Raw genomic sequence first — 72,089 nt, 5'->3', positions numbered from 1 at the left:
GAGAGTTTTGGAAAATAGGTGAGGGTAGGCTGTATGGGGGAGGACAATTGCGATTGACCTCGCATTCCTCGTCTAGAGACTGAGAAATTGCCATTTGGGCATGCCTTGGTGGGTGGAGTCGATGGAGTCGATGAGATTGTTAAATTGGATAAAGAGGCAAAGGTGACATGGTTGACTCTGGTAGAGAGGGACAGTTATGTCAGACATGGTAGACAATAGTATGGTTTGGTTGAGGGTTATTAAAGTCATGGTTGGTTTAGGGCATAAAAATATAGGTTTAGAAAAAAAACTCCCAGGCAGAAACAAACAGTTCCCAGATACACATTTGTTGGGAGAAAGATTCTTGTTCCATTTTGTTTTTTTTACCTATATGTTTCATTTATAACTAAAGGCGCTGAACCAAACCTAGCAATTACTGAAATTAACTCTTTGTGACATCAATAAACAATTTGCTTCCTTGTAGGAACAAACTATGACACACATTATTCAGGGAAGGTGTTCTGGAAACAGTGAAATAAATCTAAAAACACAAAATAAATCAAGTTGTTAGACCATACTTGATTGGTAATGAAAACATCTATAATGATTCCCAGGTAAAAATATAAAATGTACATATTCCCCACCACAAAAGGTCTTGGATTACAGCTACTGTTGAATGTAGAACTCTTCCATCTTCCATCATATCATAAGCCATAACAAATAACAAATGTAAAAGGTATATGACCCACTCTTTTCGTTCCTTACCTTGTGTGTGAGTTTCATTTTTTCTTTTTTCAGATTGGAGTAATGTTTTTTTGCAGTTACTTTGTTGTTTCTTATGGAATGATTATCCATCTTATTTATGGAAACATAATTAAAAGGATTAACCACAAACAGGGATGTGAGTACAAGTTGGCTTCCCCTGTTCTGTAGTTGTGTTTGGTTTTTAGCCAGTGACCTGGTGTATACCAATATCTGTTATTTCTTACAAGAAGAACAGTATTATTAGCAAAAATTAGCATGGTTTTATGAAACATAGGTCCTGTCAAACTAATTTAATTGCATTCTACAAAGAAGTAAGTAGAAGTGTCGATCAGGGTGTTGCAGTGGATGTAATCTACTTGGATTTTGCCAAGGCGTTTGACACGGTTCCACACAATAGGTTAGTATTCAAACTGAAGGTCTAGAGGCAAATTCTTTTTCTTGGATAGAACATTGGCTTAGAGATAGAGAACAGAGAGTTGTTATAAATGGTAAATTTTCAAGCTGGACAAAAGTGGTAAGCGGTGTCCCTCAGGGTTCTGTCCTGGGACCAATTTTATTTAACATATTTATAAATGACCTGGCAGTAGGCGTTGAAAGTCATGTTTCTGTGTTTGCAGATGACACTAAACTAGGTAAAGTTATACTGGGCGAGCAGGATATTACTGTGCTGCAGAGGGATCTAGATAGACTGGGGGGCTGGCCACACAAATGGCAGATGAAATTTAATGTAGATAAATGTAAGGTTATGCACTCCGCGTAGGGAATGCACAAGCCACCTACACACTAACGGTAGTGAATTAGGGGTAACGACAAATGAGAAGGATTTGGGAATTGTTATAGACAGCAAACTAGGCAACAATGTGCAATGTCAGTCAGCAGTTGCTAAGGCCAGTAAGGTATTGTCGTGTATAAAAAGGGGCATCAATTCGCGGGATAAAACTATAATTTTGCCTCTGTATAAATCAATGGTAAGGCCGCACCTTGAATATGCTGTGCAATTTTGGGCACCTATTCTAAAGAAGGATATCATAGCACTAGAAAGGGTGCAGAGGCGGGCTACAAAATTAATAAAAGGAATGGAGCACTATAGTTATGAAGAAAGGTTAACAAATTAAATTTAGAAAAACGGCGCCTCAGAGGGGATATGATAGCATTATATCAATATATTCGGGGCCAATACAAACCATTGTGTGGAAATCAGTTCATAAACAGGACTATGCATAGGACACGTGGTCATGCGTTTAGAATGGAAGAAAGGAGATTTAGACTAAAGCAGAGGAAAGGGTTTTTTACAGTAAGGACAATAAGGATGTGGGATTCTCTGCCTGCAGGGGTTGTTTTATCGGAGTCTGTACAGACGTTTTAACAGCAACTGGATGAATACTTGGAAATTCAGGGATATAATCAGCTTATTGATCCAAGGAGAAATCTGACTGCCATTTTAGGGTCAAGAAGGATTTTTTTCCCTGGTTAGTGCAAAATTGGAAAGAGCCAAACTGGGGGTTTTTTTGCCTTCTTTTGGATCAACAGCAACAAATTAACAGATATAGGAAAGGCTGAACTTGATGGACGCATGTCTTTTTTCAGCCTATATGACTATGTAACTATGTAATATCTGTTATTTCTAAAGTCTTCTCTGCTAATAGTATTCTGTATTGTTTCACAAATCTTTCAAACCTATCGTGTAAGAACTGATTATGGGGCACACATACCTAGGGCTTGGTTTTAACACCCTCAAATCATTAATTGTATTCAACTTATTATTTAGGACATGGCCAGACTCTTATGGCATTTGTAGACACTTTTTCTTATTGTAGATGAACCTTTCTATCTAGTTGTTACATTCTATAAAGGGCTTCGGGAGCATTATAATACAATTTTGTCACAAACAAAATGGATTTTCTCTGGAGAAAGACAGGAATAAATTTAAGGCTTAGGCATTTAAATGTCAGATGAAATCGAATAAATGAATAGATTTTCTTGGGTTTGAGGAGTACAAATAAAAAAAAAAGGAGGCAATCAGTGAAAAGATTTAGGAGAGATTGTAAAGTTCATGAATCGTGATTAGCAACAATGCATTTTAGTACATAAAGCATTATGCATACACAGGAGGGACACAAAGACATAAACACGATTCATGTGTATGCCCTTGGCAAACTGTGTTTGTGGCTCCCCATCCTGCAATGCGCTTGCAAAAAACTGGTAGCGGAACCACCAACCAGATTGACATTCTAGGCCCTCTACTGTATATGGTGGGACATACACTGTGTATAATTGTACCATATTGCAATATAAATAGCCAAGTTATAGAATGCACATAACAGAGCAGTCATTTCTCAATTAAGCGTGTGATATTTTAAGTCCGTTTTATAGGCCAATGATGAGTTACATATTAAATAAAGTCCTAGAGATATATTCCTCTTGCATTGATATGTGGGATTTTGCTAGTGTAGTGTTGTAAAATTGTGATCTTATGAAAGACAGGGAAATAAATTGCTGCTGGCCAGTAGGGCAGTGTTTTTTTACCTATAATGTTAGTCCGGCAATGCTCTGGAGATAAGTCAGTATCGCTTGCAGCTTAAAACAGGCTATGATTTATTACATTAAACTTATGAAATATTAGTCTTTATCAAAGACTAGTTTAAAGCAATCATATCAAGTACCACATTACATAAAACTAATACTATTGAACAATAATTAAGAATAAATACACCGATCAGCCATAACACTATGACCACTGACAGGTGGACAGACCTGTGTGGTCAAATCCAACAGATGAGCTAATGTAGCTCATATTGCTGAAAAAGTGCATGCTGGTTCTGATAGAAAGGTGTCAGAACACACAGTGTTACGTATGGGGTTGTGTAACCACAGAATATTCCCATGCTGACCCCTGTCCACTGCCGAAAGTGCCTTCAAAGGACACATGAGCATAGAAACTGGACCACGGAGCAATGGAAGGTGGCAAGTTCTGATAAATCACGTTTTCTTTTGCATCACGTGGATGGCTGGGTGTGTGTGCGTCGCTTAACTGGAGAACACATGGCACCACGGTACATCTATGGATGCCCCACCTCGTAACTTACAGGCCTTAATGGACTTGCTGCTAATGGCTTGCTGCCAGATACCACAGCACACCTTCAGAGGTCTAGTGGAGTCCATGCCTCAATGGGTCAGGGCTGTTTTGGCAGCAAAAGGTGGGCCTACAAAATATTAGAAAGGTGGCCATAATGTTATGGCTGATCAGTGTATATGTATATACATATACAGTGTATAGCATATATGTGGACAGTTTGTCAATAACAGACATACACACATGTTGAACAAGCTTAAAAACATATATTGAAGGTGGAATTACTAGCCAAAAAATGTGATGAGATTGCTTTAAAAGCCATTGTTGTGTGGGTAGAATAAGCATGAAAAACTGATGTATCAGTTCTAGCCATGTGTATAATCAGCAGACCCATCTGGTCAGGAAAAGAAAAGATGAGACTTGCTAAAAGAAACAAATAATTGTTGACTACAAGTCCTGTCATTTATATACTTGGAAGCATTTCGCTACAGAAGGTTTGTGGCTCTGAGGAAAAGCAACCAGTGACAGATTAAGTAAAATATTTTGTTAATTTAGTAATATAAAAAGTGACCCCTTCCAAAATGTTAGATTTATTATTCACTTTAAGAGCTCAACATCTGATATCCTTATCAAGAAACGACACACAGCAACATTGTAAATTTGGAAGATAATTCAGTATTCAGATTAAGATGATTATCTACCTAGGGTTCAGTGAACTGTAGGACCATGTTGATGCCCCAGTTTAGACAATATCTGGGTCTCTTAACCAATTTCCCTTCATAAGGTTACAAATTAGCGTATGTTTTTAGCCGATAGATTGTTATCCAAGTAAGCATGCACAGGTAAAAAAGCTTAGACAGCTGAACCTTAATAGGTATGTATGCTTGCACTTAAAGGATAACTGTAGTGGGGAAAAGGTTTCTTTAAATCCTTTAAACTCTATAACATCAGAGCTGCAGTAAAACTTTAATACAAGGATGTAAGAAATGGCCTTTTTACAGCTCTAACACCCTCCATACAGCCAGCCGTGCACATCTATATTGTGTAATATTTCGGTCAGATCCGTGCACAGATGTGTGTCCCTGTCTGTATGCAACGTGTAGCGCATGTGTGGTGGCCATTTCAGTTACTGGCACTAGCATCAAAATGGGTTGTGGAGGCCATTTTGGTTATTGGCAGCAGCCATTTTGCACATGGTCGTTAAATCTTCATACAGAAAGCCTGAGCCCAAACTCATCTGCTCAACTATTCACATGTAACAAAGCAACTTTGAACATAATTGCCATAAAGCAGCACTAACAAGGGGATAACTCATGTTTAAAAGAGAAAAATATTCCTGCACTCATTTATAATATTAAATTATTAAAAAGTAGTGCAACCTAGGTGCAGTTTCAATTTATGGAGGTTTCATATTGGATTCAGTGGCAAGTCCATCATTTTGCAATATGGGTGAAATAGAGAATTCTGTGGGTGCTAAGTGGGTGCAATGGCAAGTGATTTATTTCAGTCAATATGGGTGCAGTGGAAGTTTATATGGGTGCAAAGTGGCAAAGGCAGTCCAGTGTTCATTTAATATCCGTTGATATTTGAGTCCATGATGCCATGTATCCTAACAAAATGTCCAAGTCCTCATCCCCAGCCCCATCACTATCCCCATCTTTAACCGTGGGGATGAGGTACTTTTCCATATGGCTACTCTCTTTTTATATTGCTTGCTAAAAGTTATGATTATCACTATTTTTCCATTTTGCTCTTCCCTCACATTTGATATCTGTGTTCCCTAATGCTTTGTGTTTTGAGGGTTTTAGGCATATCTAAGCATTCAGCCTGTAGAAAAATGCTTCTATGAGTAGTTACAAAACTATACATACCACTTAATACCACTAAATAATTTTTTAGTGGGGGAGTCTTGTAGTTGTTACAATTTAAAATACATGTTTGAGCGTTTTAGTAAATCACATGTGTGATAAAAAAAAGATGTACAGTGATTGATTTGTACAGAATATAATACTTTTAGACTAGAATACATCTCTAATATTTAAAGATTTAACATGTTAATGAGGACAGCAGATGCATCATTTTCTCTCATCAAAGACACAGAAGGCAGATGACTAAAACTGATACAGATGGTTCACTCACATCAAAGTAATAGACTGACTTTGAGTAGCTGTAAAAAAAATGTATATATAGAAACAGAGAATTTGACAGCAGGTAAGAACCATTTGGCCCATCTAGTCTGCCCATTTTCCTGATGTAAGGATGAAAACCCCAATCAGTCCTTGGTCCCATAGTCAGGATAGCTTTATGTCTACCCCATGCATGTTTAAATTCCCGCACTGTATTATCCTCCACCACATCTGCTGGGAGACTGTTCCATTTATCACTACCCTCTCTGTAAAGTATAAGTTCCTTACATTACATCTAAGCCTTTGATCCTCTAGTTTTAGACCATGACCTATTGTTCTAACAATTTTTCCTCCCTTCAAACAAGCTTTCCTCTTTAAATGTGTCTATTACACCTGTCATCCCTCTTCTGTCCTCCAAGCTATACACATTAAGATCACATTTTTAAAATAATAATAATAATAATTTTAAGATAATTTGACTTGTTCCACCCAGATGGTTTACCCTGTTGCAGACGTTTGTATCATGTGCAAAGTTACATACTTACTATTACGACCTTCTGTAACATCCCTAATAAAAATATTAAAAGTTATGGGTCCCAATACTGACCCCTGAGTAGTGACAACATATATTTATATAGTTGAGTGTATATGTGTGTAGGATACATATAGTATACAATTATGTTTTTACCTAATTTGTGTAGATGGCTAGTGAATATTATCTATAAGAATACCATGTAAATCAATATTCAATGTTTTAATATTGCAAAAACTGTTTAATATACACCGATCAGCCATAGCATTATGAACACCTGCCTAATATCGTCTAGGTCCCCCTTTTGCCGGCAAAGCAGCCCTGGCCCCTGACCCATCGAGGCATGGACTTCACTAGACCTCTGAAGGTGTGCTGGCACCAATAAGTTAGCAGCAGATCCTTTAGGTCCTGTAAGTTGCGAGGTGGGCCCCCCATGGGTGCATCCTGGTGCCATGTGTTTTCAGGTAAGCGACGCACAGGAACCCAGCCATCCACGTGATGTAAAAGAAAATGTGATTCATCAGACCAGGCCACCTTCTTCCATTGTTCCATGGTCCAGTTCTTAAGCTCACATGCCTATTGTAGGCGCTTTTGGCAGTGGACAGGGGTCACCATGGGCATCCTGACTGGTCTGTGGCTACGCAGCCCCATTCGCAACAAACTGAGATGCACTATAAGTTCTGACACCTTTCTATCAGAACCAGCATTAATATTTTCAGCAATTTGAGCTACAGTAGCTTGGCTGTTGGATTTGACCACATAGGCCAGCCTTCATCCTCCACATGCATCAATGAGCCTTTGCAGCCCCTTGACCCTGTCGCGGGTTCACTGCTTTTCCTTCCTTGGATCACGTTTGATAGGCACTGACCACTGCAGAACGGGAACACCCCACAGGAGCTGAGTTTTGGAGATGCTTTGACCCAGTCATGTCAAAGCCTAGCCATGACAATTTAGATCCTTACACGTGCCCATTTTTCCTCCTTCTAACACATCAGCTTTGATATCCCACTGACAGGTTCCATGATAACAAGATTATCAGTGCTATTCATTTTACCTGTCAGTGGTCATAATGTTATAGCTGATCAGTGTATTTATGGACATTTAAATGTCAATATACACTACAGAATATTGATTTTATACACTTTTCAAATTATTTGTCAGAACATGTTAGTTTCTATGAGAAAAAAAAATCTAATTGTTTTAACATAATCTTTTGGTATAATATCATTATATTCAAATAAAAAGAACTGAACAACAGAAGAGATTGAGATAATCAAATGTTTTAAATATTTTTGTAATTGATCTGATATTTCTCTCAGAATTCTGAGTTAAACTAAATTGTAGCTCCTTAATCTGAAATTCACTTACTTAACTCTATCCCTGTATATTCTGGATCAGAGTTTCTTCACAAAAGTTCTGTATGAAGGAATGTTTCGGTTGTTTATGAAAGACTGACATATCCTGAACTTCCTTAAGACCTGTTCTGCTGTACTAAATCTTGTATGTCTGTGTCGTTTGTAAATTATAACTTATATAATCTATAAATATGAGTTATGATGGATTTGGGTTAAGGGCTCTTTTAAATCATAAATATTATTTCTTGAAAATATACTACCCTGTAGAAAGGTGCCACCTTCTGGACATAAGTCTCAATGCAAGTGTCTAGAAAATACACAGCTTCAGGCATCTTCAAACACAAGCCTCACCAGATCTTTATCATGATTGAACTTTAGTGCCCTGCTATTAAACACCTTATGTACCCAATCTTTTTATCTGGAATTGCGGACATGCATGTAACACCTCAGAACTCTTAACAGAAGCTCAACAAATGCACATTGGGTTGTAAAATAACATTTCCATTAACAGCAAGGATTACTTAAAAGAATGCACACAAAATAAGTTTAAAAGGCATGAAAACATGTAGTATACCTTTAGTAAATATATGCTTTTTTTAAAAAGTATTCAGAGAATATTGTAGGGTTCCCACCAGGACTGGTCCTAAAGCAAGTGGCACCCAAGGCAAGAATATTCTCTCGTTCTCCCCCTTCATTCTTTTAAGTACCAATATTTGTTAAAGCTGTATTGAGCAGTGAAGAAGGCATACAGAGTATGGGCCAGAGCAATTATTTCCTATGCTGTGGCAGCTGAGTAACCATGGTGCATCACACATACACTAAGTTAATTACTGTGCATGCAGCCCTCTTTATTGTGTGCTTTTACTGTCAGGTCACATAACATTATGTTACACGACCTTGCAAACCCAGCATCAGTGCAGAAATTTGGATGCTTAAAGGATCGCTTTAGTGCAGTGCACCCAGTGTGCACCTCAAAGAGCTTAAAAAGATATTGTTGGTATTGCTACTGTCTGCCTTCATAGGTTTTACAAATTGTGTGCCAATGTCTACTTAGTACCTCCAAGGTATGTGCTTTAGTACATGTTTCTGATTTCTTTTCAGTTTTGTTTTTATTTTGTAGTATTTTTTGCTATTTCAAGTTTTGCAAACGGAGAGAAGGTCACATATTTATTTTAAATAGATAACAGCTATAATTAGTTAATTCTATAAAAAAAAAAATCCCCACAGACACATGAGAATTTATTTTCATATTTTATTTAATTAATACATTTAGATCCTCAGTCCTCAGTTTTTTCTTAGTGACAGCTGCCTCCTGATGCCTAGAGTAAATCTTCAGCACTCAGGAGAGGAAAAGCCCCATCTGGTAAACCTCTGGGAAACCATGGCTAGAAGGATCTCCCTTCCTCTGGTCAGTGTTGTGATTGGATGAATACAGTAGCAGCAGGAGCTAATAGCAGTGCAAAGTGAGTCCTATTGATCTTCCAATGTTCACTAAAGCTAGTGCCATGAAAGAGACATGGTTCTGCTTCTGTAGTGCAGTAATGAAACCTGTTAACAGTTACTGCGCTTGGTTCTCTACCGCATACTGTAACTGTGTATGCTTTATGACGTTAGTTACTCTGCAATTCATAAAATGCAAAATACTCTACATAAGACTTTATATAGAGAAGCTTTTGATGTATGAACCATTTTTTTCCCTACAACTCAATAACATACAGCTACATTTACATAAAGGGCTGTATTGTGTAGTTGTGCAAAACTTTTTTTGTGCAGCACTGTCTGAGCAATTTTGTCTCCATTAAGGGAGGGCTAGTCAGGACAAGCTTCATTGATTTGAATATTTTGGTACCTGGAAAGATTTTTTTCTCTTTTGAGTTGTATTTAACTTGCCATACAGTTATTAGGGGTATCTACACCAATAATGTATTTATGCAGTATGGAGCCCATGACTGGTTCTGTTGCTGCTGTACATGACTAAGGGAGTCCATTGTGGGCGATATTTTGTTATATTTCTTGGTAAGGTTATCTGTTTTTTCTCCTTGGTCTGCATGAAGTTTTCATGTGTGTAGTTGTACCCACATTCTCTCTATTGTGCATCAGAATCTCTAGACTTCAGATCCCACTCAAATCCATCAAACATTTCTGCGAATTGCTCATTTAAAGGCATGCTTGCAGCAACTCAGAGTTGTGCACTTGAGTTCAGTGCCAATTGAAATCAATGGGATTTGAACTGAAGCAATCCAATGGATAACAAAGAAGCACAAGAATTGTGTGTTTACTAAGCACTACTGCTGTTTGGGCTAAACCAAATTGGACCACTGCAAACCTATATGGCCTTGCCAGACCACATGCACTAGTTCCTCCAGAAAGCCCAGCTGACCTCCACCTGCGCAGGTCATCTCCCTTCTCGTTGCCTAGAAGATCAATGAGTGCCCCACACAATCTGGAACCTGTAACAGATAAGTATAACACAGAATGATTACCAAACAAAACATCAAAGCACACACAATAACAAAATTCCTCAACACTCCATAACCAGGTGAGACCTTACATATATTCTAAAACGTGATAAACTTGTCCATAATCAACCCCTTGGAGCCAGTGCTGGCAAAAGTAAAATACCAACAATGCAAAGCCTGTATTTTTTGCGGCGTGGGAGCAGGCAGGATATGCAAAACGCAGAGCTGCACCTAAGGCTCAAAAGGACAGAGCCCTTATGCAAAATCACTCCGGAAGGTCTGGTCAACAGAACCGATAACAAGGAGAAGTGGATGAAGAAAGAAGACAGAATAACAAGAGGCAAAAGGAGACAGGGATGTGTCAGTGGAGTAAATAGGGAGACATTGAGAGAGAGAGAGACAGAGTGTGTGTGAGAGAGAGTCAGTAAGAGTGAGAGAGTGAGTGAGTGTAAGAAAGTGTGACTAAGAGCATGAGAGAGCCTGAGTGAGTGAGAGTGAAAAAGCAACAAGATGGAAATTAAAAATTATCATGAAGATGAAGCCTTGTAAGTAATGTTAGACAGACTAAGATAAAAACATATATTTTACACATATAAATGAGGCAGGTACCCAACAATTACACTGTATTTCAATAAACTGTCAATTTAATCATATGAATAGTGTTATACATGGTGGAGCTTCCGGGCACACCGTCCGCCATTTAGCAGAAGTTCATCGGGAGGTCAGAATAATGAAGAGAGATTTGCTGGAAAAAAGAAGTGTTTCTGGATCTATCTTTCTCTCTCCGCTGTTCAGCAAAATTGTGAAGAGGGTGTTCCTGGAAGGTGTGCGGAAGTTCACCGAGAAGCCATCTCCACGGAAAAGTGTACGAAGAAAGAAGACAAAATTACAAGAAGATGCTAGAGATCGGCAAGGAGATAGGGACACAGAAGCGGTTGATGGAGAAGGTAGGGAGACATTTAGAGAGAGTGTGAATGAGAGTGTGAAAGAGCTTAAGAGAGTGAATGAGGAGCCCCATGCAGAAGCCTCTTTTTATCCCCTGCCTGAGGTCCTCTCTCATGCAGCCAAACAAGAATTAACCCTGCCTCGCCAGAGGAGGATGTCAGGTGGACCCCATCGTGATTCCTTTAACCTCTATACAGAGGTTGGTCGACTCATTTTTCATAATACAGGCAAACTTTATTCTTTCTCAAAGCCTTTGTACCAAGTCTGCAATGGTATCCCCTTTTTAATAAAACTTTAGTTCATAGACAACCTTAATTTATAAATCTTTGTTTGGATAAATGTAGTCTTGTTGGCTTTATACTAAACATGATTGCCAGCAAAGCTTGGTTTTGCATCCACGGGTCTACAGAAGAAGCTTAAAGTGAAGAAATGCTATTTATAGAGAGTACTTTATTTATATTATTCTGAGGATGCTCTCATGAGTCCTATTTGGGCTAGGTTTTCTGAAATGTAGATTATCCCACATCAAACTGTTTATTCTGAAGCTTTCACCCCAGGGTGCTAGCTTTAAAGCTTTCTTCATCTTAAGTTTCTCTGGATGAAACATTTTGTTCAACGGTTTTGTTTGAACAAAATTATTTATTTTATATGGACATTTTCATTCTGCAGTTTTCATTTCATACACAGTTTTCAGTATTTGTAGCTAAACATCTTTCCTTCACAAATCTTTTCATGTATAATGTTTCTATAATGGAGCACAGGTTGCACGTGGCACCATATGTGTATATTATATATTGCATTCTAAAAGTCCATTACATTGGCACAGCAGACAGAATATGACTTAAAAAAATCCCTCTCGGAGTAGCTTCACATGTACTTCATGCACTATTTGTGTTGAACAATCTTTAGTAGTTCATATGAAAAACCCTGTTTATAGCTTTACATTCCGATGAGATAATAGATGATTACTACCAGGTGTGAGAAATTCTACTTCCCTGAAAGATGTCCCTGAAAGAATTATTGAAGGATCCAGGGTGAGAGGAAAACAAGCAATTTCCCTCAAGATAGACGGCAGCATGCTCTGGAAGTAGGGATAAATAGGTAAGTCCCACCACCCAGACTTACCTCTTTACCTCTCTAATTTCCAGGAGGAGGCAGAGTTGAGCAGAGTCATGGAACATTACGTGACCCAACAGGATTACCGAGGCAGCACACAGGGCGAATTGTATCAAAGATGTGCTGTATCACAGGGTAAGTGAATTGCTTTGTGTGTGTTTGGGTGTTTCTAGGTATGTTAGTATGTGTCTTAATATGTTAGTGTGTGTGGGGGGGTATATTAGTGTGTGGGGGTATTTTGGTGTGTGAACATGTGTCTTTGGGTATGTTAGTATGTGAGTGTCTGGGTATATTAATGTATGGACATGTGTCTGGTTATGTTAGTGTGAGTGCATGTGTGTTTGCATATGTTAATGTGGATGTCTGGGTATCTTAGTGTGTGTCTGGGTATGTTGGTGAAAGTGTGTGTGTGGGTTTGTTAGTGTATGAACATGTGACTTTCAGTATGTTAGTGTGTGTGGGTATGTTAGTGTGTGAACATGTGTCATTGGGTATGTTAGTGTGTTTGGGTATGTTCGCATGTGTGTGTATGGTTGTGTGTACATGTATGTTAGTGTTGAGTGTCTAGGTGTGTATTAGTGTTGAATGTCTAGTCTGTGAATGTCTGGATGTGAGTGTTTGCGCCAAGTGTATGTGTGTTAATTTGCCTGTCTGGATGTATGTGTGTGTTAATGTGTGAGTGCCCCTTCCAAGGTAAGGCTCTGGATCTGCCCTGGAAAGAACGTTGTATGCAGATCACTTCGCTGAAGAGTAATGTGCAACTTTTAATATGAAATTGTATCAGAGGAGACTCTGTATCCCCACAGAGAAAGCCCATCGGCCACAGAAGAGTTCTTCGCCCTACAACCAGGTCCCATTCAGGTTGAACCTTTTGGGTTCGAGCAGCCGTGGAACTTTCTGATGATCCTCCGGCACACACAAAAGTGCTAATAGATTTTTTTTAAAAAAATAGGTTAACATTTCAATTACATTAAAGAGAAGAAAAAAGCATATTTTTTGTCCTGCCTGATATTTTTGTTCTACAGTTTAAAACAAGTTTCAATGTTTGACTTTTTAACTAGATTAAGATTATCTAGATAGACATAAGGTAACAGATTTTTTAAATTTAAATTTTTAAAAGGAAAGGGTTATTATCAGTTTGCTTAGGGAATGGTGCATTGTGCTTCCTTTAGAGAATTTACCACACAGAACCAGGGGGTTTTGTGAGCATTGTAATTACTTGTGTTGTGGTTTGGCACTGTATATACAGTATATATATATATATATATATATATAATACAATAAGACAAGTGGGAAAAAGCTTATTTTTTCTCATGCACGTCAGAATGTTCCAAGCAATAATAGCAAATTGAATTTTTTTTTCATCTTTGTAGTTATAGACTGGAGTTGTGGTGGCCTACACTAACTTTTTTGTTGTTGACTGCAGCTCCCATGATATACAGTAATTATCGGCTCAACCACCATAGGAATTGTGTAACGGGGTAGATGTCACTAATCTTTACCACCACATCTACTGTAAGTTCTCATGTTGTCCCGGTTCATGATGGTCTGTTAGCTACTACTACCATGGTCATATAATTTTTAGTATTAATGGGTAACTAACATTTGCCTCTCACCAGGAATCCCCTCTCCTAAGCAAAAAAAAGTAGGCAATGGGGAGGAGGTAAGGAAGAACTGAGGTAGGAGAGAGGAAAGGTGGGAAGGAAATCCACCCTGAAAAAATCCTGCGGAGGGTTTACGTGTGTGTGATTTCTGTCATCATTTCTGAAAACGGCTTCTGAGGTTTAGAATTATTATGTGATGTTTTATTGTCTCACAAATCTCTGAAGACTCTAAAGAACAAGCCATAAAAACAAAATTGAAGATGTTTCACCTCAATGTAAATCTGTGCGCTAGGAGCAGCTTTATAAACGGCACTCCAGTCCTTATTTTTGTTGTTTTTAATCCATTTTGTATCTGCTGAAGCAGTAACCATTTTAGGTATGCTGCCTATGTGCCTTAATGCTGTAACCCATTGTCAGCGTAACTCGCAAAAATATGATGTTTGTACCTGAAAAGCCAGAGAATCCGACTGAACCGTTTGTTCTCTGGGTTATGGCACAAAATCTCTGGACAGTTACAATTAAAATTCACAAGATACAATTTGGCAAGAAAATTAGTACATGTTAAGACGCACTGGTACAGAAAAACAAGAGGGCCAGGCTCTTGTGAGTTTGCAACCCTCAGGAAGGTTGAGGGGGGAAATCTTGAGTCCCCACTCCTTCTTTACTATTTACTCCATTGATTTTGTTTGCTCTTTGGCTTTTTGGCAACATATCAATAACCAGTAAATTCTCTCATATTAGAAGGCAGTTTGGAAAAAAGATCTTCTGTGCTGGAGATGCAATGGCTACTCCTGTCTTCAGTTCATATACGTCCCTAGTCTCTTTCTGTAGTTCATCGTTGAGACCCAAATCATTTCCTCCCCTGATGCCCCTCTTTTTTAGTAGCTTGGAATGTGTGCCCTCCAGTCTTAAAAACCGCAGTCATGCCTATAAAGCAAAAAGGTGGCCTTTTGCATTGGTGATAGGTATGTTGGTTGGATAAAACAGACCTTACAGCAAGTCAGACAACATCTCCACAGCTTTCCAAACCACATCAGCAAAGCTGCATAGAATTGATAATACGTGTCTATTAATAGATACATAGCTTATTATTTCTTTCTAACTCTGCAATGTCAGATTAAATAAAAATGTCAAGCCAACACATCTGAATGCAATCTTATAATACTTCTCTGCGGAAATTCTCTCTTTTGGTTGTTTCTAAAGAAAGAAAGTCTCCAATTTAATTACAGAAGAACAGCAACAGGACCTTAATTATAGTTCAGTTTTCTAGGTGTGATGAATATACAGGAACAGGTGTCCCCGAGACATGGACTCACATACAAACAATGTGAATGGGCCATCTCATTAAATTGGTAGTTGTCGGCTGCATTCAGTGGAATCACCTTTAATTTTTATAAAGAAGACCAGGTGTTAACAACAGGTGTTATACTGGCATTACTGCTGAAATATAAGACAGGATTTAAATTAACTGTTCTTATTTTATACAAAAAAATAGACTTATGTACTTAATAGTGAAGGTGCCTAATACATTTGCAATCGCATTAACTGAGTGTTTTTATGAAACTACTGGGTAATAAGCCAACTATAGCAAGTATTGCTGCTCGCCTTACTTGTGTTGTAATTATTAAGGCCTTTATCAACTAACTGGTATGCAACATGAACGTGATGAGATGAAAATCTATTGTTCCAGAGTTCACTATTTTGTGAATAAACCTTTGCCTCAACCAATAAAAATAAAACCCAGCCCTGCAAAAGATCAAAATGTCATAGTGTGGGACATATATGTAAAAGCGCCACTATCATGTCCCCACTACTTTGCATGTCAATTCACATATCACTCCAGAGGTAAGTGTATCCTAGGGGTTGTACAGACCACCCCATAGTCCAATATCCAATTTTGCCAGCATTTTTCCAAAATGTTTCCCAGACCATCTCCTACTTTAAGGCCGATGTTATTATGGCAAGATATATATATTGTAATTTATAGTGATATAGTGATTGCTACTAGTACATTGTACAATATAGAAGAAAGACCAAATGTTTAATTCCTAGTGGTCCACAGCTTGATAACCTCTCTCATTTACCTATAATGCTTTTGAGGTGGCTAAGGTAATACTTTAGCACGCAGCGGCCTGCTGTATACACGTGGTCTCACACTGCAATTTTACCTCCAGTAGGGGCAGCTGATGTAAACGTGCAGAGTTATTGAGTGCGGGAATTAAAATGCCAGGACCTATATTTAGTCCCAGTCCAGTCCTGGTTCTGCCCCAAAGATCTTGTACCCTTTTTCAGGTACATTTACTCTCCATTATCACCTTTCCCACTTCCCTTGTTAGTGGGTCAAACGGCCAACGACTGTCCTTTTGCACTCTGTAAAAGGCGGCTGTGCCATGTTTTAAAATAATGTTACAATGTGGGATTAAGCGTTAGTATGAGTGTTATTTAAACATGACTATTATGTTTGACCTTTAGTATAGACAGTTTACATAAAATACCATCCTAAGGCCGTATTGAACACTCCCTGTCATTTTGCGCACAAAAATAATTTGGTTCTTTGAAATCTAAAGGTTTATTTAGAGTGAAGTCCATATTTCCTGTATGGAATGCCATTATTATCAGGCTGATGAAAAGGTTTTATCTGTCAAGTATGTTGTAACTGAAAAAAATGTGAGAACAAACCCAGGGACTGAAAGCTTCTTTTCATTTTCAATACACATTTAGAATGTTAAAAAATACCAAAGGCTAAATGCTAAGGAAAACAGCAAGTTTATGTTTCCTTTCCTCCATTCCTATGGTACATAAAATATTGTTCCAGTGAGATAGTCAGTTTGTCAGACTGTGCAATAGCCTGCCCCAAAACTGTATAAAAGATAAACCCATTTTATTCTGATATGCAGTAGATTTTTACTATTTTTGGATACTGTGCCAAGTTTACAAAGTTCCTGCCTTCTGTTTTCCAACAAGCAAAGTGTTTAACAGAAGTAAAATGTGAAAAAAAGATAAGGATTAACCAGTAAGGTATAAAAAGCTTTTCTCTGTGTCTATTTTAATAGCGCCATTACAGTGTATGCAGTTCATACCTATTGTGCACGTTTGCCAGCAGGAATTATTAGATGCCCTGGTACAGAATATAATTTTTTGGGTTTTTTTACATTTCATAATAATAGACTTCGAATTGTTCTTCTCAGCTTTTTGTTTGAAGTTATGCAGTTAACTATATGAAACAGATGGTGTATCTGTGTTAGATGGTCAGCAATACGTGCTTTTGTCAGAGAATATTTAGCATTGCTTTGAAAAACCATAATGATTCCTTTTCCAGCAATGCGGAACTGTTCTATTTTTTATAGGGGCAGAGAGGAAGTCTCCCATCTCTATGTAACACTCACTTTGTGCCAACACAGTAATGACACAGCCACAAAAAATGTCACTGGTACTTCAGCATTGCAATTACATCTTGAAACATAATCACAGTAATATAAGACTGAGCTAAAATTGGTATTTTCTGCCTGCATTAATTCAACATTCCACACCTTCTAGAACATATGCCTTCTCTCTGGCATATTAGGTAGCTAAATACTTTTCTCCTGATAAATGTACAATGGACTAAGCCAGGTGTAGCCAACAGGCAACTCCCAAGACATTATGGAACTATAGCTCTTATGATGCATAGCTAGCCCATGGACAACTGATTATCATGAGAGCATCTTTGGAGCTGTGGCCAGCTACCAGTTGGTAATTCTGAGCTAATTCTTCTCCTTGCCCTTTTCATGGGGATTATTTTTTGAATTATTTTCTTCATGGCAGCAGTGGCACCAGCTAGAGAGGAACACAGTCAAATTCTCCCATGGAAGTTACATTAAAAACCACACAAAATCACCTGCATTCATAGAAACGCCAGTGGGAATTCCAACATTTGATGGCGGGTAGCTTGGTATCTACGAGGTACTGCCACCACCGAGATTTGTTTACTTTTCTAGCCCATCATTTCTCCCCAGCAAACCGATGTCCTGTATGAAAGCAGCAACCATGTCAGCTGCTCTTGTACCACTTCTTGCATGAAAGACAACATGTCCTTCTGAATATCTGATCTAGCCAATTTCTGGAAGAAAGTCCCAAAAACATGCCCTTTTGCCATCATTACCAACAACTCCCCTATGACTTTGTATATGACAACATCGGTGATGGTTCAGTGGCATGGTGCCTTCTGATTCCTTGCTTACCAAAATTGAAAACGTACATTTCCATTTGGCCTTCAAATGTATTTTTTGGAAAACATGTGTAAAAGACTTCCGGATATCTGTGTTTTTTTCACATAAATATGATCAATAATTTTCTTGTATTTTCTGCTTCCTGTCTGGTTGGCTAAATCCTACTTGATCCATATTGATTTGTTTCCTTATAACAGGATTAAAGTGATTAGTCTGTAATTTGGTTAAAATTAAGTCAGAATTCAGTAAAGCAAATGGTTGGTAGATTCTTTATATTTGGTGTCCATTTACTTCATATGTACAATTGTAACTTGTAATTAAGACAAATTTATGGGTTCTGTGATTCTAACTGATTGAAAAGATGCCATACAGAACATGCATTAGGCTAAGAATAAAGGTGTGATAATATTTTATAATTACTTAGCTGCTTTAATTCAAGGGGTGGAACAAACATATCATATGAAGCATTTAGCAACCATTTTCATACACAGCCCCCTTATTTCAGATGTAATTCAACAAATCAACGCAATCATAAATAAAATGGTCATTTTTAATACTTTGCAGAAAATCCTTTGCAGACAATGACTGTTTGAAGTAATCTGCATGAATATCACCAAACACTGGGTGTTCTCCTTTGTGATGCTTTGCAAGGCCCTTACTGCAGCTGCCTTCACTTTTGTTTGTGGGTCTTTCTGCCTTCAGTTTTGTAAAATGCATGCTCAATTGGGTTGAGATCAGATGATAGACTTGGCCATTGCAGAATATTCCACCTCTTTGCCTTAAAAAAAACTCCTAGGTTGCTTTTGCAATATGTTTCGAGTCATTACCCATCTGTAAAGTGAATCGCTGTCCAATCAACATGGCTGGATTAGGCTGAATCTGGGCAGACAATATATCCCTATGCACTTCAAAATTATTCCAGCTGCTTCTGTATTTTGTCACATCATCAATAAACACTAGTGACCTAGTGCCATTGGAAGCCATGCATGCCCATGCCATCACACTGCCTCCACTGTGTTTTATAGCCGATATGATATGCTTTGAGCCTTTCTATGAGCCTTTCTAAGCCTACCCCATACTTTTTTCTTTCCATCCTTGTGGCACAAGATGATCTTAGTTTTATCTGTCCAAAGAATGCTGTTCTAGAACTGGGCTGTTTTTTTTAGATGTCTAATATAACATTTCTATTCATTAGGCTTATGAACGGTTTGCACCTTGTGGTGACCTCTATGTATTTGCTCTCATGAAGTCTTCTCTTCATGGTAGACTTGGGTAATGATATGCCTACCTCCTGGAGTGTTCTTCACTTGACTGGATGTTGTGAAGGGGTTTTTCTTTTCCATGGGAAGGATCCTACGATCATCCACCACTGTTGTCTACAGTGGATGTCCAGGCCATTTTGTGTGAACCACTCTGATTTTCTTTTCTTTTTCTGCAACCTAAGGATGTCCTGTTTCACTTGCAATCAGAGCTGCTTTGACTGCATGTTTTGTGTTCATAGTAACAGCCTTCCGAACGCGAATGCAACACATCGAATCAACTCAAGACCTTTTACGTGCTTAATTGATGAAGAAATAACAAGGGAATAGCCCACAAACAGTGTTTGAGTCAATTGTCCAATTACTTTTGGTCCCTTGAAAAAGAGGGGGCTACATACTAAAGAGCTGTAATTGCTAAACCTTTCCTCCAATTTAGATCTGAATACCCTCAAATTAAAGCTGAGAGGCTGTACTTTAATCCCATTATTTAACAGTAATTTGAATTTATTTTGATAAGCAGCCGAAATAACAAAGCTTGTGTCAGTGTCCAAATATTTCTAGAGCTAACTGTACTTATCTCGGAAACTTTTGGGTTTATAGATGAAAATGGATTGTAACAAATATGTAGTGTAGGTGATTTAAAACAAGGATATGGCCTGGTAAAACATATTTTAAGTAGGAAATAAACATTAGTAAATATTATCTTAATAATTCAAATAGGTTCAAGTTCTAAAGTTTAGAATACTTAAGATTCAGCTATCAACGTGTGTCTTTATTGTTACTAAAACATTTAGGTAAACTGTATACCGCAATGCTGCATTAAAATCACCGGCACTCTGCAAAATGGTACATAAACCTATAAAAAAACCATAACATTCCCCGTTGGTCTACAGATGGTGTCTGTTTATTGTTGCTTCATGTTGATTCATGTCTGATGCTACTCTTCTAACCTGCTTCTCATTTCCCCCTGCATGGACCTGTCCCTTCCTGCTCCTTCTGCTCTGACCACCCTCTCTTCTTTGATCCACCCTTTCCATCCACTCTCTGTTTGCCCCTCCAGCATCTCACTGATTATTCCATCCCCTTCCTGCCACCATCCAGTTCCCAGACCCTTCTGCTTGACTTGCCCCCTCCATAAAAATGTAATCTAAATAATAGTAATAATAATAATAACTTTACTCACTAACCTAATTATATATCAGACCAAAGATTTGATTTCGTTATTCCTCCAACTTTTCCCCAGTCACCTTGCACACTCGCCCTACACTTTTTACCCTATGCCACCAGCTGGTGAACATACAACTATTAAATGTGTGCAACGATGATAATATACGTTTAAATCAGACTGAATACAATGCTTACTTCAGTGTTAGCAGTATTCATAGATTTGTTCTGGTTTTGTTTATTGAATTTTTTTTTGGTTTCATTTCATTCAAGTACTTAAATAATAAAGCTACATTTCTACTCCATCTTGTCACCTCTCTTCCACAGGCAGGGTATGCTGATAGGAAGGGGTCCTATTCATATTTTTATTCTGTGGGAAATAAATAAAGTGCAGCTACGGTTGTATCTCGCTGTGAGTTAGCAAAGCTGAGTGTTTATTAGTTTAATTTGGAGTTTGCATATATAAAAGCGTCCACAGCAAATACCTAAGTGGCATGCTTTGGGTGAATCCCCACCAAAGAGAGACTCACAGTTTTGCTCAGTTGCGGTTCTTGTAATAATCAAGTGTTAGAATATGTCGTTTTCTGCTCAAGACGGACAGCAATAATGCTGGACGTGTGGCACTGTCGTAAAACAACAACATTACAAGAAGAATTATAGGTTCCGATTGTCCAACTTAACAAGCTGCTTTATTAAGATCTTATAAGTTTTTCATGGCCTTTCCTTTGTTGCTATGCATGCTTCTAGAGTAACCAACTGTGTCTAAATAACCATATTGCCGTTACATTTAACAAATTGCCGATATTGTAATAAAATCTTCAGATTACTGAGTTTCTCCCTGTGCTGAAAGAACTGTTTGCTTGTTTTATTTGTCTGGAAACTGTTGTGTACTTTGTACTCTAGAAGGATTATTTACAGTAATTATAGTAAATAAATATTTAAAAAAAAAACATGAAAGAAGTGTAAACACACCAGTGATTACTGAACCCTTCTCCGTAAATTATCTACAGTATACTTGATTCTAATTTCCCTTCAGTTTAAACAACAAGTAAAAACAAGTACAGAGGCTACACTGAAGCTAAAAACTAAACATATATTGATGCATACAAAGATACTGGCCATGGAGAGGCCATCAAAGCCATGGTGCAATTTGTGACTTAGCACGTTGATGATTTCAAGGCCAGGAGGCCAACTCTGTACCTCATAGAGACAACAAGGCAAATTTCGTATTTGAAGTATTGTTTTTCCGTTGAACCCAAGTTGAGATATACATGTGTTTCCAGCTTCTATCATGATTGAGAAAGTGGAGGACATAACGCTTTACAACAGCTGAGCTCACTGCTGAGTGCGGTATATGACATCATATCTCAGAGCTCTGTGTCTTAAACATGCGTAGCACCTTTTATTGTATTCTATGGAGGCTGTGCCTGTGTAAATGGGCCAATTAGACAGATCAGAGCTCTCCTTTCTGACCAGCCCATGGAGCAGCAGATTGCCCAAAAGGATGACCTACCCTTCAGTTTTGTGGCAGAGGGACAGCCACCCACCCCATTGGACCTGCCATATTAAGCCTAGTCAGCCTACGCCAGAATATGTTGCTGATTGTATTGCAGAAATCAAGGGAGCGCAGAGAGTTATATGTGTTCTTTTTATTCTTCTAGAAAGTTCCTTTGAGCAGGGCCCTCCTCACCTTTTGTTTTTATTATTATATTAAAATATTAAATTGGTTGATGCCAGAGGAGGACCCTGCAGGCGACCAATAGAGTAGTTCGCACGGCCCCTTAACCCCTGGTGGCGAACCTACGGATTTCCGATTCCGCCAACGCCTGCGATGCTGCGTAGATAAGGTAGGCTAGATGGGGACGGGACCAGGGAGATTAGTAGACAAACACTAAGATTCTTCGTGTCATGTGTCCTCTTCTTCGAGTACGTTTTACCGCCGCTATCTTTGCTTCTTCGTTTCTTCGGGACGAACATAAAAACGCACTCTTCACGTTCGTTTTCATGTTCGCCCGAAGACGAATGCACAAGTCTACTAGACTCTGTAAAGTAATACAATGTGAGCAGGATATTACTGTGCTGCAGAGGGATTTATATAGACTGGGGGACTGGGCGCACAAATGGCAGATTCAATTTAATGTAGATAAATGTAGACAACAAACTAGGCAACAATGTGCAGTGTCAGTCAGCAGTTGCTAAGGCCAGTAAGGTATTGTCATGTTTAAAAAGGGGCATCAATTCACAGGATAAAAATATAATTTTGCCTCTGTATAAATCAATGGTAAGGCCGCACCTTGAATATGCGGTGCAATTTTGGCCACCTATTCTAAAGAAGGATATCATAGCACTAGAAAGGGTGCAGAGGCGGGCTACAAAATTAATAAAAGAAATGGAACACTTTAGTTATGAAGAAAGGTTAATTTGTTTATATCTGTTCAGGGATATAATTTTTAAATTATGGGGAAACAGCTTCTTGATCCAAGGAGAAATCTGATTGCCATTCTGGGGTCAATCAGAATTTTTTTCCCCTAGTCTGTGGAAAATTGGAAAGAGTCGCAACTGGGTTTTTTGCCTTCTTTTGGATCAACAGCAAGAAATTAATAGATGTGGGAAAGGCTGAACTTGATGGACGCATCTCTTTTTTCAGCCTATATAACTATGAGCAGACCTAGTCAAGTAGCCCCTGGCCCCAAATAGTAAAAGTGAAGCATTCAATAGGAACATTAGATTGGTGGTATGGTGATTGCACTACGTTTACAACTGTGCAGCTGAATTTTTCTTTCATTGAGTCACTTGTGAGCAGGCAAGGAAACATCTGAGCTATTAGAGGCTCTGGAGTTGCGAAACACAAATGTATCTTGCCGACCCTAAAAAACGAATCTGTCAATGTCAGATCGCATTTTAAAGCACTCCAAAAAAAAAAACAAAGCCAGATTGCTTAGCATACATTGTGTAGTAATGAGATAGAAGTCCTTTTTCTTGCCAAAGGGCTTTACAGGTGACATAAACAAAATCTGTTTTTAAGTCAGCAACTGCAAATTGCTCCTTCAAGTCATTGAAAAAATACCATTAATCTTAGAAACAGTCAGTGGAGAAGTTTCTGTACAATGAATTACAGAAAGGAGGGATCAATCTTTTAATTTTAAAGTTTTTATCTGCTCCAAAGAGAAAATTATTTCCAAATGAAATTGGGGAAAATAGGTTTAACCTGTTTGCTTAAGTAATGATTTCAGATATATTAAGGATCATCTAGTTTAAAGAGGACCTCCGGGAGTTTCAGATGAAATGAGCCTTGATGAATACAGACATAAGCTAAACACTTTTCAGACATTGCTTTGAACTGACTTGATATGAATATTTCAAACATCATTGCACATTTCAGTAGCTGTCATTTCACAGCTGTCCCTGTAAACAAAGAACGAAGACAAATAATATTCACCAAGTACATTAATTCTGTAAGATACAATGGGACCTAGAACCCTAAAACACATTGGGTCTATTTACTAAAGAGGGTTGAAGATGTGAACTCCCTGATATTGCAATGCATTATGAAGGGTAAAACTGCAGTGAACTGAGCTAGCCCTGTTTATAAATATGTCTGCACTAAATAACATAACACAGTAAATAACATAGTAAAATAACATATTATATGTCTGATATGCATATATGGGAAATGCTACATTCCAAAAGCAGCTTAGATTACTTACACCTTATGTCAAAAGTGAGATGTTTGTGAGGGCGTGCATAAAATGGGGGCCCCAGGACCAAATTAACCAAAGGTGGGTCAGTGATTGCCACACCCAAACATACACACCAGGACAGGCTCTGCCACACCGACACACAAACACACACATCTTCCAAACTGTAGCATAAAAAAATTATTTTCTACACTGCTTTGTCATTAACTGCCCCTTTTGTATTTTTGCCTTCTTGTGTATTGATGCCCCAGCCAGGCCCCCTTCACTATTGATTAATGTGTCCCCCCACAACCTTGTGCATTAACCCCTTTGTGCATTTATGCCCACACACCCTTGTGTATTGATTTATGTGACGCCCCAGCCAACCCCCTGCCTTGTGTATTGATGGTCCCACACCTTTTTTATTGGTTAATGTGATGCCCAACCACCCTCTTTTCTATAGAGGCCCCCACTGCCACGTGTATTACCCCCCAGCCACACACACCCCTGTTTACATTTATTTTATAATGCCATAACCCAGCCACCCCCCCCCCCCTTGAATATGGGTCTGCTTTCCTATAACCCCTAACTATTTTTTTGGATGCCTCTGCAATAAAGCTTCCAAACACTGGGGGCCCTGTTGCAAAAGAGTAGGTATACATGCTCCCACGGACATAGCAACCATTCTTCAGTTTTTTTTAAAGCTCTTTTATTTTTTTGATGGCCCTTTTGTTTCAGCCAAACATGAAGATCAATGACTTTGTGGCTTATTGCGGGATAGGCCCGTAAAAAGGTAAGTTATGATCTTTATACCAGTGTTTTTGGTCGGATGGGGTTAACAGAAAGGGGGGCAACTTCAGCCCACAGATGTAGAGTCACCTGTAGGGTCAAATGTAGCTCTAGTCTAGACTGTAAGCTTGCAAGAGCAGGGCCCACTTCTGTTGTTTACATGCTTTTGCAGGCAGTGGCGATCATGTTTTTTGTGAAGATCCTCTTTTTCTCTTAATACCTTAATAGCCTCTCCAACACAGCCACTTTGTGAGCCTCTGAAGCTCAAGGTGGAGTACTGCAAGGTGGCTCTCCATTCAAGGTACCCAGAAAATCCCACCCTAGTCCTCCTCCTTCTGCCCAACGGCTCCATCACTCCTAACAAAGATGTCCCAGTTTGGACACCTGAAATGTTGCGGCTATAGTGTTTTTCAAGTGTTCTTAATGATAAGCCAAGGGAATGGGCCACTTTAAGGCACTAGTAGGCCTTGGGCAGAGACCCTAATGGTGGGCCACTTCTTATGTATGCAGTATTACAGTGTGTTTATTTGCCCTCTTTACAGTTACATTAAAATCTATACAAATATTTGGTGAATAGGATAGTACATTTAAGTGTTCTTGTCTGAAGAGAATGAATACATTATGTACTTTGTGGAGATTACTTTAAAAACCTCTGGAGCTTTGGAGCCTGTCATATGAAGAAATGCCTGCAGGAAAGTAAATAACAGCACATAAACGTGTAATGCATTGAGCTACAAAAAAAAGCCTGTATCTGCAAAACAAAAGGAAAACTAGCATAGTGTAAATCCCTGGAGGGGCTTAGCAAAATGTTTTTGGCTGTATATATATTCATATATACATACACCAACACACACATCTATAGCGGAATTTTTTTCAGCCCCAGTATCAGCTCATGGGGCAGGCCTCCTGCCTGTTGTGGTCATCAAGTTCATACTAGGCTTGTGCATTTCAAATTGTACAAATTGCAAATTACCAAATCTCTGAAAGCAAAGCCAGACCACCACGAAATGGACAAAAACAAAGCAAAAAGCTCTGAATTCTTGTCTGAAATTTCACTCCCACTTTCTCTCATTTTCTGAATGTCTCCCTACCTTCGCTGCTGACCACTTTTGCTTCCATGTCTTGGAGTGCCACTTCTGTGTCTCATATATTTTTGTTCTTCTTTTTTCTCTCTTTTCTCTCTTCTTCCTTTGTCCGCATCACCGCAGACATGACCTCCTGGTGAACATCCACCAGAATGTTGGAGCGTCTGGAAACAAGTGAGAAGAGCTTGAGCGTTGTTTCTTAATTTCATCTGAAACGGATTGGCAGGAAACAGAATTTGTTGCCTCAAAACAAATGACCCAAAAACAAACTGAAAATGAATTGTATTTTGCCCATTTGCACATGGGTAGTTTACACCCATGGTGGCTTCCATAAAAAAAGTCATTTTCCCGAACAGATCCTATGTTGAAGAAGTACAGCTCCTCTGTCACTGGTATACAAAGGATATTAGAGAGGACAGCAGAGTGGGGCCCTAGCGCACCTTGAAAGGCTAGGACCTAAATTGCTGTGCTGCTTGTACCTCCTTCTGGAATCTATGATGCAAAAATACCATGTTTCCTGCAAGGTTTGTGCATACCAACATTTTAGGTAGCAAAAACAGGACTTTTTCATTAGGGGAGTTTGGTTACAAGAGAACAAGGGCATAGTTAGTGACATTACCATAGCTAGAAGAAGCTCTTCAGGTTTGGCCCAGACGTCCCAGCATAGTGCATTACTGGGCCTTCCGGGCAAAAAGTAGTAGTTTGGCCATGACTTCTCCCCATCCAGATGCTGCCCACTTCCAAACTCTCTTTCAAGTCTATTAGGGACTAGTCCCATACATTGCTAGCTCCAACTCTCTGATTTAAGGGCCAGTCCTTGCACATTTGCACTTCTTTCCTATCTATCACACAACTGCACACAGTTTCTCTTTCCTTGTAGCCCCTTGTGTTCATACCCATAATAACAAGCAAGTTAAGCATTAAAATCTAACAACCCAGTTTATTTAACAAATGTATTGCCAACTCTTGGATCATTACTTTCCCTTTTATTTTTTGTGCACGGCAATATCTGCACACAAGCAGTTAATTGACAACAGGTATTTTCAGTTTACAATTATTACATTGGCAATTCCGATTCCAAGCAATGCTTAAGGAGAAACAGTTTTGTGGGATTTGAAGTCTAAAGCATCATATTTCCTTTTCTATCTATTATGAACGTGTAAAGATCTTCCAAAAGCAATTTGGTGGGTTTTTTTTTAATTACATACTTTTAGTAGATAAGTCTTAAACGTTTGAAGCGTTGTACACTTTCATTATAGTTGCAAAGCATTCTTAGGATGTAATATTTTCCGTCTTGACTGCTTAAAGTATTTGTGTATAATGAGAGGAGTAATAGCATTGGCTTGTAATGTGAATCTATTTGCCAAAAGCGTTTTAGACAGTGATTGCCTTGGTTATTTTAATGAGTGATGCGAGTATGACTACTCATCCTGCAAACTCCAACATGCTGCTTCCCAATCTTCTCCCCTGTGACCCTTTTAAATCATGTTTGAGAACAATGTAATACTGCACCAAAACTGTTTATTTCCTTTTGTGACTTGTATTATCTTTGATGATTTGTCAGTACACATCACACAGTCCCCATTCAAAGTTATGTATGAAAATAAAATGCTTCATTATGAATTATTAATAAGATTCAATCTGTGTGTCTTGGAAACATTCTTTAAAACCTGAAAGGATACAGGACATTTTTATGATAATATATATGATAGCGGTGATTAAATGCACAAAGACAAACTCATGTTTAGCTTTATGATACTAGGGAGCTGAGGTGTGTATATTCCTGGTTTACAGCTTTTAAGATCAGTGGGAAAGCTCAGATTCTGCCCTCAAATGTCGCTTGGCTGTAGATACCTGATAATTGAATCTGTCCTCTAAAGTCATAATACGAGCTCGGGGGAGGGCTGGCAATATTCAGCCCAGATGGTAAGTCAGCAAATGGCCTATTAATAATTTGAGTCTAAAGAGATTGCAGAATGCACATAATATGCTTCTGACCAATATATAATCAACAAAAGGAAAAGGCATAGAGGACCCACATTATGGACATGTAAAAGATCCAGTCACGGCGTAAAAGCTGCCTACTTATTGTGATTCTAGACAACCCAGTGGCTATATGTGGACACATGTCATATACAAAAATGTGTTCTGATAATGTCCACTAAATTTCCAAATCAGAGAAGCTCAGGAAATAACTCCTAGACATGAGCATGAGAGACAAAATAATTTTTGTCTCTCTCCCCCAGTACTGTATGTGCCCCCTGTCCATTTCCACCTAGCCTTTTCTCTGCTCCTGCTCTCTCCCCTAGTACTGTCGGTGCCCCTGTCCTTCTCCATCTAGCTTTTCCTGTGCCCCCTCCTTGAGCCCCCTACTTCTCTCCTGATCCCTTTCTGGGACCCCTTCTCTCTCCCCTCAGCCCTCTCTTTGCCTTGTTGCCTTGAGCTCCAGTTACTGGTCCAAGCCACTTCTCTTTGCCGTCTGCAAAGAATTAGCCATTGTTAACCCTTGATTATCAGCCCTTTTATCCGAGGCAGCCAGTAAACAAAGTGCACTGTAACCAAGACACCTTGCGGGGTCACCTAACTCGTGTTCCGCGGTCCTGCAGTAGTAGAGCTGTGGAGAAGAAGGTAAGAAGGAGGGGAGGCTGAAATGATGATGGGAGAGGGAGTGTGTGTGTGAATGTGTTTGGTGTGTTAGTGTGAGTTTTTGTTAGTGTATGATGTATCTGTGTGTGTGTGTGTGTATGATGTTATCATGTGTGTTACTGTATGACAATAGTCTGCCTGTGTATGGTGTTAGCATGAGCGTACGTGTTACACTATGGTGTTTGAGTGTGTGTTAGTATATGCTGCTAGTATGTGTAACTATATGGACGTGTGTGCATGTTACTGTATAGTGATTTAGTGTATGGTGTTAGCTTAAATGGGTGTTAGACCGAGTCCGATGTTACTGTATGTGCACATGTTTTAGTTACAGGGGAAGCACCAGATAAATACTGCATACCATATATACTGCTAACACAGCTCTCTTAACTGCTGTGAGGATCTGCACGATTATTATTTCCCTTGTTCTTAAGCTACTGATTGATTGATTGATTTAGTCAGCCTTTGTGAAGGTGGAGAGGAGGAGAGAGAACACTTCAGAACAGGAAATTGATTAGATATGCCAAACCAGATGCTGGCTTCTACAGATCTCAGGTCCTATGATGTAAAATAGTTCCTTTCTTTTAAATCAAATACCTCCAAAACAATTACATTGACTAACAAACAAAAACACAGTTTATGGGTAGTTTGAGTCAATGAATTTTGTCACGGTAAATGGTGACAGTTACCCTTCCATGTTAATGTGTTCTGTCCCCAGAGTTAACTGTTGAGGCCACTGTGCTGATAATGATAGTCAGCCATTCAGAATGTAAAAAAAAAAATATTTTCTTAGAAAATTGGGATTTTCAGTACCCGTTGCATGCCGCTGAATAATGTCTCTACGTGAAACACTATGAAGATGGGGTTTACTTCTTCCCACTTGCTGGTCCTAGCCACAAGGGGAAAATGCACTAATGTGGTTTATGTACATGTGCCGATACCCAACGCTTATCACTGGCTGGGCTCACAGAATTAACCAGTTTTATTACAATAATACTGGTTTATAAATAATGAGCAGGATCCCATATTAAAACCCTGTATGGCACTCACTCAACTATGGTTTCACTTACTTCCTTGGTTCATTGGTATGCAAATTGACTTGCCCTATAAGATCTTTTACTGAATGTAAAAGACCGTTTTGAAAAGTGCATCATTTAACATTATGTTCCATGCAGGTACTTATTTTGTATTGAAAATCTAGCCTGTGTGAGTCACTGATGGAAAACAGTCAATCAACATCAAAAGCTAATTCATACAGAAAAGACTTTGAAGGGCCAGGCAGTGTTAAGAATATGAGTTCAGCTGCGATACATATCAGCATATGTTATATTTCATTTCCAGGAAAGCATTCCCAAGTCCATAGAAGTGAGGTATTGAAGCTCTGCTGTTGTTGTAATAAAGAGCTGAAGAAGTAGTTCTATTTATTTTAATATAAAATGCAGGAAATCTAATTCTTATAGTGATGTTGTTTACAATACATATTGATATACATAATGTGTCTCAAAGCTCATTTGCGGAAACTGAAATTGAATGTAGCTGTGCCTTGTTTTAAAGGCACTACTTATTGGTGGCATAAAATGTCAGAAATGTCCAATGTGGTGATTATCACAGTCCAAGTTAAAGAATTACAGTGAGCTGCCCCGCAACGTCTGACTCCCAATACCTGACCTTAAATTGGAAATTCTCATTCATTTTAAAGCTGGACATATCTCCAACCATAGCATGGTTATTCCGATGTTGAGTATGAGGACCAACAGCCAGTGTAAACTTTCAGGATAGCTCTTAGCATGTGATATATGTGAAAATAGATAAAGCAGATTTGCTTGTCTATGCTTAAGTAAGAACATTCCAAACACAAGTTCTACATCTCTTGTACCTCAAGGGGAAAACCCCTTTAGCATTTACTTGTGACCGGGGTACACTAGGTACAGTATCTCACAAAAGTGAGTACACCCCTCACATATTGTAAATATTGTAAATATTTTATTATATCTTTTCATGTGACAACACTGAAGAAACGACACTCTGCTACAATGTAGTAATACAGCCTGTATACCAGTGTAAATTTGCTGTCCCCTCAAAATAACTCAACACACAGCCATTAATGTCTAAACCTTGGCAACAAAAGTGAGTACACCCCTAAGTGGAAATGTCCAAGACTATAAGAAGTTTGCCAAGACCCTGAAACTGAGCTGCAGCACGGTGGGCAAGACCATACAACGCTTTCACAGGACAGGTTCCGGTCAGAACAGTCCCAGAAGGAAGCCTCTTCTAAAGATGATGCACAAGAAACCCTGCAAACAGTTTGTTGATGACAAGCAGACTAAGGACATGGATTACTGGAACCATGTCCTGTGGTCCGATGAGACCAAGATAAACTTATTTGGTTGAGATGGTGTCAAGCGTGTGTGGCGGCAACCAGGTGAGGAGTACAAAGACAAGGGTGTCTTGCCTACAGTCAAGCATGGTGGTGAGAGTGTCATGGTCTGGGCCTGCATGAGTGCTGCTGGCACTGGGGAGCTACAGTTCATTGAGGGAACCATGAATGCCAACATGTACTGTGACATACTGAAGCAGAGCATGATCCTTCGGAGACTGGGCCACAGGGCAGTATTCCAACATGATAATGACCCCAAACACACCTCCAAGACGACCACTTCCTTGCTAAAGAAGCTGCGGGTAAAGGTGATGGACTGGCCAAGCATGTCTCCAGACCTAAACCCTATTGAGCATCTGTGGGGCATCCTCAAACGGAAGGTGGGGGAGCACAAGGTCTCTAACATCCACCAGCTCCGTGATGTCATCATGGAGGAGTGCAAGAGGACACCAGTGGCAACCTGTGAAGCTCTGGTGAACTCCATGTCCAAGAGGGTTAAGGAAGTGCTGGAAATAATTGGCCCAATGTGGACATTTCCACTTAGGGGTGTACTCACTCTTGTTGCCAAGGTTTAGACATTAATGGCTGTGTGTTGAGTCGTTTTTAAGGGAACAACAAATGTACACTGTTATACAGGCTGTATACTCACAGAGTGTCATTTCTTCAGTGTTGTCATATGAATAAATATAATAAATTATTTAAAAAAATGTGAGGTAAGTTTGGCTCTATCTGCAGTGGTCTACAGGCTATTTGCCTGGTGTGCTAGATGGCCAGTCCAGGCCTGATCCAACTTGTTGGGCAGATTTTTTTCTGCCGTGTAATAATGTAAAGCACCTTATTCATTTGGAGTAGTACAGAAATAAATGATACCAACACACCATAGATACAGATAAAAAGTATGCTGTTTGTCTTAGATAAATACTTAGTTCACTGAGCAAAATTCCTTCTATAAAAACATGTTTTTTTATTGTCAAGCATAAAAACACAGCAGTCCAAAAATGTACAAGCTGTGTCAGGAGTGAAATGGATTGAATTCTAGAGTTCCTCTCATCACATTCCCCAGGAAATGCGCCACAGAGGCCAACTTTTATCAACGACGAGGAAAAATATTAGTGAGGGAAAAAAAACGCTAAATCATTTTATTCTATGCAGCAAATTTATCAGCTTGATAAAAAGGCTCCAACCTAACTGGATAATATCCCATCACTTGTAACATCTAGGACATTCTTTTTAAAGTTTTACAGCAGGGAACAGGTATGAACGATGCTATTATAAACAACACTAGGAATATACTAGGGTCAAGAACCTTTAGTACTTCCCTGGTTATTGTGATAAAAAAGGTCTGTCAATGTGAGTCGACAAAAATGAAACTATTATCATCAAAGATCTGGGGCAACATAACAACAGAGAGTATCAGCACAAACTGTCATAGGATGTAATATATATGTAACTGAACCGCATGATCCGATTAGTATGTGGACCTTGTTGCCAGGTTTCTCTTTCTGTGAGCCAGCTACAGGGTGTAGCCTTTCCGGTCCAAATCAGCAATCCTGCAGGAGATGGGAGTCAAGGGGGACATAGTAAGAAATGCTGACAGGTTCACAGGAACACACATACCTTTATTAGGAACACAAAATACAGAAAGGAAAACCGCACACACTCAAATAACAACTCACTACAACCAAGGTATGTAGAATACCATCTCTGAATGCACAACATGTCAAAGCTTGAAGCAGATGGGCTACAGCAGCAGAAGACCACACCGCGGGCCACTCCTGTCAGCTAAGAACAGGAAACTGAGGCTTCAATTCGCACAGACTCACCAGTTACTGCTGCCTTTCACCTCAAACCAGTCTGCCCATTCTCCTCTGTCCTCTGACATCAACAAGGCATTTTCATCCACACAACTGCCGCACTCTGGATATTTTCTCTTTTTCGAGCCATTCCCTTTAAAACCCTAGAGAAGGTTGTGCATGAAAAACCCAGTAGATCAGCAGTTTCTGAAATACTGACAACCCTGCCACGTTCAAAGTTAATTCTCCTTTCTTCCCCACTCTGATGGTCGCTTTGAACTTCAGCAAGTTGTCTTGACCACGTCTACATGCCTAAATGCATTGAATTGCTGCCATGTTATTGGCTGATTAGCTATTAGCTAATAAAGTGGCCAGTGAGTATATATAAATATATATATATATATATATAAATATATATATATATACTACCGATCAGCCGTTTGGGGTCACTTAGCTGCTTTTGTGGAGAACAAGGACATTTCTAGCTATGGTTGTAAAAGAAAGTCTGATAATCAGTTAGACTTTTAAACTTTAACTTGGATAAGCCAACACGACGTGCCATTGAAACACATGAGTGATGTTAGTCATAAAGGGCCTCTGTATGCCTATAAAAATATTCCATTAAAAATCAGCAGTTCCCAGCTACAATATTTTAAATTATTTCATGTTAAGAAATAAGGAAAAATTGCATCCACCAGGCAAACACACCATATTATTTTAGAAACAATTATACTTAATATACATGTGATGTAATAAACAGTGATACCAAACTAATGATCATCAATTTATTATATATAGATTGAAACATAATTATTAACAAACAGAAACAGCTGTGAAGGAGTAATAAAAAACAGTGAGGAACAGCCAAACTCACTAACAGTGTGAGTTTGCCAAACACAGTTTAATGTCAAAAGACATACGCCATGGCAAGACTGGACTGAGCACATCAACAAGACACAAGGTCGTTAAATGGCATCAGTGAGGTTTCACCTAGGCAGAAATTACAAAGCAGACAGGGGTTTCAGATGTTCTGATTCTTTTGAAGAAGCACAAAGAAAAGGCAAAGTTTAGGACCATAGACGCAGTGTATGGCAAAGGAAACTAAGTGCAGCTGATGAAAGACACGTCATGCTTACTTCCCTTCATGGCTGTGCCATCAACAATTGGCAGAAAACAGTGGAAATTTGGTACACCCATCTACTGTCCAGAGAAGTCTGGTCAGAAGTGCTCTTCATGGAAGACTTGCAGCCAAAAAGCCATATTTCTGATGTGGAAACAAGAGTTGCCATATTAGCCATTTTCACACATTTGGATAATGATGGGATGATGGTTTTGTTTATAAAGCCCCTCACAAAGCCAAGTAGCAAACATATAACCTGGGAAGTAAACGTTTTGGAATATTGGTCATATCAGCTTTGTAGAACATATCTAAGTTTATCTAAACTGACTTACGAGATAAGAGGCAGTATGGATTTCCTTTAGAGAGATCATGTTAGACCAGTCTTATTGAGTTCTTCAACTAAAAGGATAAATAAAGGTTGAGAGCAGTGTTGAGTGGATTGTGATACTATTCCATACAATGAGTTACATACATTCAAAGGAAGGAAAGAATAAAAGTAGAGTTCCTTAGGGGTCAGACTTAGCAGAAGGCCAATACACCATCATATTCCTATCTGAAATTGTGCAAAGTTACCAAGTAATGACTGTGTTAGGATCATAGTGTTTAAGGAACACAAGAAAATGAAACTCATCCTGAGAAGTTCAAATTCTACACTTCACGCACCAAGTAAAGTTCTTAATAAAATAACAAAGTAAAGATGAACTTAGTGGTCTCTGTCTCTTCTATGGGAGTGTATACAATTTTAAATTAAGGGTATATGTATATCCCATAAAACAACAAGAGTATACAGAAAGAAAAAACAAAAACAAGGATTAACTTTGCACTGAAAGTAAAAATATACATGTGAAACTGTAATTTATGGAATGTGAGATCTTTTCCTCTTTTATGGGTGCTGCTAGGATTTCCTTATTTGTGACCTCTTCCAAAGCGCATTGGTAAAGATTGGTTAAGTGGGCTCGGTGGGTCTTCTGTCTGAAGAGAGCTTGCGGAAGGGTAATGTCAAAAAATATACTTTATGGAATGGGTAGTAGATACCTGAAATAGACCTCCAGTGGAAGTAGCTCAGACAAACATGGAAAATGAATTTGAGAAAACAAAACTATAGAAAATAATTAATTGGTAAAAAGTTATTCGAATCGGCAGACTAGCAGTGGCAATAGATTATGTTTATCATTGCTACCTTTGTAGATGAAATGTAGATCATTGCTACCTATAATGAAATGCTGAATAGTGATAAATGTATTAGAAATCCAAAACCGGTAGTTAAAAATCAAAGTTTTGCTTTAAATACAAATGTAAAGGTCTGTATAAGCGACTCTATTGGGCCCCGGCACTGAGCTCATCTGACATCAACCAATGAATGGCAGCTGCTCCTTGTTCTGATCCTTACTCTTTTTTGTGGTGTTAGTGGAAGCAGTTTTCACTCATTTGAAAAACTTCTGCAGTTTTCTGGGGCAACATCTCCTTACAATCCACCTTAGTGGAGGAGACAGCACTCCCCCATAGCTTTCCTTTTAAAAGGCTCTCCTTTTTAAATCTCAAGAATCTCTGATGTTGTTGATAACAACACTTCAAGTCCGCTATGAATAGCTGATCACCTCCTAAACGTCAATGGTGTTGCTGAAATGCCTCAATCACGAGGCATTCAGCAACACCGAACACTCACCCCAGGACTGTGACCGCACCGAAGAGCTTCCTCTCTGAGGATCTGAAAAAAAGAATTGTTTCTCTGCATATACATGGCCTAGGCTATAGGAAGATTGCCAAGACCCTGAAACTGAGCTGCAGCACAGTGGGCAAGACCACACAGTCATTTCCCAGGACAGGTTCCACTCAGAACAGGCCTCGCCATGGTCGCCATTGGGGCAGAGGTGGCCCAGGCAGCCTAATTACAGTGGCAGATGTGGTACAGGCAGGCTGATTTGGGGCCAGAGGTGGCACAGGCAGGCTGTTTCAGAGGCAGACTTGGCCCAGGCAGGCTGTTTCAGGGGGTAGGCTTGGCACTGGTAGGCTTCTTCAGGGGCAGCATGGGCATAGACAGGCTCTTCAGACGAAGCGGTGGCACAGGCAGGCTGCTTCAGGGGCAGCGGTGGCACAGACATGCTGCTAAATAGGCAGCAGTGGCACAGGCAGGCTTTTTTAGCGGCAGAGGCCTAACCACGTCAATGTCTGGCTTAGTATATAGTAGTAGGGGTTATACTACACTACCGTCAACATCTGGCTCAATGTATAGAGGTTGAAATTACGCTGTACCAGATCGGGTGCTGAAGTGGGCAGCAGCTGACTGGATATGCACGGCCGCACAGTACATGGGCATAAAAACGTAATGCATGGCCACTCATATCCAGTCATCAGCCACACTTACGTCATTAGGTGGCCGCCAGCTTTAATTTGCCAGGGTCACCTTGTTATCCCCAGTCCGGCCCTGGTCTTCAGATTCAGTGGCCACATTTTGGCCATTAAGTGATCAGATTGGCTTGCACGTTATACTGTTCAGTTGAAGACGTAAAACACTTCTCATAGGTCCAGAAGCTAAAGTCCTCAACTGCAATCATGTTTTTTCTAGCACAACATATGACATCCATCTACCAACCAATACGATTGTAGCAGTATTAAATGTACACATTTAGCTGATAATAATACTGATAGCTGATACTAATGGTGGGTCACTGTGTAACTGAACGTCTACCACAACACAATAAGAAGACATCTGCAAGAGTTTATTGGTGTCCCTATCATTCACTAACAAATAACAGCAGGTCTGGCTAGGGTTATATTGGTATTACAGAGCAACTTGGCTCTTATATAGATACCCGGTAAATGCCCCTTAATCTGTGTGACTGTGCAGTTTGCTGGATGCTCTTTGAGAGGTGGCATCTAGGGTTGTGGTCAGGAGCAGATCCTTGGTTTTACAAATTCAGCTAAAACGCTTGGTTTCTCAGAGAGAAATGAGAAGATGAGAAAGATATGGGACAGAGAAGAGGGAAAGTATGGGATAGAGAAAAGAAAGAGAGGAGAAAAGGCTATTCAACTCCATCCCACCCCTACCCACGAGCATTCATCTGTTACGTAAGTTTTTTTTAATTTTTTTTAAATTTTTAAATTTTCAGAATCCCTTTTATAAATTAGATTTAAAGAATGCATTTTCTAATTAATTCAATGGCAGATATTTATTCACATAAATATGATAAAAATAACATCCATATGAAGTTTGCTAAGGATGAGACATCACACAAATCCATTTCAGCAATATATTTTACCAGTGACCCAACAAGGACAACAGATTCCAGAAACGAAATATTGGATTCGTATAATACATGAACCAGATATAAAATTGAATGCCTGAAAGTTAAAATACAGCGAGGTTCATGACAGCCGCAGTTAACATTGTATACACGTTCTTTGTATAAAATGTGCAATATGTGATGCATGGGGATATTAAAGACCGATAAGGGCTGGAAATAAAATGAAATCTTACAAGCGTTTCTTTTTTTTTAAAGAACCGAGTGGCAATAGAACAACACTAAGCGTAGTTTAATATCACTGTCTGCTCTGTGTCAGATTTTCATTTTGCCTCTTTAATTCATCACAGTAAATGACCAGGTATCCATTGTTTCTGCTAAATGCTTGCTACAGAACGCAAATGCACTACAAGATAAGCAAAACATATCATTCAATGAGATCTACGATGAATAATGTGCTTTTGTTACTTAAAGTAGGCAGTATTGTATGTGTAACCCAATGTTATTGCCAATCTAACAGGAAAGTTAACAATTTGAGATCAATGAAATGGTTACAAGTCTCTGGCGTTTGCCATGATTCATTGAGTGCTGGTGTCTAACTTGAAGACACATTCTGGCAATATTTGCAATGTGTAACAGACTAAAGATTAAATCCATCCGGTTCTGTTTCTTTGGGGTAGATTTGCAGTTGGCTGAAGTGTACCTATGTGTACCTAAATGACTCCATAAGTACTTTGATGTGCATTCATTAAACCTGCAGGAAAATGTAAATAACCTATCTTCAGGAGAAGCTGCAGTGCAGCACCATCTCTGTGGCCCTGATTAAAGCAGCCAGTCAGTGGCCAGAAAGCCCCCCCCCATTGAAATAAATAGGAGTGTGCCCACTTTCTTTAGACTAAGCCGACTGGCAGTAAGTATATCACACGGCATGAGTTGTGTCCAACTAAGCACATCTTCTGGAAAGGCGCAGAAGTGCGGCCGGGGTTTCTGCTGAATCCCCCCACGCATTTGCAACTAGGGCCACACGCCAGTTAAAAGGGATGTCTCAGCTATCATATGCATTAAAGTACATATAATGGCTGCAGCGTCCCTTTAACTTGAAATTATTGTAAACAATAATTTCCCAACATTAACATGAGATCAATTACAATTCCCAGACTGAAAAGCTACTATCAGGTTCTCAGGCAGGAATTTTAAGTATTCACAAATACATATTGTATTTGCAGCTTATCAGTAGGAAAAAAAACAAGATTATTACATTGTGTGACATTCAACTCTGCCAACTCTTTGGATTTGTTATGTACACTGGGAACTGTGTGGGATTTTATTTTTTTGCACCGTTCCTACATTTACATTAAGATCTTTCTGCTATACAAAAATATCTTCAGAGAGAAATTGCTGTAGATTATCCTAAGCAGATGGCATGCCTTTCTATTTATAAACTGCATCTTTTTTTTTTGCTTAAAGTTCCACTGTTATTAATATTTTCTTAATTAATGGAAAATAAGAAGCGAGTCATAATACAAAAAAACATTAGGGTAAAAAAATATAATATAAGTATATAATATATATATATATAATATTATATTATAAATAAGTTGCAGACATTTCTCACCAGGCAAAGCTCCAGTATTATTTTAAGAAGCTTATTGATCAGGCTCTGGAACATACATTTTCATTAAACAGACACTCCAGCTTTAAGCATGACAAGCTGTCTGGTCCCTTTACATTTTCGTGTCATCCCTCATCAAATGCAAGGGGGGGGGTGATTTCTCACCATATACATTTTCCAATCTTCCCACCACTAGCCATTTTGTGTGCACATCTCCAAACACATAATATAATTATCTCCGCTCAGCTCCCGCACTGGCTCGGCCAACGTTGCAGGCGTTGGTGGATTATGGATAAGAAGAAGGTCTAAAGTGTCCATATTTTTTGGTGAATGTTATATATTTCGGGTATTTAGCAAATACGAGTCACTGATTGAGTACAACCAAGCGTGATTGTGACCTAACAAACATCCGTGTATCTTTACCCCCAAAACAAGGCTGGGCTGTATTGTACATTTGTAACAATACATATGTATTGGGATACAGCACTAATTGTTTTATTATCCTCAAATAAATAATTCACTCATTAGAAATATAAATCATGTTCCTCCAGACCTTTTTTTCGCTTTAATAGTTGAAGATGTATGTAGTGATGGATCTTTGGACTGTCCATCAGACAGGTGGCTCACACACTAATCCCATTGTTTCTTATTTTTCATATTAATTAATAAAATAAATTATACCTCAGTACTGTTATTTACATAAAGTACTGTAGTATGGACCACTGTTTTCATGCACAGTTTAGAAGCATCAAACAAGTGATTTTTTTTTTTATTTTATTTAATCTTTTTGAAACACTTCAGCTACATGGAGGATCACTTACTTTAAAGAGGACCTTAGGGAGTGGATGAAATGAGCCTTGTTGCATATAGACATAAGCTAACACTTATCAGACATTGCTTTGAACTGATTTGGTATGAATATTTCAAACATCATTGCACATTTCAGTAGCTGTCATTTCACAGCTGTCCCTGTAAACAAAGAATGAAGACAAATGTTTAGTGGCATTCACTGAGCATGTTGATTCTAGAGATATAATCTTCACTACGGAGATTTGATCCAACAGTTCGAAGTACCTATCATAGTAACTACATATATATTGGACGGAAAGAAGCTTCTTGATTTGTTAGCCTCTACCAAATTATTATTTATTATTATATATCCGGCCCTTCTCCTAGTTCAGCAAGTTACAAATCTACTCTTGTTCATATAGAAGATTATCACAATCTCTGGTCTATTGTGTGAGCCACAAAGATTTTATCACAAGACTTCTTTCATGGAAAACTAGGAATCATGAGATAGAAAAGTAAGGATTGTGGTTACCAGCTATGGAGTAAGCATTCCTCTTATAACATCTATTTTAAAATATTATTCCCGGTTGCTCAGGGGATATCATACTGATGTATTTAATAAGCGATCAATACACACATACATTAAAAAACTGATACATTGTATACATTGGTAAACACAAATAAATAGTCTGAATCTATCGCATATTGGACATTTCTTAAGATATCTAAGCAGCAACTGCACAAGAATCTATAAAAAGTAAGAAAACACCAATCCCCCTCAGAATATGGTCAATACCAAATATTAATATGAAAAATAAACATTCTGAAAGGTCTCTCGTGGAAGGTGTCTCGTAAAGGCCATAAAGCACCATAAAATGCTAATAACACAAGGATTTATAATTAAAGGGATAGTCTAGTCCCCAATTTATATTGGAGCCCCATCTTCCATGGACTCTGATTTTTTTTTTTCTGCATGTAGATTTTTGCGCGTATTCTCTGGCTAATGGAATTCGACACCCAGAAAACACCAAAAACACCAGTAAAACTGACAACGCCAGCAGACTCTTCCATACTTGTTTCAACTTTATTATTATTTATTGTTTTAGATAGGGCCATCATAATGTAGCAGTTGGTCTGGCCCTCAATAAACACAGCTAGGACTTAATTTCCTAATGCAAACAGCGAAAGGACATATGCATCTACCTGCAGGCATTGAAGTGCATTGGAGTTTATGGCCAACAATATGGATTTCCCTTAAATATATGAGTGGAGCGGTACTTTAAGGGGAAAAAAAACATAGGGAGTTACAAAATTTATATTAGTTACTCGTGTGGCAATGGCAGAGAAATACTAGATAGTTGTGGGAAGGCATGTTTGATAAAAGCCATTGAAGCCTTACACTGATAGAGCCTCTCCTTGCATGACAGCTCTCCCTGAGAAGTACTCCAGCTGTTGCACAAAGGGAAGGCTTAACTCTGAAGCAAATGTTTCAGACTGCCAGGTTTTCAAACCATTAAGACAAATTAACTGCTCTTCTAAATGTAACTTCTTCTTTCATAGTAGAGATTATATGAAAAAAAGACCTCCCAGGCACCTACAAAATATCAGGAACATAGCGGTGACTTTTTCTTTACAACCCATAGAGATGTGTGAATTTCTGCATGAAGAATAACTCCTTCTAGAAACCCCTCACAGCGCAATGCTTTTTCACCATCTGCCTAAAAGGAAGCTGTGGGATCAGTATTATTTCTGAGCCCCATTGTACCGCTGCCTGATTCATATGCTGTGTTAGCTGTAACAGATAACGCACGCTCTCAATACGATGTGAGATTTATTCATCATATATTAGCAATACACTTGATGATCATTTGCCCTCTGTCTGCACTGATGCCATCTTCCTTTATTTACACTCTAATAGAGCTTGAAAGTGCTGGCCTGAGTTGACAGTGTCCCCCTTTTGTTATACAAAACCCACCCCATTATAATATTGCGCTTATAGATAGCTTTGATTCAAGTAAGCGAGCTGTGTTATGACAGAATACAAATATAGTAAACTAAATTCATTGTTCCCTATATGATACAATCAAAAACATATATAATTTGCATGCCAGCCAGTAGTAATTGTAATAGATATAAAAAAAAGATTTCATATCAATGAACACCATAGGTACACATATGTATAACATTTTGTTTTAAATAATGCATATTGTTGTTTAAATAAGCATTGTACATACAGCTAAGATATGCAAACAGCAGGTCCCCTGAAATCGTGGCTTTAACATTTACCGAGGTGAAATCCGAAAATGAGACTATAGCAAATGACATGAAAACAAACAGGGTTGGAAAAATCCAGGCTTTGTTTTATTGCATTTCATTTTGTATAGTTTAAAGAAAATAAATTATTTGTCCCCAAGATTGGGTTGTGCACAACCGTGTGATGAAAATAAATCACACAGATGTTTACCTAAACAAATATTGATGCTAGTTAAAAGCAGAGTTCCCCATTTTGCTTACATTAAACAGCATATAAAAAAAGAATATCTGCACACTGCTGTGGATGCTAATAAAGGGAATAGTCCCCTTGTATGGGAATGTAAATGAAATCCATGGAACCCTGGCTTGAAAGACACCTGGCACCAGAACACACAGGGTATCCTATTAAATTCATAGACTGGTCACAATAAAAATCAAATTCTACGTTAATACAAAATTATTTCATTTACAATTCATCTGTTTGCTATAACTCTAAAAGATAAATAGATCTGGAGGAAATTTGTAAGCCGTGGTCCTTAAGAGATTGAAAAATGGTAGCTGTTCCACAGGTTTCGGGATCACAGGATTCTTTTTTTGCGCGTACGTTGATCTTTCTTGTTTAATTCATAAAGTATCACTGTCGTCTTCGTCTACCTTTTTGTCTGGGGTTGCGTGGCTGACGGCTAAACTGCTTCTTAAAGTCTATGAGACAATCAGTGGCTTCTGATATGGACACAAATGCCCGGATAGGGGAATCACTCAAGCCTAAATGCTCTGCATTAAGACTTCCACTCTGCTCCTCTCTGGGTGGGGTATTCCTATGTACAAAAAAAAAAAAACAGGAAACAGACATACAAAAAATTATTACTATTAATTATAATTATAACTTTACATTGCAAATTAATAATCAGGTGGGGGTGAGAAGCCTCGGGTGCTGGGGAGGAAGGTGGCTGGGAAGGAAAAACACTGGTGCATCTGCACTAATGATCAGGTTAACATAAGCAATGTGTGTATGAATTATAAGGCATGGACCTGGAACAGCAGTCTCTGCTGTATAAAAATAAATACTTGCAATATTTTAAATCTTTCACATTTGGCAGTATCAAGTTAATCATTTCCTATAGAACAATGAAATCTATTTTCTAACTTGCAAGACAATGCAATCCTGCATCTCGCTGCAGTTCAGAGCTATATCCCTGGGAAGCGATCAGCATGCAGGTTGGCAGTCTGTTTTAGGAGTCACACCTTAACTGTGTGAGCTGTGGGGTTTTTGACGGCACAGAAGGTAAGTCTCCTTTCATACTGCGTGTATCTTCTAGAGGAAACTAAGCAGGAGACGCACTCAAAATACTCACCTCTTATAATCAGGCTCTTGAGCACTACAGTGAGCTTCTGCAAAGCAAGGAAAGGAGATGAAGAATCTTTGTGATTTAAGAGTTTTTGTAACAAATGATGTAACGAAATAATAATGCAATTACTATCACAAACAGGAAAGGAAAACAACAAGAGTTATACATTGCGCACTAAGCCAAAATGTCTCTCAAATCCTTAATGAACATGCTAATAAAACGCAACATTATACCACAATGTATTGTGTTCGGGGCCGAGCCTGGAGCTCAATGGGCCCTAACTAAGGATTATTACTCTTATTTCACCCCCCCCCAAAACAAAAATACTAAGTCTAAAAATCTGTATGCTCCTGGCAAACAATGTTAAACCAGTAGTTTTTGTTAGACAGAAAGATCCTGAAACATTTAGCCTCAGAAACGTCTCATTCTCTCAATTCACCTGCATGGCCAAGATCTTTAACCTGTTTCGCTAGACGGCTTCTGGCTATTTCTCATTGTCACGGCTAGTGGCTGAGCATCTGGACAGCCGACGAATGCTAGATCATGCAACATGTGCAGCATAAAGAGTGGAACCGCATTTCAGGTCATTTAAATCTAAAGTGTGTGTATGCATAATAATGTCTTGGAATTGCTAACACTGTTGGCTTAAAGGAAAACCACAAAAGTGCACAGTGCAATGTTTCTAACATTTAAAGCACATGATCGTGAATATAATAAAAACCTACTAATTGGTAATGGCTAGCCCTCGGTGTTAACCCACAAGAAGATAAATTAATTGCAAAAGAATGGACCGGAGCAGTCTCCCGTACTTTCCTTTCTAGTTAGTTGATTTTGAAAATATTGCCTCTTTCATTTACTTTTGTTAATTAAAAAAAAACTGATTCCAATGTGATCTCTTAGAATAAAAAAACACATTTCCCATTTTAGAAGGATGGTCATCTACAAAGAATTAACTTTATTATAAATCTATTAAAAATGGAAAAACGTCCACAGCTTGCACTTTTTGTTTTTCTGTATACTTTTTATGGAGATATGTGGTTTAATGGACTGTTTTACGTCAGCGACAGATGGTACCAATCCTTACATACTGTCTTCTCCTTACTACAACCTTATCTAACAGGGAGGACTAACTGTACAAATATTTGACGGGTTAAAGATCACCGTTCTACACACATGATGGGCTTCTGTCTACTAGCGTAATCACATCATTATGCATAGAATTGTCAAATGTACACTATGTTTACTCATTAATGGGTCTGTAAGACTTTGTTAAGTAATACAAGCAACTCTATGTAGTACTTCCTACCTTCTGATGTTGATTCAGACTGCTGTAGCATATTCAGGAGTCGTCCACCGCGTCCTGTAGATTCCTGATAATACAGTAAGAGTACAGCAGTCAAGCGTAAGCCATCCATTACATGTTCTAAATTATTGTGTGTGTGCAGGATCCAGCTTGGTTATTTGAACAGAAACTCCCGGAAACCCTTTCCTTTATGCTCTCAATTTTACATTTATTTTAGGTGCAGAACATGAGCGACAAGACACTGTCTCTGCAGCTTTAGAGAGAATACCGGTAATTATGCAAAAACATCTGCGGGAATTTGCAGAACAACAGGTCAGCTACTTCAAACACAGATTGCTTTACATTAACAAACAGTAAGGTGCCACTAAACACCAGATGATATCTCACAGCAGAACATGGGTTTCATCCACCTATGAAGCACCAGCCACCTCACGGTCACGAGATGTTTATTCCAGAGAAAAGATTTAGATCATCCTTCTCATCTAGCGGTTTTTAATTACTCAAACCTCAACCTGCTTCAGAACATAGAATTAAACTGCAAAACCACCAGATGCGAAGGATGGCTTTGAGATTCCAAATTATGGTCCAAATTAAATAGACAAACAGGAACTCCCAATATCCCCAAGGTGACCTGAGTTTTGCCATTGGTTCCTGAAACCAATGGCAAAAACTATGAACAGCCTGGATTCAATGTCTAATAAGAGTTATTGATTTCCATTAATGTCATTTTCAAAGGTAAGCCCCCCTTTTATAAATCCACATTTAAAGTCTCCAGAGCTTCCCGATGTCTTGCTGGAAACCACAGACAGAGGAGCAGTGAAGCCCTTGCGTGCGAGATGGCAGTGAGGCCAAGCGGTCTAACGTGCCGGATTAAGCCTCCAGTCTCTTTAGAGGCGTGAGTTTGAATGTCACTCCTGTCAGTGAAATTGTTTTGCAGCATTTGTTTCTAAAATGAACTTGTGTTATTTTGGTGAACAATTTGTAAAAGCCTGCATCGCCAATTTCTTTCCTGAATCGAATTACCCCCGCCATTTGTCGACAGCTGTCAGGACATTCATTTGCAGCAAACATGGCAAAATTGTTTAATGAGAAGGTAACAGTGGAATCTTGAGTATTATAAATTAATAATCTCTATTCCCAGTGGTACACGAATTGCTTATTTTAATCCACAAACACCGTTAAATTGTCTGATTAAATATGTAGAATCTGATGCAGGAGTTTTCATTGTAAATCTTGTTGTCAACTAAAAATATTTAAAATACTGTGAAAGGTTCTTTTTAGTGATTTATTAGGATGGTACAGAAGTAGAATTTTCTTTTTACAAGACTCCAAATTTGATGGATAAAAAAATATATCATCTAACACTCAGGGTAAGTATCAAACAATGGTGGCCGTTGAGAGCTTTTCACATGATCCAGACACAACAAAGGTATTATTTTGACCATGTTATGTTTGATGTATATGGCGAAGAGAATAAGCCATGGGGCACATTGACAGATTTGCAGAAAAGCAAAGTAAAATGAAAAAAGGGCACGCAGATTTTTTGTTAAATACATATTCTATTACAATTCATGACTAGATATTATATTCCCATTTTTGATCAATTCATATCAACTGCTGGCTGATCTACACTGATTGATGGACTTTTTCTGATCTCTTTATCAAACAGCCACCGTTATTTTATGTATGTGTAACTCTTTTTTCTTTCTTTCCGACGTGAGGTACAACAATACAAAAGCAACACTGTGTGAGGGACTGGAAAACCACATAAATCTAAATTGCTCATGTTTTCATAATCTTCTGCTAATGATCTGCTGAAAAGTCAAATCTTTTCTGCTTTAATAAGATTTCTCAACGGGTTTTTTCTATCATATTGTATCCTATGTTTTCACATCAAGTATTACACAAATACGATACAATCATTGTGAGGATGAAAGACAAAAGCTTACATTATTGCTCCTCACCCTTCTTCTGCCCTCTGACTCTTTTACATTTTCCATACAGCTGTCCACATGGGTCGCATATTCTCTCAGGGGCACCAGAGTTTTGCACATGTAGCACTTCTCACACCTGTTGGCATGCAGCAGATAGACATTGGGTGGGGTAGACACTAGTGGAGAAGTCAACATCGTGTACTAATACAGTCTAGGATTCCATCTAGATCTACATTATGGCTTAGTATGATGCAATACTGCACTGATCCAATAATACATTGTAATTGATGGAATTTACAAGTACCGTATTGGCTCGGATATAGGCCGCCCCCGTATATAGGCCGCACCCTAAAAGTTTGGTGCTTTTTTAAAGAAAAAGTTTTTTTCTTTAAAAAAGCACCAAAAAAAACATGCTGCCACTCTGTCCCCCCCCGAGATATGCTGCCACTGTCCTCCCTCCCCGAGATATGCTGCCACTGTCCTCCCTCCCCGAGATATGCTGCCACTGTCCTCCCTCCCCGAGATATGCTGCCACTGTCCTCCCTCCCCGAGATATGCTGCCACTGTCCTCCTCCTCCCCCCCCCGAGATATGCTGCCACTGCCCCCCCCCCCCCGACTTACCGGAGCAGACTCTGGATGTGCCGGCACCGGAAGTTGTATACGCGTATTGCGTAGATGTCCCCCGCCGGCCCCTCAAGACACCCGGGATTCTGCTCCGGTAAGTCGGGGGTGGGCAGAGGTAAAACACATCGTGCGGACGGTCCGCACGATGCGCTTAGACAACCTCCCGTGCCGGCACCCACCCCCACCCCCCCCTGGGAAGTGCTGGCAGGGGAGGCTGTCTGAGAGTAGGATGCAGGTCCCCTGCACCGCTGCGGGGGATCTGTATCCTAACCCCGCTGCCTGCCCGGCGCCCGGGACTGCATGTCCCGAGCGTCGGGCGCTAGACCCCGAATATAAGCCGCACCCCCACTTTAAAGACTTAAAGTGGAGGAAAAAAGTGCGGCCTATATTCGAGCCAATACGGTATTTTCATTTTAAATGTTGAATCCCCTTCAGGTTCTTTGTCCCACAACAAAAAAATCTTAAAATCCCATCTATTCTTTCGTCACATCTCTAAAGAGGTGACACCACCTACCAGACCCTACAAAATGCTTCTGTCTTGATGATCGATAGTAGAGGCTTGTCTTATGCCAGACAGAAGGCAGGAGCCACCAATAAGTCTGGTACTCTGCTTAGTTAGGGAGCACACAAGTACATAAAACAACAAACAGCTCTATACCAGAAGAGAGTGAAGAAGTAAAAAGTTCCAGCCTTGTAGTCTCTCTACTTAACTATGCAGCAACAGTGTGATTGATGCCGAAAAGTGAAATAAAAATATTGTATTATGCGTTCTTGTCAGTGCTGTTGAATGCACCCACATAAGTCTTTTCTTCTGAAAAACTGAACATGCCTGCTTTTACATCATTAATGAAATGTAATCAGATAATAAAATATGGCATTGAGGCAAGAGTTTAGCTTTTGTGGTTTGTTATGATATGAGCGGAATTAGTCTAATAAAAAAAAAAAAAAAAAAAAAAAAAAAAATCGCAATAGATGATAGGCTCCATTAACTGGCCTTCACTAAGCTATTGAAACTTTTCAGGTATCAGACCTTCACAGTGTCATATGTATTTGATAAGCATGCATTCAAAAGGGTGCGCTCTGCGATTCAGGCTAATAGCTAGCTGCATATGATGATATACTTTTTAACTGTAGAAAATATCAGAATTGTTGTTTTACCACAAGTGAGTTCTCTTTTATTTCAGAGAAAGTATGCTAGCATTATTTGCTTATCCTGTTTAATGTCACCCAGTTAAGAAAGGTGTTTAACAGCACAAAATGAGTTTTTCTCCAGAATACTATAAACATGCAAATTATCCCTACTTGCTACACAGTAGGATAATAATAACGAAAACAGCTGAGATACATTTTTTTATACAAGTAAATATTGCAAGTAACACACAGAAGTATTCTTAAAATTCTTGTATTCTTAGGTTCCCAGTAGGCCCAAGGTTTGGAAATTTAAGGTAATCAAAGTATAAGAATCTTAGCATGTATTAAATTATTATTATTATTTTTTAAATCATACACCCAAACCCTTCATGTAGCGGTATTATTTGTAGTTGCTCACATCCCTCCTCCCTGTGTGGTACTGTGTTGAGATATGATATATGTTAAAATAGATGGAATAAACATGGAATATTCAGCATACCTACTTACTTGCCAGTGTCTGGAGCTGGAAGCAAATCACCTGGACTAACCAGGCTCTTCTTTGCCGATTTCTGCCTGCTACTTCTCAAGACTAAAAATAAACATTAATTATGAGGTGTCTACTAGAGCCCTGCGCGGGACTGCTTTTTTAATCCCGCTCCCGCCCGCTCCCGCTGTTTTTAATCCCGCTCCCGCCCGCTCCCGCAATGTGGGTGTTCCGCTCCCGCCCGCTCCCGCCACATTTGTGGCCAATCCCGCCCGCTCCCGCCACATTTGTGGCCAATCCCGCCCGCTCCCGCCACATTTGTGGCCAATCACGCCCGCCTCCTTACTTGATTTCCCGCGCAGTCCCGCAAATTGTTCCCTCACAGCGTCTCTTGTCTTGCTCCGCCCAGGAACAAGGCGGAGTCACAGGAAGTTACGTCACATCACGTGACTCCGCCTTGTTCCTGGGCAGAGCAAGATAGGAGACACTGTTCTGGAGCAGCGAGAAGACAGCCTTGCGGGACTGCGCGGGATTACCGGGACCCGCAGGTACAGTGCCTGACCGCCCGCTCCTGCCCGCAGCCCCAGCAAGACCGCCCGCGCCCGCAAGTTTTTTGGCGGGTCCCGCGGGACCCGCGGGACCCGCCTCCCAATGCAGTCCTCTAGTGTCTACCTTAAAGCAAGAACGAAGAACTAAAATATCAGGACATTCCAAAGTATACTAACCAGTAGTTTCCAGCCTCTCGGTTTTAATGGTGCCATCGCAGTATGCAGCATGCATCTCAATCGTCAATGGAGGAAACTGCTGACCACACAGAGGACATTCCACATCAAGGGAAATTGCAGTTTGTTCTGGCAGAGGCACAACGGATACACCAGGCTAAAACACATAAAAAAATAAGCATATAAAGAGATCTGAAGTCTCAGCAATGCCAACAGAAGCCTTTTCATCAGAAGGGCATTCACATAGTAGTTACTTTCACATATTAGTGAGGCTAGAAGGATGATCATTATTAATAATCACTGTGACGGAAACACCATCAGAAGCTTCTCCTTAAGCCCAGAACAGGAATCCAGCATATGAGGGGTTAAACGAATACAGCTCTATGCATTTTACCCCAAGCACCAGGCAGAACTAGTGTGGAGGTAAAAAAGGGACTGAGTTTTATTTAAAACACACAGATTTATATACACACGCACAGTAACCTTGATAAGAGCATGATCCCATAGCAAACAATGCCCTGCCCAGACAGCCTGGTGTCATAGTCTGCCCACCACAGCCAGCAATACCCACGCAACATGAAGGGGAGCGGCAGCAATACAGGGGTACAGATGGTCAGCTCATGTAGCGCCCTGATCAGAGGGTGGATCTCCAAGCAACGGAAAGTTAACCCAGGCGCAGTCTGAAATGTTCCCAATGTTCCATGGCTGCCGCTACGAAACCCCCGTCTTCAGATGATATGGGAAAACCAGGGTTTGAGTTGAACCCAAAAGGGCGCTTGGATAGGGCAACAGGCGGCCATAGCGACTGTGCTCAAAGGTCAGGGGTATTCCTGTACGGCAACCGCCAAACTGTTCAAGAGAATCGCAACTAGGACCCGACCAGGCGAACGAGCAGGAAGAATGGGGAAATGGAGCAAGGAAACAACAAGGAGTGTATAACATAATATCATGCTCTTATCTTGATAAATTTACTTACAAAACCCTATACATGTATAAAATAATAAAGGAAACCACAACGAAATTGTCTTTGCAGCCCTATATCCGTGAAAATAACTAATTTATTGAATGGGTTTTTATCTTCACTGTACAGCTTGATGTCCGGGTTTTTCGGGAAGTTAAGCATACTAAGAATTACTGAAGTCCACAATGACATCAGAGGGATTTAATGAAGGACTTGCAGTTAGCCCACAAGAATGTTTATTAAAAGACACTGCCACATATTTGTCGCCTACCTGCAATGGCTGAAGTTCTCGTTTCCTGATGCATCAGTGTGTGAGTAAGCACGAGGAAACGTATACATCCAGCAGCAGTAACCTCCAAAGCCCAAATTCATTTATAAAATAAAAAAACCTAAACATTCTCCTTTGCAGTGATTTCACTCTGTCACATATCTTGTAAACCAGTCGGCTTTTAGATGTGCAGCTAATATCTATTTTGGTGGCATTAATTTCCCTGCTATGGATGTCACAAAGGCCTATCATTAAATGTCTGTTTCTGACTAACATTTTCATGAAGTGCCACAAAACGGCATCTCTACAATCTTCTGAAAGATCGCCTGTCAACATTTAGAGTTGTCAGCGAGCAGTGCTATGAGCACGAGTCTCAGATCTTTCATTAACCTATGACATTCTCTTGTCACACAGACTTTAATACATTAGATTTCATGCTATTCTAATAAAATGCCCTCTTTTGTAAATAAACCCGAACTCAAAATCCTTTTCCGCGTTGATGGATCCCTACTTTATTCTCCCTTTGATTAAAGCTGATGTTATTTTCCCAGTTCCTACGTTTTACAGTTCTATAAACAAAACATATTTATGGTGTTTTTGCAGTAAAATAAGCAGTGTGTATTAAAAACCTGCATTATGTGCATATCAACGGAAAGATAACAACTTCCTGTTTTCGGAATCTGGATAAACGTTCCTTCCCTTATTCCCGCCGTTTTATTGAGTGGTTCAGTGTGCCTTTGTAGGGGGCGAGTGAGGAGAATTGCAGCCTTCATGAGGTGAAAGCTCAAACTAAATGTCTCTGAAGTATTCATACAAACTGACAAACAAAAGCAATCGCTCTCCCATAATTAAAATGTCTGTTTGGGTTAGCAGCACCCGTGTCATTTTTTTTCAAAAGGCAACATCCTATGAGTGCCTGCTTTTGTGTCACATGATAGTTAAGTGTTTTAATTAGGAATATAGAAAAAACATCATTGATGTTGTCTCTAATGCCAAAATTCAGCAGAGATGGTGGAACGGCACCTGTAACACTCGTGTATCTTAAATTGGATGCATGCTAATGAATCCATTAGTGTTTAAAAATGTACAATACTGTAGTGTAAAGTGCTAGGGAAGTGTGTACATGCTTGTAGTCTTTTGCAGTACCATACAGACAGCTTTCCAGACATATAATCTGCACACCGTATAGATGTGGTATTCAGAATGTCACAACATATTCCATTGTTTTGGTCCGTAATCATTACAATTCCAAGCAACGCAGAACTATGGAGTATATTATTTAATCCAGTGCTGAAGTATAGACAGATCAACCAAGCGTGAACTTCATAATTCAACATAAAACTATGGAACGTATTCATTTATGGAGACAATTGAAAGTGAACTCGCAGAAGAGTTGCAATTTCAACTCACTAACCTAATCATGTATTATGAAGGGGAAACTGACAAAATCCCCCTGCAAAAAACAGCTGCGTAAGCCCCTGCATGGTGCGTAGTTTAGTTAGTGAGATGACTAAAGGTACCTCTGTACCTTAACAACATGCTATACGGAGATAACTCGAGGGTGGCCTTTATAATGCTTTGAGAAACCGGAGTTGAAACAGCAACTTTGCTAAAAACTCCAACCATAACAAATAAACACTAGTGGTTTTTTAGTCAAGCTGAGGACTACAAAATCCCGTAGGGCAGCATCAAACCCTCAAACTGCTAGATGGACAACAGAGGCGCATTCAATCAGACCACAGCGGTGTTTTTCATTACACACAGATTTTACTAATGGCCATGTCTACTAATAGGACCACTCCTAATACCTGGAGAACCTCTTCTGCTTTCTATCCTAGTTAATCAATATCACAGCAGTTGCATAATAGCTATTTTGCTCAATTTCTTCTAAGCAGTATCTAACCTCAGATGATGATTGAGCCCCTCCTATATTGTCATCCTCAATTTCAGGTTCCTCTTGGCCAACTGTTTCCATCTCAGGTACATTTAGATCCTCTGTCTCCTCCTCTGGTACCTCCAAGTCCACTACTTTCTCCTCCTCTGGTACCTCCAGGTCCTCTACGTTCTCCTCATCTGGTACTTTGAGGCCCTCGTTCTCCATCTCCAATACCTGAAGGTCCATTTTATCCACTTCAGGAACCTGTTCTTCTGCTGGACTAGGCTGAGTCTCTACAATATCAGTAAAGCAAGGCAATTACGCAAATCCAAATGGCTTGGAAAATGGTGAACAAAGAAGGCTGATACTTTCATATACAAACCAAATGTACAGCTAGGTTTTTATACAATGAAAAGTTTAAAGTAAACTTACCAATTAGCGTGCATACCAGATTTGAGTGGGATTTGACCATACCAACCTTGTGTATTAAAAGAATCTATGCACAATGCAGCTACTCTAAAATAAAACTTGTAAAAAAAAAACTCTGGCATTCACTGCAAGCTCTCCTGGTAATACTTAATTTAAAAGCATTCTGAATTATAAGCTAATGTTACTAAAATCATACTCCATTTGTGGAACTATTTCAAATGTTTACACATGTGGTAAGCTAAACTATCCAAATTCTCCAATAAGTGCTTACTGCACCTGGACAGACTGTGATCTCTTCTTCCTCTGGGACATCTCCATTATGCACAGGAGGGCTTTTTTCATTCTCCTCATCAGTTTGGGATGCATAGCTAAGGGAACATTAGGAAAAGACATTACTACGGCAGCTCTACCCAACACCACATGTTGCACTACAGTAATCAAATGAAAATAATAAGTATTTCCACATTAAAAGCTACTGTCAGTACATACACAAGAATATGTATGCATCGTTATAAACCAATATCATGGTTGCAACAATTAAAGTATATATTCAGTTCAATAAACTGCAGGTTTAGAGGGTTCCTCATACCAGTTAATAATAATTAACTGTTTAGAACCCTTTAGAACGCAAGCTCACTATTATATGTTTATTGCACGCTATAGTATGTAGTACAAGCATTATATGTGAAGAAGCCCGCTGAAGGAAACTAATGATATTATTTACCTCATCCTCTCTCCTCACAACAACCCCGCTGCCATTAGGAACTGTCTGTTCCCCCCACCTCCAAGATCCATGGGACCTCTACAAACTATCTAAGTACTCACTCACTTTCTGACTTACTTTTTTAACTCACACGACCAGGGTCCACTTCCTCTTCTGTATTTATTTTGTCTGCTCATGTTAGTTTTATCATTATTGTTAAAGTTGCATTCTCCCTATATGTTGCTATAAAAACATTCAGTCCCTAATTAATATTAATTAGTATCAATGTTAACAGCCCTGTCTATAGTCCTGAATAATATTTATTGGCATGGCAGAGCCACTTACTCTGTCTAACTAGATAATATTTCAGGAAGATCTGGTTTTATGTCAGGAATTGGTGGTTTAACTACCAAATAAGATTCCTTTCGATACTGTAACTTTGCTCGTTTTTAAAGTAATGATCACACTAAGTGCTTTAAGCCCTTTGTGAACAAGCTAGATGTCTCCCTAGTGACAGGAATATTGCTTGGTGTTTAGGCATGTTTATGTAAATGAAATCTGCACCTGAAACATGAAAAATTAACACACTGCAATGAAGACGACGCTGCAAAGACGGAACGTGGCTGGTTGCCATGTGCTCTTGAAAGATGCGGCGTGGGAAAAAAGCAAAAGAGTTTTATAACAGGCAGACCTTTCCCAGAGACATATGTCAACAGACAAGCTGCTATTCAGCTCCTCCATACTTTATCAACGGAGGATGGCAAACATTGCTCACAAGAGTGCGGTTGGGAAAAAGAAGTTATGTTTAGTCTCACCTCTTGTTGACTGCATCTGTAGGATCTCCTAAGACTTCACCAGGCGTCCCCTCGGGAAACAGTGTCTAGAGGAAGAAAAACACAAAATAAGTATTATTAATAGCTAAAGTGCGCTCTCTAGACACATTAGAATGTGTTTCTTCACAAGTTACCCTTGGCTGTACATATTTTTAAGGGGAAGAATTCAATACATTTTATGTTGCTTTATACAGTGCTGTTTTTGCCCCCTTCCTGATTTCTTCTATTTTTACTTATTTGTCACATTTAAATGTTTCAGATGAATTCAACTAATTCTGTATAATAGTAGACAGACAAGGTGAGTAAACACAACATTCAGTTTCTACACGATCATTTTACGTATTGAAGATAAAGCGTTATAACCTATATCAACCATGTGAAAAAGTTATTGGCCTTTTGTAGTCTACTTCACGTTGCAAGACATGTTCTATTCGATTGATGTTTAAATTTAATCGGGCTGGCATTAATCATGCCTGGGTGTGTCTAGTGAAATTTAACCCAATTATAAATTAAATTTGGTTAATTGGTTAACTAAGGGGGCAATTACTTTTTCCACATAGGGACAAGGTTGGATAGATTTTTCCTTTCTATACACAATGTAATTTAAAAACGGCATTAAAGTGTGACAACTATGTAAAAATAGAAATCAGGATGGGGCAAATACTTTTTCACAGCAATGTATACAATTTGGTTTAACCTGTCAGAGGAAATGTTTCCTTTATGCCGTTTATTTCTAGAGAGGTATTCCATAGCCCTATTATTCCCTGTAGATCCCAAAATTTTACATAGCATGTTTCAGTAACCACAGGTAGCTACTTCACAGACAACAAAGAACTGAAAAGGATTTGTCGCAAATAAAATGTGGCTTAATCTTTAGCACAGTCTATCCTTATCCTCCCAGGATATTCCAAGTTTCCATGTCGGCATTCTACAACCCAGAACAGACACACAGATTTAGGCCATGTTTTTCTCATTCATCAATGGTATCTACAAACAATATGTGACACATTAAGTCATGACCATCATCATGTAATGATAGTGTTATTCATGTATATGTGCATATAAAATTATATATATAATATTAATAATATATATATATATTATCAGAAATACCTTAAAAAAAAATAAAAAAAAGCAAAATAAATCAGATGTGCCATTTTTCTTTTATCTCATAGTTTAGTTGTAATTTCCGTGGTATTTCTTCTCTTTTGCTTTTTAATGGAGATTTTGCAAATTTAAATTTTTTATATCAATCCAAATTGTTTTTAGGTCACCTACATTTCTTATACAACTTGGATTCCACATTGTTCACCTATGTCACTTGCTAAGGACAGGAGCGTTTAGCATAAATGACACTCTCAAAGTAATTTTGTAATATGTAGTCATTTAAATCTTCAGAAGGGAGCGAAAATTATACTCTTTTCCCTAGTTCAGAAAGAAGGTCATGTATATCCAGAAAATAGAAGAACATGGATAGGGCTGTACGGGGCTTTTTTTCTTTTCACCCAAAATGTCAATTCTTGTGGCATTTCCTGAGCAGCAGACTGTTGTCATGGAAATAATCCAGCGGGTGGGATATTTCCCACAACAGGTTAATAGAAACCCACTATGCTAGATGCCAGATATTTACTTGTAAAATGTAGCTTCAGCTAAGGGTAAGGAGAGAATTCATGGCTAAAAGAAGTAATACCACTTTCTCTGACAAGAATACAATAAAGACTACTTTTATTCAAAGCATGGCTAAACTTTGATATAACTGCCTCTTCCAATGCAACATTTTAAAAGAAACCAAAAAAACACAAAACCTAAACTGCTCATGGCCTCAAGCTACATCGGCTGAAGACTACTACTACTAAACCACAAGAACCTAATTTGTTGGGTTTTTTTGCATATTGTAACAATGAACGATATTACACAGAAGAATCTTTTTTTGCTTCAAAGCGTTTCAGCATAAGTTCCAGGGAAACATTCTTCTAGCGCCACTACAGGTTTGTATATCTATATTGGGCATAAGCAAGTAAGGTATCCCAAACTAAGCAAGACACTCAGCAGGAAATCTTGTATACCAGTACGGAAGCAAGTCCAGTATGGATTGCATCAACTTTCTTGAGTGCATTTTAAGAAAAAAAACTGCCAGCTTTCTTTATTTAAATGTAAGTCACAGCTCGTGTTTAAATATGTGCTTTTCAGCCATTTATCACATTGATGCTCATGACCCCTTAAAGCGAATCATACTACTACTACTACTCAGATAAATAGTCCTCTTAACCCTTTCGTGGCACTGAATCTTAAAAATGTACATCCTGGTCAAAATATTGAGCTGCTTGAAACATCAGGTTGAGCTTCTTTGTTTTATCGGTAACTTCTTATTATCTATGCAGTTTGCTTATTTAAGAGACTACTTAAAGCAGCGATGCAGGTAATATGCCAGCCTGTTTACGAGGCTGCCGGTAAAAGCTGGCATGGAACAAGCTGCAATAAACAGTTGCGTGAATTTCCCTGCTCCTTTTTTTAAGCTCTATTAATCCTTCGCAAAGCACCAGCCTCCTCCTTTTCAGAGCAACACAAATACGTGGGGCTGTGTGAGAGCTGTATTTCACCGAGGCTATTACCGAGAGAATAAGAGCATATTTTCTTTGCCTTAGACAATAAGACAGAACATCAATATCTCCTGCGCTCTCGCTGCAGGAGAAGCCGGTCTGGACACAGAAATAAACAATGCCAAACACGCTCAGTGACTCAGGCTAGAGACGAGCGCGTAGTGGCTGGGAGAAGAGAAAAAAGACTATCAAGGAGCATGAGGTCAGAGTGAAGGATGAGGCCAGAATTAGATAAAAAAAAAAAAAGAAAAGAAAAACACACACTGGATAAAAATACACAATTCCAAGCCCCTCAACTGAAGCACTCAGCTCAGACAGGGCAGTAGAAAGTAATGGATGAGAAAGCCAGAGCTATATCTAGGAAACTAGAAGAAAAGAAGTAAGGCATGTAACGGACCACGATTGGATTTATTCAGTAAAGCCGGAAAGTGCAGAACAGCTGTGATTTTATTTTTATTATTGTTTTATTTATATAGCGCCATCAGATTCCACACTGTGGCACAATGGATAAAGTGGACAAGAAAAAAAGGTAAGGAAGGCCCTGTTCAAATCAGCTTACAATAATCTCTCTGACATCATTTTACATTATGGAGGGCTCAGTGAGCTTCTAGTCGTGGAATACCTTGAATTGTTCTGTATAAAGCATTCCTAAATTAGGGAGATTTCGTGAAAGTCTCCTTGCTGATTGAACGGATTATGCGAGAAGCCATTTCTGCTGAGAAAGTGGAATGGCTCTTTATAATGTATATTGAATTCAGGGAGTAAAACTCACACCTCTTCTGTCAAGTCTACTTTTAATGAATAAACTCAACAGCCAGGGAGAAGGAATGCAGTTACAGTCAACATAATTGGCATTTTGGTACTCTTAATTATTTGGTACATTATGTAAAATATATTTAGAAATAATGACTTTGTATGACCTGGACAGCATTAAAGGGACACTTCCTTAAAATTTGGTTAGATAGTTACATAGTCCTAAAAAAGACATGTGTCCATCAAGTCCAGCCTTTCCCATATCTGTTAATTGCTGTTGCTGTTGATCCAAAAGAAGGCAAAACAAATGTGGTTTGTAGCTCTTTCCAATTTTGCAACAAACTAGGGGAAAAATCCTTCTTGACCCCAGAATGGCAGTCAGATCTCTCCTGCACCTCCTTGCTGGCAGATTCTTCCAGTCAAGTCTGAGGATTTATTTTTCCAATACAATATTTCAGCTCTATTTCAGTCAGATTGACATAACATTATGGATCGTCCACTATATTTAACTATAGGGAGTTTTCTTATCCATATAAGATTTATTTTAGCATAAATAAACATATTGCTGGCCTGCATTCTCTAAGTGCTCTAGTTTGGTTTCATACTAGGTAGGTATGGGCAAAGATCAGTCAGCACTGAGGACCTCCTTGGCCTTCGCCCATAAAGCCATTCTTGGTTTAGTGTTCGGAACGTGGTATAGACTGAAACCATCACTCCTGATTGGTCCAGGTCAGCCTTAAGCTGTGTGTATGGCTTACGTGGTGTTTTTTCGCACCAACCTTCAAAGACTTCTCTGATCAATTTTTCTATTGTTACCATGTCCCAGAAGGTTCTTCTCAGTTCCATGTGCAACAAACTTCTTAATAACATTGCAAACTGTACAAGATCTGCAAAATATTCAAGGGTTCCAATGATGTTGACCATAACAGTATGTAGACTTGTATTGCAACATACAAAGGATGACACATATCCTCATCCGTATATCCTCATACGCCTTCCTCCCCTTCAGTACTAATTGCATTCTTTTGACCCCATGCTACTGCAGGCATACTCCTCTCTCCCAGCATGCTCTTGGCTTATGCCTTGCAGTCCCCTCTTCTTCATTTTACTCTGTTACCCGTTGTGACATAACTTTCTGGAACACAGTAAGGGATACAGAGAAAACTAGAAGAGGATTTATACAGAAAGCTGCCTGTATATGGGTCACCACACTGCAGGGCCCGATCACAGCTTTGCCTGAGAGAGATCCAGAACCAGGACAATCCTAACAAAGTTAGCCGGCTTGTCAAAAAGAGTAGTTTCCTGGCTAATGTAGTTGATAAAGCTCTGTCACATCATAAATATACAAAAAAATCTACAGTGTTTACCAAAGAAACCTAACTGGACATTAAAAGTAAATAAAAATAAAAAATAATTACATGAGCTTATAAAATAATCTCCTAGAAAGTTTATATTAACTTGAGAAGCATTAGAGTACATGGTTGCCAATGTTTTAGCATGTGATATGTATACTGATTTTGCTGTTTCAAAACTATCCATGTAAGCAAAAAACCCCAATGGTATTGGCAGGAGACAGGCCTATTTTGTATAAGAAAGAGTAGCATTAGTTGTACTCGATTGAAACATCTGTTGCTATACTATACCATACCATACTATAGCAACTAAGGATGTAAATGGTCTGCTTAAAACCTTGAGGAAATCATCCCCTAGCAAGAATACATGAAGACAACTGCCAAGTCTCATGACCTAATGTTTAGAATGAGTTTCCTTTGCAGGCAGCTTCTTAGACAGAACCAATACAATGTTCAACATCAAAATATTTCAAGGCACCAAACCTATAAGCTACCTGGCCTCAGGTGGCAACTTACAAACAGTTTTGTTTTCTGGAATACGGCTGACAAAAGCAATTAAGTTTGCATAAAATGCCATCACTGTGCGACAGGTTCACAATCACAAGATGTAATAGGTAAGACCATGGAGTTTCGCTATCAGTAACTGAAGAGACACTTGTGTTCTACCAAACATGGCATGAAACTTAAGAAATGTACCTTATAAATTGTATCTGGCTTGGTATTTACACAATTAGTTTTCCTTAACACAACAAATTACTTAATCATACAAAAAGGGCCAGGCTTGCTGAGCCACGAACCGAAAATGCTTACGTTACGTCTCAAATTTAAGTTCACTTGTGGCATTGCAGAGAAAAAGCCTGAAATGTACAGTATACAGTTCAGCTTTCGGACTAAGTTCATAAACTATGAATAACAAAAACCATTCATAAATTGTATAATTTCAAAATCTCAATATATACCTATATTAAATTCCCAAGTAAATCCATCTCCATGGAATTTGGTTACCCTGGAGTGTAAAACAAGAAGCTTCTTCAGCTGAACAGAGATTCCATCTGAAAATGAAATGGGTATTTCTCCAGGGAGGTTTCCCCTATCGCTAGCCGAGTGCTCACGTTTACATGTTCACTCACCCGGTCAGTTCTAGTCTCTGGTGTGCACAGGCAACAGAAATACACATGCTTCCAAAGCATGATATTATCCTCCAGTAGATGGGTTTAGAATTGGAACCCCTTTGTAACTCATCTGCTTCACTGGCACATTAGCCTGCTGGGAAGGCTTGATCAAGCTGCAGGACCTGCAGAGTATTTCACAGAGTATTTTGCTGGACCGGCAGATGTAAACAAGCTGTAAGGAGGAAGCTGTTAAAAGAAGGTCATCTCAAAGGATTTTCAACACTAAGAGAAGTCCTGGGGACCAGACAGGTTCCATTCAAGAGTATTAAAGAGATAACAGATTTCAACAAGTGGCCTTTAATGATATATTTTAAAATAAAAAGTTTGAAGAAAATAAATTACCCTTGACAGGAGGTTGGAAATTTGTTGATGTACTGGCAAAGCATAAAAGCAGTCTTAGGTTGGAAACAGGTAATTTTAAAGGCCTGTCAGTCTAACATACCCAGTGAGGAAATTAATGGAGACGCTGTCGAAGACATGAATTGATGCACAGTTAAGTGCCGTGATTCACGACCCCACACAGCATGGACTTACTTTAAAGAAAGCCATTACAAATCCAGTTCATTTTTGACTGGGTAACATAAAGCAGGGTTGTGCTGCTAGATTTAGTAAAACGTTCTATACTACCCTGCACAAGACTCTTCTTGGAATTTGAAAAAGGTTACAGATGTAACAAATGACGGTAAAAGGGACACAAAGGCTATTATCAGCTAAGTGCATGACAAAAATAAATTCATTGCAAAGAAGTGGGAAAGGAGAACATCTAATTAGAAATATCAAATGTACGCTATATGACTAAAACTATGTGGGATCTGACCATCACACCTGTCTGAGCGTGTCAGACATCCCATTCCAAAACCATGGGTATTAATACTGCAGCGAGAGCACAGGAGGTATTAACGTTTGACCATTCAGCCAAAAGAGCATTTGTGAGGTCAGGCACTGATGTTGGACGAGAAGGTCTGGCTCGTAAATCAGCGTTCCAATTCATCCCAAAGGTGTTCAGTGGGGTTAAGGTCAGGGTTTTTTGCGGGAAAGTTACGTTTTTCCACACCAAACAAATGTCTTTATGGACCTTGCATCTTGCACAGGAGCACAGTCACACTAGAACAGGGCTTTCCCCAAACTGATGCCACAAACTAAGAGCGAAAACTCTTGTTGACGTCTGTGTTTTTTTCAGGAACGTCAGAAGCACTGCAACTCATTGTCTGAAATATCTTTGTATGCTGTAGCATTAACAATACCCTTCGCAGGAACAAAGGGGCCTAGCCCAAACCCTGAAAACCAGCCCCAGACCATTATCCCTCCTCCACCAAACTTTACAGTAGGCACTATGCGTTCCGGTAGGTAGTATTCTCTTGACATCAGCTAAACCCAGATTCAGCCATCAGACGTCCTGCAGCGTGATTCATCACTCCAGAGAACACGTTTCCTCTACTCCAGAGTTCAGTGGCGGTGCGCTTTACACCACGCCAGACTATGCTTGGTATGATGCATGGTGGCTTGAGTGTAGCTGCTAAGCCATGGAAACCCATTTCATGAAGCTCCCCAAGCTCAGTGCTTATCCTGATGTTGCTTCCAGACGCAGACTTGAAATCTGTAGTGAGGGATGCCACAGAGCCGATTTACTGTATATGTGCCTCTCTGCATGGTCTGCTGTTTCATGGTTGATGCTTGCACGTCAAAATAATAGCACTTACAGTGGACTGGGGCAGACATTTTACTGACCCATATGCGGCAAAGGCGGCAAAAGTGATTAAAGTCACCGAGTATGACCCATTCTATTACCAATATTTGTCTATGTAGATGGCTGTCTATGTGCTTGAATGTAACGGGTTTGGCAAAAACACCTAAAAAATTATTAGGAGGGGTGTCCGCATGCTTTTGATCATAAAGTGTATCTCATTTACAAAAGGGGGTCATTGAAATGCTACTTGTTAATGCATATGATAGAGAAGTATGCCTTAAATAATTTTTTCCCTTGCAAATGCAAGAAGGGGTTTATCAGAATTCCCTTCCTAAACATCTAAACACAGAGTCTCCACACATATCCGCACATTCAGCTCCTGCGCTCGCAATGTACATACACCGTAAACCGAATGACAACCAGCTCGAGGTGCAAGTGTTGGCTTTTGGCCAAATTTAAAACAAAACTATAATGAATTGTAATATGTAATAATGCAACACTACCATCTGCTGTGCATTCATAATATTGCACGCTTCAGAAATAAATCCAAGCACTCGTTACTGAGAAAAGTTCAAAAATTGAACTATATGCAATTATATTCAAACATACACAAACACTGTTACCGGCAGAGGAAATTGGATGCAAACATACAAGAACTGTTACTTATGTTTTTTGTTTCATCTCACAATTAACATCTAGATGTTTAAAGTTCTGTTATGTCAGATTAAAAGAAAGATCTGAGAAAATTACAGTCAAAAGGAAAAATAACTAGTTTTTACAAATTTGCATCCTGAATAGGCTAAAAATGATCTTTGCCTTTTCTCACATCCTATGTGGATTTTTATGTTCTTAATATAATATAATTCACTAACTACTGTTAATTTCAGTCGCCAATCTGCTCTCCAACTCTACAGTACAACTAATTATCTATGTTAAATGAAAAAGAAACTCTTACCATTCAATGACATTTGTTATGTTATTACATTATTCTTGCAGGCATATAATGCATAGTAAAAGGGCTAGCATTCACTGGTGCAAAAAAAAATATATATATATATATATGAATCATGAGAATAAAAAGATAATCTCATTGATCAGATTTTCTTGTGGTGGGTTCTCAAGCTGATCCCTTTTGTGTAAAGTGTTTTTCAGGACTATTTTCACTTACTTGTGAGTAACTGGAAGCAGGCTCATCCAGTGTCCTAGAGTTCTCTTCATCAGGATGACTGTGCACTGGACTCGCAAGAGGTTTTCTCCCGCTTGACCCATGTTGTGTGAGTGACTTGTCGGAGTTTCCTGCATCCTCCCATTCTTTAACTCTGTGACCACACTTGTCATATTTGACTTCTTCGCTCTCCTCCTGAGTAATGCTGTCTTGGCTGTCCCCTCTTTCCTGTTCATTTTCATGTGAAGATGGGGCTCCCAACACCAATGGCTCATTAAAGTCCATCTTATTCAAGAGTCTCCTCTGAGCCTTCTTCAAGCTCTTTTGGTACACCTCCAGTTGGCAGAGTATAACCTGAGTGTAAGCATTAGGATCTACCCCTTTGGGGCAGAAAGGAATTCCCCAGTAATAATGTACAGCGGCCTCACTCTGGTGTCCCTGAGTGGAATTCACACCAGAAACGTTAGGGGAAGCTTTAGATGTCAGATCTTTAGATTCTACGTTCAATGCACTCCCACCGCAAAGATTAGTCTTTTCATCAATTTGTGCTTTCTGAGATGAGCTATTCTCATTCAAGGGTTCAGACTGCATAGAACTGGGAACCTCAGAGGATAAATCCAGTTGAGGAGTTTCTGAGCAGTGTGAGCACTGATCATCTAGATCTTCCTGCGGTCTATGAGAATGCGGACTGGCTTCAGGAAAGAGTTTGCGGGGAACCAACTTCAGTGGATGGGGGGGCTGCTTAGGAAAAACAGGACTTAAAACCAATTTGTTTGTAGGAGAGTTAGTCACAAAGTCACCGAGGTTGCTTAGACATGGAACAGTTTCCGTCTCTAAAATGGGATCCCTACAGTTTGGTGACAAAATGACACTGGAACTTTCTACAATATCTTGGCTTAATCGTGTCAACGATACCATGGGACTTTTGGGAGTATCTACACCTGAGAGGTCAGAGCGTTGTGATGAGGGCAGTTCTTTGCCAACTTCCTCTGGACCTACAAATTCTATGTAAGAGCGAAAACTCTTGTTGACTTCTGTGTTTTTTTCAGGAACGTCAGAAGCACTGCAACTCTAAAGGAAAAGAAACTAATTCAGTAAACGTTGTGAAAGAAACCATTGTAACCGATTACAGTACTTATAAATGTTTTATTTACGTGAAGACTCTCTTCGATAGCCTTTCTCAAGAGTTCGTTCTCCTCTTCATTACTGTAGTTGATATGGTTGGCTTCTCGCTCACTTATTTTCACCGCCAGAGCCAGCTGCTCTTCCTCGGTCATCTCTAGATTGGAGGGGGAAAAAATGACATATAGCAGACCTTTCAAAATGGAGGCATATAGAATAGGTATATATCAGTATATAGAAAGTTATTCTAAATAAACACGTTGTAAGCTTTTTCATGATATAACTCAATTTTAATGCAATGTGAACATGATTTATGGCAGTGTTGTCTTAAATGACTCAAGATAGAGAGCATAATTATCACTACTTATATTTTGTATTGTGATAAAAAAAAACTCGTACTGACATCAAACAACTTATTTTCACATAATCACAGTAAACTTAGTATGCCCTTTGGCTTTTGACTTGATAAAGTGAAGACTCCCAAAAACTTGTCAATACAAAATATTGTAAGCCAAATAAACCATATTGCAAAATTCTGCAACATTCTGTTACTTTGCTTCTCCAATTGCAAACGCTATCTCATAGTCTTGCTAAATGATGCATGCATCCAAGAGAACAGAGACACATAATGCTGTTATCTTCTTCAAGGCAGTTACACCCCAGTTTTTCTTGTGGTTAGTAATGAGGACCTACTGCACATTTTGTATGCATTGGTTGTTCCCACAAATAATATTTCTTATATAAAACAATCACGTATCTTCTATTCCTAACTCACGTGCAATTCTCCTCTTGTAGACAGTTCTCCTTCGATCCAACTGCAGTCTTCCCCTCTTCTTTGGTAAACAATTTCCCTGATCTGTATTCTGAATTAATAGTAAAGGGAAAGTAAACTCAAACTGCAATAACAGAAGACATCAACATTTCCAAAAAGACATACAGTGGAATAAAATTTAAATTTGTGTAAAAAAAAAACCCAAAAAGACAAAAAAAATCCACTTTCACATCAAAATTACCAAATTCACATTGACATAAGCCTTTAATATCAAACTTAGAAAGCTCCATAAATTCCTGGAAAAGAAGACTATGAATTTTAGCTTTTGAGATGACAACGAATTGTAGTATGTGGTTATACCCAGTTCCCTGTAAGGCTGTTTAATAGGGTTTAATATAGCATTAATACAAAATGGAAAGCCAGCTAGTCTTCTAACTCAAACCTAGTACTCAGTATCTTCTAATACTAGTACTCAGCAGAAGCCTTGAAGTCCAAGTGCCCTAAAACTGATTGTCATGCACTGGGTAATCATCATGCCATAGCCATATTATGTTCAGCATAGTTTAAACGGCTTTCCATTCACATACCTAGCACTATTAATAATGGTTTGTTTTATTGAAGCAGCTGTTTTCTCAGTTTTAAGCTCTCCGAACACCTTCTCCAACCATCCGGTATCTTTAGCTGCTGCTGTCATGAATGAAGATTTGCAGAACTCTCCAGAGTCGCATGGAGCTCTCAGAGAAGGGAAACTGTATCCCCAATAAGAGAACGGCATATTGATAGTTAGCAGGATCCATATAAAATATGCTTTCATGCAAATTGCTTTTTCTACCATGCTGAATACCTAAAGGGGTAGTCGTCACTGTGTTCTGCTGCAGGAATTAGAAAGGGATTTAAAGGGATGTCACTATGGGTGGTTAAATGTACAGCTTGTTTTATTTCTAGGCTATTTATGGATTATCATAATGCAAAATTATATCTATTACATGAACATCTATATGTTGTGTGACAATATTCCTTTATCCTATAATGAACACATTAGTGCTAACAATAACAATCATAGATCAAAACTTTCCAAGAGACAAGAGAGGCTGCACATGGCCTACAGGAATTACCCCGGAATTTGCTTGGCAAATCGACACAGGCTTGAGACACCCTCTTGCCCAACGCCTTGTAGAACGACGGCTCAAAGGCTCAAAGTCCTACTCTTGTCTAAATTGCAGGCAAATCTGGCAGGACTGTGCTTGTGCCACAGACCAGTTAATCCCTCTCTACCATCTGCAACACACCAACCCCAATATAAAGATGCAGTTTGTGAGAGTTTGATCACTAACAGAAAATCACATGTTCTAAACACAATCTATACAATAACACAATAGCTCCATCTTGAGGAAGAAGTCTCCCCAACTAGTTAACTGGGATTATAATTCATGCAAGCTTCTCTCCACTTCACGTACTTCTCATTTCTTAAATGGCACAGCTGCCTTCCTGTGTTTATCATTTAATGAATAAGGAATTTAATAATTGCTCCTGCAGACCATTAAAATGCAAACACTGCTTGCAGAATATATGCATTTTCTGCCGAGCAGCTCCCAAGCGATCCTTTAGCACATTTAATATGCTTAGCAGCTTCTCTGCACTCATATATCAATTTTAGTCCTGCAGGATTTCAACAATAAACTGCAAAAAAAAAAAAAAATTCTAACTCTACAATTTTTAATCATCTGTGTCGACGGAGATGCAATCGCGGTTTAAAGCGATACACATCACTGGGCAGACAGAAGAGTTGTCTTAGCGCTCGAGGATGGAGACCGCGGGGTAGAGCCAGTGGAGTCTAAACGGTACGTGTGAAATCTGACAATATCCATATTTCAGATCAATCCTTTAGCCTCCGCAAATATAAAGTCGGAACCTGTGTATGTAGCCACAGTTCTCTTTCATTAACACGTATTTAAAAAGTTGCAAACTTGCGCCAATATTCAGGTGCGGGAAAGGGAAAAAGTCTTACCTAAGGATAGGGCAGTGGCTACTACCCGACAAACTGTAAATTAAAAGGAAAATTGTGTGACTGTATGTCATGCCTATTGTCCCTATGTAAAGAACCAGTAACAACACAAGGGTTTACCAAAGCCTCTGATAACATTCAACTTGAAATAGCAAAGAAAATGGGTGAAAGTTTCTGAAATTGGAATGGAAACATAGTGGATATGCTCAGAGTATCTTTTGCTGTGTTAATCCCCACGAATATATCATATTCCTTCAGCTCTTTCCTGTGACCCTTAGGAGTAATAAACCTTCCACTGAGAAACCATACAATGACACACTAAAATGGTGTGTGTATGTATATATATATATATATATATATATATATATAATCTGCCTGAACCAGCAACTGACATAGAAGGAAGATCAAGTAGAGGAGGTACCATGGCCAGCCGAGACCCTGCATGCGCGGTATCATCGACAAGTAGCTGAGTTGGCTGAAATCCTACCAGTAGCTGTCGGGGGCTGGACTCAAAGACATTGCTGAGGCACTAATGATGGCAGCACTAGAGCAGGCAGTAAGCACCAGATCCATTGAGGCAGCCATCAACCGCACCGGACAGGACTCAAGGTGCAGGCTATGGAGAGAGGCTTCTGAGACAGTCCAACACATAGTGCCGGGGTGTAAGATGCTTGCGGGAACAATGTACACTGAATGACTATACTAAGTAGCTGGCATTGTGTAGAGGAACTTCTGCACGGAGTATGGGCTAAACCCACGAATAAGCGCTGACATCCCCCAGCAGACTGCCATGGAAGATAAAACAGAGTTACCACAGTCTACCTTTTTTTGTATGAAACCACCTTTATCAGCATTCTTAAAACATAAGGATGCTCCTAATTAGGTCTCTTTGGTTAAAGCTTCAAAGCTGGTGACAGAATACTCTTTTGCACATTTAGAATAATGTGATTTTGAAAGCGATTAACACGTATAGTTAAACAGTTCAATTAATTTGGCCATCCTTTTACATTTGATCCATGTAGCTTTGTAGTATGAATGGAGCAAATTTAAGAGGAGACATGCTTTCCTGAGAGAGATTTAAAGATAACTATTCTATTAATTCGGATGAAATAAAAAAAAAAGTAACATCCAGGACTTCCAGCTTAATCAGTGTTTCCTGCATAAGGTGCGCAATATTGGATTTGCAAGCCAACAATAATCCAATTATCTCACATCTCTACACATGCTGTCAGATTTTTTTGAAATTAATTAGGCATTAAACTGCCTTGTTAACAAATACACATGCCGTGGAGTGACACTAATTTTCTTTTCTTTCTGTAGCTACATTGCAAAATGCCTTTGAGATCATGCTCTAACAGCTTCTATGTTTTACCTATGAGACAAAGGTGTAATTTAGAAGGCACGTACATTCCTGTGAACTAAAAACTTTCATACGAAGAATGACACCTCTTCAACAGAATTAACATTTTACATAAATCTGTAAGTAAGAAGCAATTGTGCACTTCTTTGTGTAAATGTATATTTTATTGCATTCCACTTTTTAGAAGAGATCACCTCTAAATAAAGAAGGGGATTTAAATTTTTTTCCACCGCATCCCTTACCATTAAAGCAAACCTGTCGCTAAGTATAAACTTTATTTTCATTGACAGGACATATAAACTATATGTTGACTATGTTTTGATTTTATTTTTTATTTTTTTTAAACACACCATATGGACGTTCTAAGATATTTGTAATAAAAGATTAAAAGATTTTCACTTACCTATTATGAGACAGCAATTATTATTTTTTTAAAGTTACAAAGCTGTAAATGCTTTTAAATGCACAACCATCAAGGGTGCCATTTGCATGCTGGGATACTTCATCATTTCAGCAAGACAGACATTCATAAATATTTTAACAAACCACCTGTGTCCATTACCTATGCAAGTAATCCTAATAAATGTTGTTTGCACAATTCCAGTGGCATACCATATATATATCACAGACAACGGTTCATGCAAGTGTGGCTGGGGGTACCTATGCGTAGTAGGCGCTTGAACCCAAACCACACGGCTCTGAGAAATGCTACAAGAGATCTTAAGGGATCCCGGCCCTAGAAACATTGACTCTTGCTGTATATAAGAACCCTCCAGCCCATCTATCCTGTCCATGCATGCTGACATTTCTTTATAGTATCCACCTCTGCTTGAAGGTTAGTTCATGAAGCAATATTTTATGATACTATAGAAAAACCTCTGGCCCTATAATTTCAGCCCATAGCCTCTTCACCTAGCATTTGTCCTCCTTCGAAAATATCCTATATTTTCAAATGCTTTTATAATATCTCTCTCCTCATTATGCCAAACGGTTTAAGATCACTGAGTCTTTCCCGATATCTTAATATAAAAAAAAAAAAAAAAAACAGTTTCACGGCAAATAAGAAACATTCCGCTCATGAAATCGGTCTATTTTTCCTGCTGTAAAGACTCAAACCATAATCATAAAACATGGTTTTGCCTTAGATTTAGGATAGCATTCTGTCTCCAGTACTGGTCCAGTTTCTACTTGCTATACCACCTTGCTTCCTGCTTCTATTTACCACCACAGTGAACTGCCTACCCACCTTTATGTCCGCACCCTAAATCTATTTCACATACATACCAAGGTATGTACGCACAGGTGCCCATCGTATGGAATCTCTAGATAAAACGAGTAAGATAGATGCTGTTATGAGCTTGTGGTTGCAATGCCTTACTTGCACAGCCACTTTTCAGGAGATAAGGTGTATTATAATTACTCTCTGAAATGCTATACAGAACATAAGAAATTAAAAGCAAGCTGTACCGTGATGAATATGTGTATAAACCCAGGTACATGCATGGCCAAATAATGGGTTGCACACTCTGTACTTCCTAGCCTGTGGCATGCTAACCTGCTTGTCACACTAGATGAATGGAGAACAGGCATGTCCCTCCACTTTTCTTATCCTAAGTGTTTCTCAATGAAACACTATGCAGGGCACTGCTTGGTTGGGGGAAGTAAATATTCTTTAATTACAGATTAAACACACACATATATATATATATATATATATATATATATATATATCCTTTTCCCCCATAAAATACTGTAGACAGAGAAGAAAACATTTTTGACTCTATATACATCTGACCCAGATTACACACCTCTCCATCACTATCAGAAATTACAATTAATGGACTTTCCATTGATCTGTTTCTCCCAGGGCTACCATCAGGCCTGCTGTGACTACCATCCTCCTTTGAAGAGCACTGCCAGTCATCTCCCTCTGAATGGCTTTTCCTTCTTTTGCGAGGAGGCATCTTGAGCCAACTATTAAAAAAAAAGCAACTTGTTTATTTTCCCGTTGTAAAGCCTGGAATAAAAAACACATAATTGTCATAATGTCAAATTTAACAGAACAGGACACTTTAAATAACATTTACTAAATTTTGTTTTAGTTTTCCAACACAGAATGTGGTTTTCTCCATGATACATCATCAATCTTCTACGACAGCGTTAGAGGAACTTCATCTCAAATGACATCAGTGCATGAATATGAAACAAAGTTTCCCATCCCCTCTGACCCAGTGTAACAGTTACAATTAGAGTGATTGGATTTTATTTAAATTGTGTCAAAGTACTAAGAGAAATTTACATTTACACAAAAAAACAATGCACAGTACACACTGGTCCCAGGCAAAGTGTGACCAGGAAGCAGAGGATGACCCTGGTAATCAGATCAGAGAAGTTTTACTAGCAGACACAGCAGTTGCCAACTGACTCCCATACCCAAGGTGGGGGCTACAGGGTCAGATGCCAGGGGCTGGTGTTCAATGTAACTTTGGGTAGAGGTGATGTTCAGGAACCCCGCTCAGTAGCCCCACAGCCATGTGTGTCAGTGACGCCTCCCCCTTCGCAGACTGAGAAGTTCCGTGTTTATGTTGTGGGGGCAATTAAATATTCACACTGTGGCAAATAAGGGACCGGTTGCTAGAAGTAGCTGAACAGACAGGCACTTTGACCTACAGTGCGGGGTAAGTGTTCATATTTGCCTCAAGGTGGGGTAATTCTCTGACACTCACCAGCCTACTGGTTTTCCGGACTTCTGCTAGCTCACGGGTGGTTCAGGAAAACTGCCTGGTGCTAACTAATTCCACTTCATTATTTCTGACTTGCGATAAGCTCCGTAGTTGCTGTTACTTATGATAATTAAGAAACGGGTAGTAATAAGAAGAATAACAACACGCTCGCGCGCTTCAGCTTCTTCCTGTCTTCGCGCGAGAACTTCTCCGCGCGTCCTCCGAGAGTCATCCCGAAACCAAGCAGTACGGGTACGCGCGGATAGAAGGAACGTACCAAGTGAGCACAGATAAGGGATGGGGGGGAATTAGAAAACATTTTATTTTGTTTTCACTTATTAATTTGGTTATAAAAGTTGCCATTTAATATAAGTCAATGCCAACAATTTCAGGTCTGTAGTAAAAATGATACCTATAATTCAGTAGGCAATGTAGGGATTTTCAGAACAGTAGCGGCTAGTTCCTATGCAGTAGAAGGACCCGTTGGCAGACCATATGACCCTTTGGTCACATGATAGACAACTACAGGAAGCTGGAAAGCGCCGTGCTGATACGCTGCTGCTTCTTAACAAGGGTTGTGAGGGTTTAGTGAGAGCAGCAGGTACTGTATGTTTTTTTTTTGTGAAGCTGAGGGAAGATTCAGCCCGTCCCGCAGTCTCTACCGACGGCAAAATAGGAAGCGCTTGAGTGCAGATAGAAGGTAATAATAAAACTCTGTTTTATTATCTGTCTTTACCTGTCCGTAGTGCGCGCGGTCCTGCAGAGGTTGTGTGTGTGTGTGTGTGTGTGTGTGTG

General features: G+C 39.2%; 1 protein-coding gene across 3 annotated transcripts; it reads right to left on the bottom strand.

Moving 5' to 3' along the window:
• Positions 1–42,551: 42,551 nt before the first annotated feature.
• Positions 42,552–71,528, bottom strand: UIMC1 (ubiquitin interaction motif containing 1). 3 transcript variants are annotated; one of them, XM_053463257.1, is made up of 14 exons: positions 71,298–71,528; positions 70,380–70,545; positions 65,210–65,297; positions 64,467–64,591; positions 63,316–64,383; positions 54,566–54,630; positions 53,324–53,415; positions 52,646–52,911; positions 49,517–49,670; positions 48,815–48,896; positions 46,567–46,687; positions 44,621–44,684; positions 43,321–43,357; positions 42,552–42,783 (listed from the first exon to the last, which is right to left on the bottom strand). In XM_053463257.1, exons 2-14 carry the CDS (start codon positions 70,533–70,535, stop codon positions 42,600–42,602), a joined length of 2,502 nt encoding a protein of 833 aa, XP_053319232.1. In that variant the 5' UTR covers positions 70,536–70,545; positions 71,298–71,528; the 3' UTR covers positions 42,552–42,599. The 3 variants fall into 3 exon arrangements, with proteins under 3 accessions (XP_053319232.1, XP_053319233.1, XP_053319235.1); XM_053463258.1 differs by having other exon boundaries at positions 46,582–46,687; XM_053463260.1 differs by lacking the exons at positions 42,552–42,783; positions 43,321–43,357; positions 44,621–44,684 and having other exon boundaries at positions 46,566–46,687; positions 48,807–48,896.
• Between the last annotated feature and the right edge of the window lie 561 nt (positions 71,529–72,089).

Source organism: Spea bombifrons, chromosome 4 (assembly GCF_027358695.1).
Source record: "Spea bombifrons isolate aSpeBom1 chromosome 4, aSpeBom1.2.pri, whole genome shotgun sequence".
Taxonomy (NCBI): Eukaryota; Metazoa; Chordata; class Amphibia; order Anura; family Pelobatidae; genus Spea; species Spea bombifrons.
Note: the sequence above shows the minus strand (reverse complement) of the source record. Positions and strands in the feature narration are given on the sequence as shown.

What these genes read in the sequence shown, in the direction of transcription:
- UIMC1 (XM_053463257.1), bottom strand. Translation starts at nt 70,535, where the DNA reads ATGCCTCCTCGCAAAAGAAGGAAAAGCCATTCAGAGGGAGATGACTGG. An exon ending in TTTCTGATAGTGATGGAGAG is followed by an intron (nt 65,298 to 70,379) that starts GTGTGTAATCTG and finishes CTATTAATTCAG; the next exon opens with AATACAGATCAGGGAAATTG. An exon ending in CTGCTTCCAGTTACTCACAA is followed by an intron (nt 54,631 to 63,315) that starts GTAAGTGAAAAT and finishes TTCTTCCTCTAG; the next exon opens with ACACTGTTTCCCGAGGGGAC.